The sequence below is a fragment of the Oncorhynchus masou genome, chromosome 4 (genome assembly GCF_036934945.1).
Source record: "Oncorhynchus masou masou isolate Uvic2021 chromosome 4, UVic_Omas_1.1, whole genome shotgun sequence".
Lineage (NCBI taxonomy): Eukaryota > Metazoa > Chordata > Actinopteri > Salmoniformes > Salmonidae > Oncorhynchus > Oncorhynchus masou.
The window spans coordinates 2,898,758-2,970,846 of record NC_088215.1 but is presented as its reverse complement, the minus strand read 5'-3'; the positions used below and the strand labels follow the sequence as shown (position 1 = coordinate 2,970,846).

Genomic DNA, 72,089 nt, shown 5'->3' with positions numbered 1-72,089 from the left:
TTCAAATGTTCATAAATGACCAGCATGGTCAAATAATAATAATCACAGTAGTTGTCGAGGGTGCAGCAAGTCAGCACCTCAGGAGTAAATGTCAGTTGGCTTTTCAAAGCCGATCATTAAGAGTATCTCTACCACTCCTGCTGTCTCTAGAGAGTTAAAAACAGCAGGTCTGGGACAGGTAGCACGTCCGGTGAACAGGTCAGGATTCCATAGCCGCAGGCAGAACAGTTGAAACTGGAGCAGCAGCATGGCCAGGTGGACTGGGGACAGCAAGGAGTCATCATGCCAGGTAGTCCTGAGGCATGGTCCTAGGGTTCAAGGTCCTCCGAGGTAGAGAAAGAAAGAATTAGAGCGAGCATACTTAAATTCACACAGGACACCGCATAAGACAGGAGAAGTACTCCAGATATAACAAACTGACCCTAGCCCCCGACACATAAACTACTGCAGCATAAATACTGGAGGCTGAGACAGGAGGGGTCAGGAGACACTGTGGCCCCATCCGAGGACACCCCCGGACAGGACCAAACAGGAAGGATATAACCCCACCCACTTTACCAAAGCACAGCCCCACACCACTAGAGGGATATCTTCAACCACCAACTTACCGTCCTGAGACAAGGCCGAGTATAGCCCACAAAGATCTCCGCCAAGGCACAACCCAAGGGGGGGCGCCAACCCAGACAGGAAGATCACGTCAGTGACTCAACCCACTCAAGTGAAGCACCCCTCCTAGGGACAGTATGAAAGAACACCAGTAACTCAGCCCCTGTAATAGGGTTAGAGGCAGAGAATCCCAGTGGAGAGAGGGGAACCGGCCAGGCAGAGACAGCAAGGGCGGTTCATTGCTCCAGAGCCTTTCCGTTCATCTTCACTCTCCTGGGCCAGACGACACTCAATCATATGACCCACTGAAGAGATGAGTCTTCAGTAAAGACTTAAAGGTTGAGACCGAGTCTGCGTCTCTCACATGGGTAGGCAGACTATTCCATAAAAATGGAGCTTTATAGGATAAAGCCCGGCCTCCAGCTGTTTGCTTAGAAATTCTAGGGACAATTAGGTCTTGTGACCGTAGCGTACGTGTAGGTATGTACAGCAGGACCAAATCAGAGAGATAGGTAGGAGCAAGCCCATGTAATGCTTTGTAGGTTAGCAGTAAAATCTTGAAATCAGCCCTTGTCTTGACGGGAAGCCAGTGTATGGAGGCTAGCACTGGAGTAATATGATCAAATTTTTTGGTTCTTGTCAGGATTCTAGCAAGCCGTATTTAACACTAACTGAAGTTTAATTAGTGCTTTATCCAGGTATCTGGGAACGTAGAGCATTGCAGTAGTCTAATCTAGAAATAACAAATGCATGGATTAATTTTTCTGCATAATTTTTGGACAGAAAGTTTCTGATTTTTGCAATGTTACGTAGATGGAAAAAAGCTGTCCTTGTTCGTCAAAAGAGAGATCAGGTTCCAGAGTAACGTCGAGGTCCTTCACAGTTTTATTTGAGACGACTGTACAACCATCAAGATTAATTGTCAGATTCAACAGAAGATCTCTTTTTTTCTTGGGACCTAGAACAAGCACCTGTTTTGTCCTAGTTTAAAAGTAGAACGTTTTCAGCCATCCTTATGTCTGAAACACAGGCTTCTCGTGAGGGCAATTTTGGGGCTTCACCATGTTTCATTGAAATGTACAGCTGTGTGTCATCCGCATGGCAGTGAAAGTTAACATTATGTTTTCGAATGACATCCCCAAGAGGTAAAATATATAGTGAAAACAATAGTGGTCCTAAAACGGAACCTTGAGGAACACCGAAATGTACAGTTGATTTGTCAGAGGACAAACCATTCACAGAGACAAACTGATATCTTTCTGACAGATAAGATCTAAACCAGGCCAGAACTTGTCCGTGTAGACCAATTTGGGTTTCCAATCTCTCCAAAAGAATGTGGTGATCGATGGTATCAAAAGCAGCACTAAGGTCGAGGAGCACGAGGACAGATGTAGAGCCTCGGTCTGATGCCATTAAAAGGTCATTTACAATCTTCAGGAAGGTCTTCAGGAAGGCAGTGAGTTGCTGCGCAATAGCTTTTTCTAAATCTTTTGAGAGGAATGGAAGATTCGATATAGGCTGATAGATTTTTATATTTTCTGGGTCAAGGTTTGGTCTTTTCAAGAGAGGCTTTATACTGCCATTTTTAGTGAGTTTGGTACACATCCGGTGGATAGAGAGCTGTTTATTATGTTCAACATAGGAGGGCCAAGCAAAGGAAGCAGCTCATTCAGTAGTTTAGTTGGAATAGGGTCCAGTATGCAGCTTGAAGGTTATATATATTAAAATTGTAAATATGAAGTATCAAAACCAAATGTACACCCCTTTGTTAATATGTATTGACAATAATTTACTTAATGGTGAGGCACGGAATAATACAAAATTAATATACACACAAACTTCTGCCACAGAAATCATATTACTTTTATTTTTTTAAACAAGCACCTTAAAAACTGCACAAGTAGCAATAAATCACTGATATCGATTTGGGGGGAAATCAGGTTGCACATCCTGTTAAAACCAACACAGCAAAACCCACAAGGAATCTGGGAATAATGTGTAAATCATTGGTTAGAGGACAATTTGTAAAAAAAAACAGCTAGCTACATTTTGAAGTGTTGCATTTTGATTCAAGTGGGTCACCAACGTGGTAAGTGTAACAGCTATTTTTTGTTAGTCACCTTTTGTTAAATCACATAAATAGTACTCTTTCAATTCAGAGCCTGGATTTTCCCCCTGAGGCTAATATCCATATCATGCTGAAATCAATAGAACAGGCGACAAACGTTTAGGGTTCTACATTGTGACATCATTAAAATACTCCTTCTAAAATGGTAAAACATTCTACATTGTGACATCATTTATATCATGAAACAACTCCTCCATGTATTTTCTGATGATTGATCAGAGTATCTCTTGTCACATTGATCAGTTATGAGATTTCTCTCCTGTGTGTGTTCTCTGGTGTACAATAAGATGGTTTGATGTAGTAAAACTCTTTCCACATTCCTCACAGCTAAAATTATTATTTCCTGTGTGTGTTCTCTGGTGTGATACCAGGTTGCCTGACTGAGTAAAACTCTTCTCACATTGATTACAGCTAGGTTTCTCTACTGTGTGTGTTCTCTGGTATGATTTTAATTGTCCTGAGCGAACAAAACTCGTTCCACAGTCAGAGCAGCAAAAAGGTCTCTCCTGTGTGGATTTTCTGGTGAACTTTAATGTTTGCTGAGGTGAATCTCTTCCCGCATTTGCGCACAGATATAAGATTTCTCTCCTGTGTGTATCCTCTGGTGTAATATCAGGCTGACTGAGTAACACTCTTCCCACATTGAATACAGCTATAAGATTTCTCTCCTGTGTGCGTTCTCTGGTGTTTAGTCAGACCGCTAGATGTAACATATCTCTTCCCACATTGATCACAGCTATAAGGTGTCTCTCCTGTGTGTGTTCTCTGGTGTGATTTTAAACATCCTGAAGAAACAAAACTCTTTCCACAGTCAGAGCATGGGTGAGTTCTCTTCCTTGTGGGTCTCTGCAGGTGTTTCTTGGGGTGTTTTGTCTGGAAGGACTGTTTTCTGCCTTGTTAGCATCATGATTTTGTTGAGGCTCCACGATAGTCCCGTCTCTCTCCTGTGTGAGCAACAAAGTCAGATAGATGGTTAAAGCCCACAACAGCGGAAATCCACTGAAAAAGGTGATGCCAACAGCATAGCCATGATGTTGTACAACAATTGAAAATCTGTAATGAATGTTAAAATTATTTGAAAATTGTCTTAAAATGAGCAAGAATAGTCATTTAGTCTTGTTTTCACATTAGTAGTAACATCGATGATTGTAGGCTAGAAATAAGATATTCATGTTGTTGAAACTCTAAACAGTGTGCCAGATGACTTTTGGTCTCCAATACAGGCCATGCAATTTGGTTGTAGAAACTCCTCCTTGCTAATGAGGAAACCACTATTTACCAATATCGATTTTAGTTTTTCACAATGTATTCTGAATATTACAGCGCAATGTGTGTCTATATATGGAAAGATACACGTCAAAAATGTTCAACCAATTGATTGGTAGAAACAACAGAAGACTCTTGGTTGGCCAAGATTTATTTTAGTTGGGGACAGCACTAGAACATGATTTTGGGGCTCCTGAGTGGTGCAACGGTCTAAGGCACTGCATTTCAGTGCTTGAGGCGTCCCTACAGACCCTGGTTCGAATCAAGGCTGTATCCCAATCGGCCGTGATTGGGAGTCCGATAGGGAGGTGCACAATTGGCCCGGAGTCATTCGGTTTTGGCTGGTGTCGTCCATCTTTGTAACTAAGAATTTGTTCTGAACTGCCCTGCCTAAGTTAAATAAAAGTTACATTTGAAAAAATGTAATAAAACTTAAAGGGCATTCAGAAAGTTTGGACCCCTTCCCCTTTTCCACATTTTGTTAAGTAACAGCCTTATTCAAATGTTTAATTACCTCCACAGGAAATCTTCACTGGCAATTCTAGAATATACTATATAGCCTAGAAACCTGGTTAAACGATCATTATGACATCATCGATGGCCAGTCCTTGTATTCATAGTGTAGTGAATTCAGGGGGTAGCCCTGAGCTGAACTCAAACCTGGGTCCAGCGACTGTCAAGCCAACACCTTATAACTGTTACACCATGATCTCTAAACTTCTTGACGTGGTCCCTTGGTTTTGGGTTAAAGTTGCTTTCTCTATGAATTTGAGATTGGTTACATTTCTGCAGCCCCAAGTGTCTGGGCAGCCATTTTGTTTCTGTTTAAATATTAAGTTGTCACAATAAAAAATCCACACAACAATCAATCAACCAATCTGCAGTTGGAAACACTAACAAAGCTGTAATTCCACCACTGTTTTGGTAATAAGATGATGGGGCTGGATAAATGTAACTGGTCTCAAATTCATACAGACAGACCTATGGATGGAAGGACTGACCGTCCATAATATCAACATTATAGTTTTAACCATGTTGAGGTGATACAGTGTTGGTTTACATAATTTCTAAACAGAGTAAAAAAAAAGAGTGTTAATCAGCCTGTTAGAACCATTGGTTGCCTTAAGATGCGTTTGGGAAACCGGGCCCAGATATCCAGTTTCCTCCTCTTCTTCCTCCTCCTTTTTCGATGCGACAGTCATCTCCACCTCCTCCACTTTAACTTCAACAACAGCATCCACCTCTTCTTATACAGTAATATCCTCCTCCTCTTTCACTCTCAATGCGTCTTCCTCTTCTTTCACTGTAAGTCTAACCCTCTACTTGCTTTTGTAACGTTACAGCCTCCTCTCCCCCCTCCTCTTTCACGAGAACTTCTTTCTCCGTCCAGCAGACTTCCTCTTTTTTTTTTCAAGAGGAGAGTAGCTAAGTGACCGCATGGTCGGGGATGTTAGCTAGCTAGGCTAATGCTAACTTAACCAGCCTGCTAGCTGACTAATAACTACAACACCGTAAATATGAAATTAAATCGGATAACTAACTAGACGACAGAGGTGGGTTTTAAACACAGTGGCTAATATACACGAACGCGTCTAAAGAGCTTAATTGGTTCGGCTATGTTGTCTAGCAAGCTACCGAGGTGTCTTTTTTTTCTTTTCTTTTTTAATATCAAATCAATACATAAAGCACATGAGGGAACACAAGCATACATAGATTACAAACAATAGACAATCGAGCTAGGTTTAGGGTTACCGAGGTGTCTGGCGAACTGTTGTTGCTGTAGAAAGAAGCGTTCCGTCCACTAGATTATACGTCACACTAGCAGCATCGCCTTAAAGTCAGACCGCCATCTGCTGACTGTAGTAGGTAACGCAGTTGAGTAAAATGTATATTGTAACATTCAGACAAAAAGTTAAAGTGTAGGAATCAGAGACGACGCTAGTCCTAAAATATTAAAAAGCCCTCCTAAATAAATCAATATCAGTCAACATATTTTTTCTGTGATTTATTTTTTTCGTGAACTGTTCCATCGCATCTTAAACTTCTTACTGGGCCGGCTGCTGCTGCACCTAGTGACTGTTGGAATTTCTTCAGCAAAGATGGCTGACAGAAATACTAGGAGAGAAGGTGTACCCCTACACAGAACTGAACTGGATCAAATATGGCGGACAGAAATACTAGGATGGAAGCAAATGTAAGGGATTATAAGGTCATAACGAATCATGCAAAAACATGTACAGTTGACAGGAATGTTAGTTAATGTAGAGACAAACGATTAACTTTTTTTTTTAAAGTTCATTTACGAAAAACGGGATTTAGCCAGCTAGCTTTATGGGTGTCGTGACATGACTATGAAATTGTCATTCTGGTTGTTTGGGGGATTCCTGAAGCATCAAGAAAACCTGGCTGTCATTTTGTGAAAGAGTGGATGTATAGAATCTAGCTTGCTGAAGAATTTACTGCAAATTGAATGTACAGTGTTGTAAGCTTGCCCTGGTGATATTTGCCATGCAGATAGATTAAATAACGTAGCTAGCTATGTTCTTGCTTATTGTGCAGTGGATGATTAAAATACCTGTAGTGTACTGTATGGATGTGTAGCTAGCTATCTAGCTGATCTGTGTATGGACCCAAACGTTTGGTATACATATTAGTTAAGAACCTAGCTATGAACCTCAGCTATCAGACAGTTGTATCAACTTCAAAACAGCCTGAATGACATTCATGAAGCCTATGGATTGAGTAGAATATAATATGTTGTACCAAGGATGCAAGTCCTATATACATGTAGTTATTAACATGCATGAGATCCCCACATTGTAGCCTGTACATTTAATATATTCACTGATCATGTACTCTACCTTGGTAAATAAAGGTGCTGTTCAGGTATGAATGTCTTTGAGATTATTTTTCAGTCATATCCAATACCAGGATTATCGATGTAGCCAGATCAGATCCAGGAGGGGTTCACCGACACAGCTGATATAACCTAGAGGATTTAGGAAGAAGGGGGATGAAGTGAAGGAGAGAGGCTGTTATTGAGAAAATAAGGTAGTGACAGTGTTCAACAGGAATCTGTGTATGGCCTCACCTGGTGTCCACACCACACTAAGTGGCTGCAGAGCACTTTATGCTGAAAAACATGAACAGACCCACAAGGACAAACAATATAGCGTAGTTATAGAAATAATGAAGTGTCTTACTATTCTCCACGGTTGGCCCTCTTGCCTATTCTTTGAAGGTGGAAGAAGCCACAGTTATACACCTGAACCGGCTTACTGCATTACACAATCCATCAATCAGATTGATACATGAGTGTGTAGGTGTGGGTTATAGGGTGTCTAATTGTTGTACATGTTTTGTTCTTTTGCCCTGACATCACACCTTTACCTAAACAGCACCCTCATATGAGAAGTAGAAATCAAAGGGAGAGAAACTGTGAATTGAATAACTGCAGTTGACATAGCTAAGTAAATGGAAGAATACTCTTATTGCAATGTGAATGGCTCTTAAACGAGCCTTTGGTTGGGCATCGTGTAGTCTATGGTGTTGCCAGGGAACAGCACCCTCTTTCAAGAAGTAGGAGGTGAAGATCTCCTGCACACGGAATGCCTCTCTTGCTGCATTGTTGGACCCCATCCTTGAAACATCCTGCCGAGCAGCAGACTTCTCCTCTGGGACACGGTGGTGAGCTGCAGATCCCCTCCTGGTCCTCGTGTCCATCCTCATGAAGTTGAGCAGGACACAGGTAGCCTTCACACACCTGAATTGCTCAAGGACGCAGTCCCGGATGACCCTGGTCACCCAACCTTGCAGTGCCCTACACATTAACTGTAGGAAATTGTTTTGAAGAAATCTCCAGTTACAAGGTATCTAGGAATATGGAAAACATTGTAAATATTAGACTGTTACATCACCAGGTCATTGTGGATTACTAAAGTATAATATCCCTGATAACAAATCATGATAACATTGTATTGATAGATGCATGGGTACACATGTGCATGTGTAGCAGGTGACAATAACAGGATCATATCAAGAATGGCATCACAAATGAATACATAAATACCACTTGAAGCTTGATGATGAGTTGATCATTTGAATCAGCTGTGCAGTGCTGAGGCAAAAACCCTCAATGTGCCTCTGAGTCCCCAGGACTGAGAACCACTGATCTTCATTGGGACCTCTTCATATGTAGACTGGCTTTCATAGAGCTCTTTATCTGAGGACAGAAAACCTCACAAGAAACAGACTTCATTATAGTCAAATTACACCACACTGAATATTATGTTACTATTATCTCCGTCCTCACTTCTAGGGACAGGAACAACACAAAAGTACCTGCCCTTTCCAGAATAGCCTCCTCTCTCACTGACAGTTGGGGCTGCTATCCTTTCACCCTCCATGGCTGTTAGCTACCTACAAATGCATTTGGAGTTTGTTTTTGTACAGTGATAAATACAATAAGATAGTTAATATAAAGTTAGGTAGGTAGCAGGTGATATTTAATTAACTTAGCTATCTATCTATACAGTATTTGAAGTTAGTTAGATAGCCAACGAGATAGCTCATTGAGCAGCTCATTTGAGATAGCCTGCACTGTAACTAGTTAGCTAATAATACATCGTTGTTTTTTTACATTTTCAAAATCTATTTACTTACTTACTTGAAGAGGTTCTCCCAGAAATGTGGACAACTGGAAACAGGGCAGCAAAGTTCATCACCAGAGGGTTTAGAGGATATTACTATCCTATTACTATTACTAATAACCAGACCTTCATACAAACTTGCTCTGCTGAATTCTTGACGGAGTCACAACGGGCGGCCAAAGCAGCATCTAGTCCATCTACTGACTGGACGCAGTTGAGGAAAATGTACATTTTATTTTCAGACAACAAGGTAAAGTGTAGGAAGCATGAGTTTTTACTCACCAGAGTGGTTAAAGACTTAGTAACTTAGTTGTAGTCACGATTTGGTTACCTACAAGTACAAACAGTTTTGTTTTTGTTTCAAATTTACAAAATTAAAATGACATTTTAAATGTTTTCTTTACTCAAGTATGACAGTTGGGTACTTTTTCCACCACTGTATTTTTATAACGATCCCCTGCGATCCCTTGCGTCATGCAGCAATTCCTCTGAGTAACACCGCTGTCTGAAACACTCATCCAGGCATTCCTCTGGGTAACCCCGCTGTCTGAAACACTCATCCAGGCATTCCTCTGGGTAACCCAGCTGTCTGAAACACTCATCCAGACGTTCCTCTGGATAACCCCACTGTGGGTAACCCCACTGTCTGAATCACTCATCCAGCCGTTCCTCTGGATAACCCCACTGTGGGTAACCCCGCTGTCTGAAACACTCATCCAGGCATTCCTCTGGGTAACCCCGCTGTCTGAAACACTCATCCAGACATTCCTCTGGGTAACCCAGCTGTCTGAAACACTCATCCAGACAGTCAGCTTGTTTGTCATAGTCACTCTGTGTACTACAAATCCTGTGTATGCAACTGTATTGGCTGATGGGGAGGATCTCTTTTAGGGGTGTAGGGTGGAAGCTGTCTCGGCGTAACAGGGAATTGCTGTCAGTCGGCTTCCTGTATAGGTCTGTGTTAAAGCCACACCCCTCCCTCTTAATCAAAAACCAGATAACTTGTTTCATGTTCATCAAAGGTGAGGGTGAATTTCAGATGTTCACTGCTTGTATTGATGAACATGTAGCCTTTTACAGAGCCTGATGAGGTGCTAGAATGGATGTTAGGGCTGACAATCACATTCTTCTCTAACAACCCCACATAGATTAGATGCTATTTTTAAAACTACAATGACCATAATGCACTGTGTGTCTACTTGTCTTGTCTGTTTATGTTACACCTGCTATGTAAGAGACAGAATAATGCACAATGGTCAATGCTATCCGGGATCCTTAGGACATCCCTACCCTAAACCCCAACCTAATGATTTTAAATGTCAACTTCAAAGGGCTAAGGACACCCAGTAGGCGAGGTCAGTACAGGTCTACTAAAGATGGGCCCGAGAGACAGAAGCTGTTTTTCAATCTCAAGGCCATCAGAATGTTAAATAGCCATCACTAACACAGAGAGGCTGCTGCCTACATACACAAACTTGAAATCATTGGCCACTTTAAGGAATGGAACACTAGTCACTTTAATAAGGTTTATACATCTGGCATTACTCATCTCATATGTATTTACTGTATTCTATCCTATTCTACTGTATCTTAGTCTATGCATTACTCATCTCATATGTACATACTGTATTCTATCCTATTCTACTGTATCTTAGTCTATGCCGCTCTGACATCACTCGTCCAAATATTTATATATTCTTAATTCCATTCTTTAGATTGTGTGTATTGTTAGATATTACTTGTTAGATATTACTGGACTGTTGGAGCTAGAAACACGAGCATTTTGCTACACCCGCAATAACATCTGCTAAAGAAGTGTATGTGACAAATAAAATGTGATTTGATGTATATAGGTCTGGTGTTGGTCATTCTACACTCTGTGTTCTACTACCCAGGTCTGGTGTTGGAGATCATTCCACAATCTGTGTTCTATTACCCAGGTCTGGTGTTGGAGATCATTCCACACTCTGTGGACCTCCTGCATGTATTTTCTGATGTTTAATCAGACCACTTGAATGAGAGTATCTCTTGTCACATTGCTCTCAGCTATATGACTGCTCTCTTGTGTGTAGTTTCTGGTGTAATTTCAGGGAGCTTGACCGAGTAAAACTCTTCCCACATTGATCACAGCTATAAGGCTTCTCTCCTGTGTGTGTTCTTTGGTGTCTATCCAGGCTGTTTGACTGAGAAAAACTCCTCCCACATTGCTTACAGCTATATGGCTGCTCTCCTGTGTGTGTTCTCTGGTGTGATACCAGGTTGTTTGACTTAGTAAAACTCTTGCCACACTGATCACAACTATAAGGTTTCTCTCCTGTGTGTACTCGCTGGTGTATTTTAAGTTTTGATGAAGATTTGCAATGTTTCCCACAGTCAGAGCAGTAGATAGATTTCTTCCCTGTGGGTTTCTGCTGGTGTTTCTTGAGCAGTTCTGATCGGGAGAGAGTCTTCTCTGCCTCGTCAGCTTCATGATGTTGTTGAGGCTCCCCAGAGGATCCACGATAGTCATGTCTCTCTCCTGTGTGAATGACAAAGTCAGACAGATGATTAAAGGCCCACAACAGCAGACATCCACTGTTTATTTGAGGTAAAAGGTAGCGTACCCATGAAGTTGTACAACAATTGACATCTGTTAAATTATTTGACAGTTGACAGAGGACCAGGGCACAAATAATAATATAAATCAATAATTTTGCTCTTTAATTAGGCCATCCTACAAATAAAACCTTTGTTCATTGAAAATAGTGAATAATTCACCACAGGTTAATGAGAAGGGTGTGCTTGAAAGGATGCACATAACTCTGCAATGTTGGGTTGTATTGGAGAGTCTCAGTCTTAAATCATTTTCCACACACAGTCTGTGCCTGTATTTAGGTTCATGCTAGTGAGGGCCGAGAATCCACTCTCACATAGGTTGCCAAAGCAGGATACTCTGAGCGCAGCCCAATCCTTCTGATTAAATAACATTTTCACAGAACCGCTTGTTGCAATTTCGATGAGGCTCTCTTGTTAAGATATTGGTAATTGGACTGGAGTCAGGGCATGAAAGGGATAACAGTTGTTTGTGTCATCCGTTTCGGGAAAGTACCAGTGTAATTGCGCACCCAACTCAGGTGCTTCGCTATATCACATTTGACATTGTCCGTAAGCTTGAGTTCATTTGCACACAAAAAAATCATATAATGATTGAAAGACATGTGTGTTGTCCTTGGTAATGCAGACAGAGAACAGCTCCTACTTCTTAAATCATAGCCTCAATTTTGTCCCGCACATTGAACATAGTTGCGGAGAGTCCCTGTAATCCTAGATTCAGGTCATTCAGGCGAGAAAAAACACCACCCAGATAGGCCAGTCATGTGAGAAACTCGTCATCATGCAAGCGGTCAGACAAGTGAACATTATGGTCAGTAAAGAAAACGTTAAGCTCGTCTCTCAAGTTTAAAAATACTTTGCCCCTTGATAACCAGCGCACTTCTGTATGTTGTAAAAGCGTTACATGGTTGCTGCCCATATCATTGCATAGTGCAGAAAATACACGAGAGTTCAGGGGCCTTGCTTTAACAAAGTTAACCATTTTCACTGTAGTGTCCAAAACATTTTCCAAGCTGTCAGTCATTCCATTGGCAGCAAGAGGCTGTTGGTAGATGCTGCAGTGAACCCAAGTGGCATCGGGAGCAACTGCTTGCACGTGCGGTACCACTCTACTATGTCTCCCTGCGCCATCAGTACAGATACCAACATGAGCAGCAGCTACGGTTGGCTACATATATTAGTGGAATTCCTGCGAGAGAGTAACGGTTAATGTGATTGGAAGTTAATTATTTGACTAAGCTACCTGTATTTGACATTGTGTTGCTATTTCGCTGAACACTAGATGGTTTAATTGTATTTTTGGCAATGAAACGAGGCTACTCGCGTGAGAAAAAAACTCACCCAAATGTAAAGCCACATTGGAAAATATAAATTGACTGTTTGAAAATGTGAAGAAAACGTATTATTTGCACATTTAAAAAAAAAGGGAATCACATTATTACTTGGAGTACCCCTGACGGCATACTCCAGTTTGGGATTACCTGCCATAGACCTACTGTAGGACCCATAACTTCACCTAACAACAACATAGACCTACTGTAGGACCCATAACTTCACCTAACAACAACATAGACCTACTGTAGGACCCATAACTTCACCTAACAACAACATAGACCACCTGTAGGACCCATAACTTCACCTAATAATAACATAGACCTACTGTAGGACCCATAACTTCACCTAACAACAATATAGACCTACTGTAGGACACATAACTTCACCTAACAACAACATAGACCTACTGTAGGACCCATAACTTCACCTAACAACAACATAGACCTACTGTAGGACCCATAACTTCACCTAACAACAACATAGACCTACTGTAGGACCCATAACTTCACCTAACAACAACATAGACCTACTGTAGGACCCATAACTTCACCTAACAACAACATAGACCTACTGTAGGACCCATAACTTCACCTAACAACAACATAGACCTACTGTAGGACCCATAACTTCACCTAACAACAACATAGACCTACTGTAGGACCCATAACTTCACCTAACAACAACATAGACCTACTGCAGGACCCATAACTTCACCTAACAACAACATAGACCTACTGCAGGACCCATAACTTCACCTAACAACAACATAGACCTACTGCAGGACCCATAACTTCACCTAACAACAACATAGACCTACTGTAGGACCCATAACTTCACCTAACAACAACATAGACCTACTGTAGGACCCATAACTTAACCTAACAACAACATAGACCTACTGTAGAACCCATAACTTCACCTAACAACAACATAGACCTACTGTAGGACCCATAACTTCACCTAACAACAACATAGACCTACTGTAGGACCCATAACTTCACCTAACAACAACATAGACCTACTGTAGTACCCATAACGTCACCCTAACGATAACATAGACCTCTGGCTATAAATCATTTAATATTTCAGGTGAAACATGGAAACTAAAATGTCTTTGTCATGATATTTCATAACCTGGTCACCAGATAATGTTGTTAATAATCCCACTAGGCTACTCTGTAATGTGTTGTCATTCTAAATGTCCTGAATAAAAGGAAAATAGCTCTGTGTGTTGTACAATATCCTATCCATCAAGGAACAGTTCTCTACACATTATGAGGAAAGTATCTCTGTGTCCAAACCGATAAACGAGACCCGACAGTAAATCAAGCAGACAATAACACATTATAAACATCAATTTGTTAGGGATGTTGGATCCAACATGGAGCACGGCATAACTGTCTTTACCAGAGTAATGAATGAAGAAGCACTTTGGTTGTTGTTGCATGTTGTGACGTTTGTCATTTCACTGTCAGTTAGAAAATGATTTCCTGATTCACTTGATGATAGTTAAACATGTGACTGTAACAAAATAGCTACAGTATTAAGAATGTCTAATTCTTATAGAACCACGTTAATGACAGTATCCATTTGGGTGTTGTCAATAAAGTTAAGGTGACTCTCGGTTAGAACCATTGAGTAGTGCAAAATCTGAAATTATTCAGGATTTCTGTGCCCATGAAAACTGTTTTCCCAGCGTAATTTAAGGAGACACTAAATGTTACGTAGATAGAGTACATTTCAGAGATCTGAATACAAAAAAAACTGTAGGAAAACAAAAACAACCTAAACTACAAGGCCAAATCTACACTGGAGGAGCTTACCAAGATGACATTGAATGTTACTGAGTGGCAAAGTTACAGTTTGGACTTAACTTGTCTTGAAAGTCTATAGCAAGACTAGAAAATGGCTTTCTAGCAATGATCAACAACCAACTTGACAGAAAGGGAAGGATTAAAAAAAAGAATAATGCATATTCACATGAAAATCAGTCACCTATTGGATGACATCACAACTTCCCATCAAGCAAACTCCTTTATGGCCTGACTATGACATCACTCACTCCTTCTAGTTTCCAGTTGTCTAAAAAAAACTATTTTGCTCAAAACATTTATTTGTTTCCCTTTAATGTGTTTATACTTTACTGTATTTATATATCACTTTTCAACAGGAAACGTTCAAATCACTGGAGGACATGAACAATTCAGAGAGTACAAAAACATATTCAAGTGTAGAATGCTCTTTTAAAAATCAAACATTAGTTCAACAACAGCAGAGTTTGTGCCCCTATTAAGATAGTACTCACTGTATTTACTGGTGTTAATCAGATCAATGCCCCTGTTTTATAAGATAGTACTCACTGTATTTACTGGTGTTAATCAGATCAATGTCCCTGTTTTATTAGATAGTACTCACTGTATTTACTGGTGTTAATCAGTTCTCCAGTCTTCTCTTCTTCGTCCTCCTCCAATGTGACAGTAATCTCCCCCTCTTCATCCTCCACTCCCAAAACGGCATCTTCCTCCTCCTCTTTCACTTTGAAGGCGTCCTTCTCTTCCTCCTCTTCTTTTACTGTAACATCCTCCTCTTTCTCTTCCTCCTCTTCTTTTACTGTAACATCCTCCTCCTCTTTCACTCTGAACGCGTCTTCCTCTTCTTTCACTGTAACGGCTTTCACTTCTTCTTTCACTGTAACAGCCTCTACTTGTTTTTGTATTGTAACATCCTTCTCTTCCTCCTCCTCCTTGACGAGAGCTTCCTTCTCCGTCCAGCAGACCTCCTCTTCTTTAACAGGAGAGTAGCTTAGTGAACTCATGGTCGGGGATAATAGCTTGTTAGCATTAGCGACTAGACTAGTGCTAACTTAACCAGCCAGCTAGCTAGACTTATAACGTAAATATTAAATTAAATGAGGTAGCTAGTTGTTCACACATACGTATGTTTAAAGCATAGTGTCAAATAAACCACGAAATTGTCTAAAGAACTTGAATGCTCCGACTTCGTTACGGAGGTGGCTGCAGTTGTTGAAGAAGCGTTCCACTAGATTATACGTCACAGTGGAAACATCGCCCTAAAACACATATCGCCATCTGCTGTCTGGAGGGAGGAAACGCAGTTGAGGGTGGAAAACTTTTTCCTTCAATAAATTATAATATTATAAAGCAGTTTAGGGAAACGTTTTTTTCCTCTCCATTAAATATGAATATTATATCAACACGTACAAAGAGCAACAAGTGTTGTTTGATTAGTTATTTAAAACAAATATCTACTCCACATCTGTATTTCTGATTCAGTCAAATAACTAGATATCAAAATAAGCACCTAGTTATTGATACCCTTGATAAAGATGAGCAAAAATACCTGTATAAAATAAATCAACTTTATCCACTACCAGGATATTTTAGCCCAAAACCTGGTTCCCTCTTTGCTAGGAAGCTGAAACTTGGCTATACATGGATCTTCCAGCAAGACACATCAACATCCAGGAAGAAATGGTTAATTGGGCACAAACTCAACATTTTCAATGACCATCTCAGTTGTCAGACTTGAACTCCATTGAAAACCTGTGGTTTGAATTGAACAGGGCAGTACATAAGCGCATACTAAATAAATTAAGGACCTGGAGAGATTCTGTATGGAGGAATGGTCTAAGATCCCACCCAATGTGTTCACTCATCTCATGAAACATTTCAGAGGGCGCTGGAGAATTGAAAGCATGGGTGGCAATAATTCAGACCCCTACCTTTTGAGAATTACATGTTAAACTATATATTGTTCTCTGAGCAATTGTATTAGCATAAAATAATATAATTTTCCTTTATTTTTTTACATACAATATAGCTCAGTATTTGAATTCCTTATTTTATAGAGTCGTTTATCTCATCTTTATCAAGGGTGTCGACAATTTGTTCCTCCACAGACTTCCATATTGCTGCTACATGGCGTAACAATACATCATGTAGATGTATATAATGAACAGACTAGGTCTATACTGCTCCTACATGGTGTAACAATACATCATGTAGATGTATATAATGAACAGACAGGTCTATACTGCTCCTACATGGTGTAACAATACATCATGTAGATGTATATAATGAACAGACTAGGTCTATACTGCTCCCGCAGTGCATTCAGAAAGTATTCAAACCCCTTCAATTTTGTTACATTTTGTTACGTTACCATGTCAGCCTTATTCTTAAATGGATAAAAGATACTCATCAATCTACACACAATACCCCTTAACACGTTTTTAGATTTTTTTTGCTAATTTATTAAAATAAACTGAAAAATCATATTTACATAAGTATTCAGACTCTTTGTATTTTGTTGAAACACCTTTGGCAGCGATTACAGCCTTGAGTCTTCTTGTGTATGACGCTACAAGCTTCGCACACCTGTATTTGGGGAGTTTCTTCCATTCTTCTCTGCAGATCCTTTCAAGCTCTATCAGGTTGAATGGGGAGCGTCACTGCACAGCTATTTTCAGGTCTCTCTCGAGATGCTAGATCGGGTTCAAGTCCGGGTTCTGGCAGGGCCACTCAAGGCTATTCAGAGACTTGTCCCGAAGCAACTCTGCTGTTGTCTTGGCTGTGGGCTTAAGGTAGCTGTACTGTTGGTAGGTGAACCGTTGCCCCAGTCTGAGGTCCTGAGTTCTCTGTAACAGGTTTTCATCAAGATTCTCTCTGTACTTTGCTCCATTCATCTTTCCCTCGATTCTGATTAGTCTCGCAGTCCCTTCCGCTGAAAAACATCCCCACAGCATGATGCTGCCAACACCATGCTTTACGCCAGGCGAGACGCTTGGCATTCAGGCCAAAGAGTTCAGTCTTTAGGTGCCTTTTGGTTCCAAGCGGGCTGTCCTGTTGTCATTACTGAAGAGTGGTTTCCGTCTGGCCACTCTACTATAAAGGTCTGATTGGTGGAGTGCTGCAGAGATGGTTGTCCTTCTGGAAGGTTTTCCCATCTCCACAGAGGAACTCTGGAGCTCTGTCAGAGTAACCATCGGGTACTTGGTCACCTCCCTGACCAAGAACCTTCTACCCCCATTTCTCAGTTTGGCGCATGGCCAGCAAGCACTAGGAAGAGTCTTGGTGGTTCCAAACTTCTTCCATTCTAGAATGATGGTGACGACTGTGTTCTTGGGGACTTTCAATGCTGAAGACATTTTTTGGTACCCTTCCCCAGATCTGTGACTCGGGTGTCGATATGGACAATTTCTTCGACCTCATTGCTTGGTGTTTGCTCTGACGGGCATTGTCAACTGTGGGACCTTATATAGACAGGTATAATCATAAACAATATGATTTCACGTGGCATAAACAAAAACACAAATTCTCAGTCAGAAAATATAAGTCAGAACACAACGCCTTTATTCTCTCATGTGATTCCAGGTTCTGTGATTGGGAAAATGTCCTTCCACACAGAAAGAGAGCAGTGTTAGGGATTTTTTGGTGTGTCTTCTTAAGCTCCTTCAGGATCCTTAACCAGACAAAATTCTTTACACACTGGGAGTATTGGAAAGGCTTTTCTCCTGTGTGTGTCCTCTCATGAGCTTTTAGGTCCCCTACTCGTGAAAATCAGTTTTTAAGCTGGGAGCAGTGGTAAGGCTTCTCTCATATGTTTGTCCACTCGTGCTCCTTCAGGACTGAATAAAACTAATTCCAAAGTGGGAACAGTGATAAGTCTGGTCCCTCTCATACAAAAGACAGAGTATTTAGTTAAATACTAAGAAGAGAACTGAATTAAACCTCCATAAAATAAAACTGTCTTCCTGCGAGACGAGATTCCTCAAAAACCTGAAGTCAGTTTTCAGAACATACCATAATTTCTTAACTTGGTGGCCGCCATAATAATAATAATAATGCAGAACATAAAATCTAATCTTTCTCTCATGTTTATAGCAGAGCTCTATAGGCAAAGGGGGATACCTAGTCATTTGTACAACTGAATGCATTCAACTGAAATGTGTCTTCCGCATTTAACCCAACCCCTCTGAATTGGAGAGGTGCGGGCGGCTGCCTTAAATCGACATCCACGTCATCGGTGCCCGGCTTTTCGTCTGTGTGTTTTCTCTCATGCCTTTTCTGGGTAGCTAACACGGTAAAACTCTTTCTACAATGGGAACATTGGAATGGCTTTTCTCCTGTGTGTATTTTCTCATGCCTTTTTAGGTTACTTAACACGATAAAATTCTTTCCACACTGGGAACAGTGTAGGGTAGCCAAGTGGTTAGAGTGTTGGACTAATAACCAAAAGGTTGCAAGTTGAAATCCCTGAGCTGACAAGGTACAAATCTGTTGTTCTGCCCCTGAACAGGCAGTTAACCTGCTGTTCCTAGGCTGTCATTGAAAATAAGAATTTGTTCTTAACTGACTTGCCTAGTAACATTGAAATAAAAAGACATTGGAAAGGCTTTTCTCCTGTGTGTGTCCACTCATGCTCCTTGACTGAATAAAACTCATTCCACCGTGGGAACAGTGATGAAGCCTTTCTCCTGTGTGTATTCTCTCATGCTTTTTCTGTTTAGCTAACACGGTAAAACGTTTCTACACTGGGAACAATGGAAAGGTTCTTCTCCCGTGTGTGTCCATTCATGGTGTTTAAAGAGGAAATGGTGTTCTAACGAGGGCACTGTGTTCTAACGAGGAAATGGTGTTCTAACGAGGACATGGTGTTCTAACGAGGACATGGTGTTCTCACGAGGACATGGTGTTCTAATGAGGAAATGGACTGGGTACTGTCGCTGGAAGCTCTGGACTGCCGAGTCGCACTGGATACCTGGTGCGTGGTGCCGGTACCAGGCTGGTGACACGCACCTCAGGGCGAGTGTGCGAAGCAGGCACAGGATACGTGGAGATGCATTGGAGATCTGGGACGTAGAGCTGGCTCAATGCGTCCTGGCTGGATGCCCATTCTAGCCTGGCATATGCGAGGAGCTGGAATAGATCGCACCGGGCTATGAATGTGAACTGGAGACACCGTGCGCATCTCTGCATAACACGTTGCCTGACCAGTCACACGCTCTCCACAGTAAGCACAAGAAGTTGGCTCAGGTCTCCAACCTGTCTCAGTCAATCTCCTCGTGTGCCCCCTCAAAACATTTCTTGGGGGCTGCCTCTCGGGCTTCCGTGCTAGCCGTGTCCCCTCATATCGTCGCCGTTCCTCCTGCGCTGTTTCTACCTGCTTCCATGGCAGTCCTGTCCCCTCGGTACTTCTCCTCGTAGTATCGCCATTCCGCTTTCGCTGCCTCTATCTCCTCCTTAGAAAGGCGATACTCCCCCGGCTGCGTCCAGGGTCCTGCTCCCTCCAGTATTTCCTCCCATGTCCATACTGACTGCTCCTCCTGAACACGCTGCTTGGTCCTTTTATGGTAGGTTCTTCTGTCACGGTCGTTGTATGGAGGAGACCAAGGCGCTGCGTGGTAAGCATATATTCTTTTTTAATTAAAGAAAGAACACTGAACAAACTATCAAAACAAAATGAACCGTGAAGCTAATATGGGTAGTGCAGACAGGCAACTAAACATAGACCAAGAACCCACAAAATACCAAAGGAATATGGCTACCTAAATATGGTCCCCAATCAGAGACAACGATAAACAGCTGCCTCTGATTTGGAACCAATTCAGGCCACCATAGACCTACATAAACCTAGACTTACAAAAACCCCTAGAACCAGACACGCGCTCCCTCAACATTATCAGGACAGAGAAACCAGACATGCGCTCACTCAACATTCTCAGGACAGAGAACCAGACACGCGCCCCCTCAACATTATCAGGACAGAGAAACCAGACATGCGCTCACTCAACATTATCAGGACAGAGAAACCAGACATGCTCATTGCTCACATGGAGAACTCCAAACAAAAAGACAATGAAAAAAATGGACGAATCTTGTAAATGATGGTTCAGAAATAAACCAAAACTGGTTTCTCACAAGTGTAGCAGGTTTTGAACAGAGTTTCCACTCCAAGGAATGACAACGGTAATTAACGGTAATTAATACATGCATTAACAGAAATGAATGTAACCAAATAACAGGAAGTAACGGTACATTTACTACTGGTGACATTTGTAATGGGGAATTGATCAAATACACTCAATCAATTCACACAATCAAACAATGAAGGAGCAAGAATTGGTGGAAGCCAGCACCACCACACAACCCCCCCTTCTCCTTGTCTCAACATTTTTAATTATACTCAAGAAACATTATCTTCACACATATTTGAGATGCTTTTCACTGACAGCTGCAACTCAATAATCAGCAAAGCCTATTGCCACACGCACTGCCCAAATAGGCATAAGCCTACAAGCTTCATTATGGGGTAATGTGATGTCATTATGGGGTATTGTGATGTCATTATTGGGTATTGTGATGACATTATGGGGTATTGTGATGTCATTGCGGGGTATTGTCATGTCATTATTGGGTATTGTGTGTATATTGATGAAGGGGAAAAAAATATTCGATCCATTTTAGAATAAGGCTGTAACGTAACAAAATGTAGAAAAAGTGAAGGGGTCTGAATACTTTCCGAATGCACTGTATATATCAGGGGCAGTACTCAGTGACATCACTTCATGAAACAGGAGGTACAAATATACAACATAGGTTCAAAATATCAACATTCAATGTATCAAAATATATGACCAAGCTGGAAGTGGAAACGCCAGCCAAGCCACAATCATAGAGGTTCACTGATGATCAACCTCCTCCTTCACATCTGACTCCTGATGATCAACCTCCTCCTTCACATCTGACTCCTGGTGATCAACCTCCTCCTTCACATCTGACTCCTGATGATCAACCTCCTCCTTCACATCTGACTCCTGATGATCAACCTCCTCCTTCACATCTGACTCCTGATGATGAACCTCCTCCTTCACATCTGACTCCAGTGATCAACCTCCTCCTTCACATTTGACTCCAGTGATCAATCCAGAGCGTCTTCTGTTTTGGGGGAATCCCGATGGACGACGTCATCCAATAGGCCGTCATCACGACCACCACCCACAAGTTAATTTTCATTCAGGTTATCAATGGGAAGAGCATCAGCAATATGTCCTGTCTGGTAACTTGTCTCTTAATGGATTTAAATTGGCAGGTGCACAGGGAGAAACCCCATTAAAACACTTTTGACTGTATCAAAGTCTGTGGCCTGTGATGTTGGGACAAATGATAGTCCCTTATTATACAAGAGACAAAATTCACAAATTCTACAGCACAACGGCAGAGTCATGTCTTAAGTATAAAACTAACAATGACTCAATAATCCTTCTGGGAACGTTATGACATCATAAAGTTATGGGAGGAGTTAGAAAGTTGGCTCTCAGAAGTACAGTTATTCAATGTAAAATGACTTTTAATCCATCTGTCTGTATATTTCAAGATATGGCATATGAGGATGTAATGAGATACCCGATGGTTGGATGATACTTTTCTAATCAGTCATCTTAAATACACTGCTCAAAAAAATAAAGGGAACACTAAAATAACACATCCTAGATCTGAATGAATGAAATATTCTTATTAATTACTTTTTTCTTTACATAGTTGAATGTGCTGACAACAGAATCACAGTAAAATTTATCAATGGAAATCAAATTTATCAACCCATGGAGGACTGGATTTGGAGTCACACTCAAAATTAACGTGGAAAACCACACTACAGGCTGATCCGACTTTGATGTAATGTCCTTAAAATAAGTCAAAATGAGGCTCAGTAGTGTGTGTGGCCTCCATGTGCCTGTATGACCTCCCTACAACGCCTGGGCATGCTTCTGATGAGGTGGTCTCCTAAGGGATCTCCTCCCAGACCTGGACTAAAGTATCCGCCAACTCCTGGACAGTCTGTGGTGCAACGTGGCGTTGGTGGATGGAGCGAGACATGATGTCCCAGATGTGCTCAATTGGATTCAGGTCTGGGGAACGGGCGTGCCAGTCCATAGCATCATTGCCTTCCTCTTGCAGGAACTGCTGACACACTCCAGCCACATGAGGTCAAGCATTGTCTTGCATTAGGGGGAACCCAGGGCCAACTGCACCAGCATATGGTCTCACAAGGGGTCTGAGGATCTCATCTCGGTACCTAATGGCAGTCAGGCTACCTCTGGCGAGAACATGGAGGGCTGTGCGGCCACCCAAAGAAATGCCACCCCACACCATGACTGACCCATCATGTTGGAGGATGTTGCAGGCAGCAGAACGTTTTCCACGGCGTCTCCAGACTCTGTCACGTCTGTCACGTGCTCAGTGTGAACCTGCTTTCATCTGTGAAGAGCACAGGGCGCCAGTGGCGAATTTGCCACTCTTGGTGTTCTCTGGCAAATGCCAAACATTCTGCACAGTGTTGGGCTGTAAGCACAACCCCCACCTGTGGACGTCGGGCCCTCATAACACCCTCATCGAGTCTGTTTCTGACCGTTTGAGCAGACACATGCACATTTGTGGCCTGCAGGAGGTCATTTTGCAGGGCTCTGGCAGTGCTCCTCCTGCTCCTCCTTACACAAAGGCGGAGGTAGCGGTCCTGCTGCTGGGTTGTTGCCCTCCTACGTCCTCCTCCACGTCTCCTGATGGTCTGTCCTGTCTCCTGGTAGCGCCTTCATGCTCTGGACACTACGCTGACAGACACAGCAAACCTTTTTGCCACAGCTTGCATTGATGTACCATCCTGGATGAGCTGCACTACCTGAGCCACTTGTGTGGGTTGTAGACTCCGTCTCATGCTACCGCTAGAGCGAAAGCACCGCCAGTATTCAAAAGTGACCAAAACATCAGCCAGAAAGCATAGGAACTGAGAAGTGGTCTGTGGTCACCACCTGCAGAACCACTCCTTTATTGGGGGTGTCTTGCTAATTGCCTGTAATTTCCACCTGTTGTCTATTCCATTTGCAGCATGTGAAATGTATTGTCAATCAGTGTTGCTTCCTAAGTGGACAGTTTGATTTCACAGAAGTGTGATTGACTTGGAGTTACATTGTGTTGTTCAAGTGTTCCCTTTATTTTTTTGAGCAGTGTATTATAGCTAAAACCTGGAAATCAGCCAATCCTCTGTTGTTAACTCAATAGAATGGTAAAATGCTTCATTATCTAAAAGTTGAGTGGGCGACGGAGAGAAATAAAATGGTACTGATGCGGGTGCTGGCGCTGGGTGTGTTCTAGTGGGTCTGGGCAGGTGTGATGTAGTTAATGGAGATGGAGGTGTGTTCTAGTGGGTCTGGGCAGGTGTGATGTAGTTAATGGAGATGGAGGTGTGTTCTAGTGGGTCTGGGCAGGTGTGATGTAGTTAATGGAGATGGAGGTGTGTTCTAGTGGGTCTGGGCAGGTGTGATGTAGTTAATGGAGATGGAGGTGTGTTCTAGTGGGTCTGGGCAGGTGTGATGTAGTTAATGGAGATGGAGGTGTGTTCTAGTGGGTCTGGGCAGGTGTGATGTAGTTAATGGAGATGGAGGTGTGTTCTAGTGGGTCTGGGCAGGTGTAATGTAGTTAATGGAGATGGGGCTGTGTTCTAGTGTGTCTGGGCAGGTGTGATGTAGTTAATGGAGATGGAGGTGTGTTCTAGTGGGTCTGGGCAGGTGTGATGTAGTTAATGGAGATGGAGGTGTGTTCTAGTGGGTCTGGGCAGGTGTGATGTAGTTAATGGAGATGGAGGTGTGTTCTAGTGGGTCTGGGCAGGTGTGATGTAGTTAATGGAGATGGAGGTGTGTTCTAGTGGGTCTGGGCAGGTGTGATGTAGTTAATGGAGATGGAGGTGTGTTCTAGTGGGTCTGGGCAGGTGTGATGTAGTTAATGGAGATGGAGGTGTGTTCTAGTGGGTCTGGGCAGGTGTGATGTAGTTAATGGAGATGGAGGTGTGTTCTAGTGGGTCTGGGCAGGTGTGATGTAGTTAATGGAGATGGAGGTGTGTTCTAGTGGGTCTGGGCAGGTGTGATGTAGTTAATGGAGATGGAGGTGTGTTCTAGTGGGTCTGGGCAGGTGTGATGTAGTTAATGGAGATGGAGGTGTGTTCTAGTGGGTCTGGGCAGGTGTGATGTAGTTAATGGAGATGGAGGTGTGTTCTAGTGGGTCTGGGCAGGTGTGATGTAGTTAATGGAGATGGGGCTGTGTTCTAGTGGGTCTGTGCAGGTGTGATGTAGTTAATGGAGATGGAGGTGTGTTCTAGTGGGTCTGTGCAGGTGCGATGTAGTTAATGGAGATGGAGGTGTGTTCTAGTGGGTCTGTGCAGGTGTGATGTAGTTAATTGAGATGGAGGTGTGTTCTAGTGGGTCTGGGCAGGTGTGATGTAATTAATGGAGATGGAGGTGTGTTCTCATGGGTCTGGGCAGGTGTGATAAAGTTAATGGAGATGGAGGTGTGTTCTCGTGGTTCTGGGCAGGTGTGATGAAGTTAATGGAGATGGAGATGTGTTTAATGTTTGCAAGCTTGAGCTAGATATCGACCTAGTGTGACCTTCCTGGTCCTGTCTCTCAAGTCAGTGAGTCAACACAGGAAGGTGCAATGGATGGATAGTTCATTTATTTTCAAAGCTGCAATGATGGGACACACACAGTATGGATGGATGATCAGTAGTGACGGGATATAAATAGCACTCGCACAGCAATTTTCCATAAATCTGCCCTTTAATATACTAACAAAAATACTGTTGAAATGTCTATCACAGTTATTGTGATTGTATAGTGGATTTAACAATTTCTACTAATTCATAATTTACTATAATAAAAATAAATACATTATTTCCATGTGTCTCATATTCACTACATCAAAATAAACTGTCATCCATTTTAGTATTAAAAATTATCAAATTAATCTGAAAGATTACTAAATGAAGTATAATACACCTATACCAACAAAACCGGGCAAATAAACTGGCTGATGTTCATGAGTGTATAAAACATATACATTATACATTTGTTAAAAATTACCTGCATTGATGAGACACACAGTGTGGATGAATGATCTGTAGTCGACAGGGTAAAAATAGCAAACCTAAAGAAGATGCATTTTCCAGTTTGCTACTAATTTGAAAGAGGGAACTTTAGCATAAAACCCACATGGAAATCTGAGATTCGACAAGAAACATATAAAGAGAGGTTTATTTGATGCCAAAACAACAACAGTAGTTACTAAAACATAAATTGCTAATGTATGATTTAAAAGGTGGATTTTATGATGTAATGTCAACTTTATACATTTCTATCCCAGGACCACTAAATTTTCAAATTCTCCAAAAATCTGCCGTGGATTACCCAGAATCCCATACCTTTATCACTGAGTGCATTTACACGGAGTGTAATGTAAACACACGAGCAGCGCAGCAGTCTAAGGTAAGGCATATCATTGCTAGGGGCGTCACTACAGCCCCTTGTTCAAAACCAGGCTGTATCATAACAGGCTGTGTTTGGAGACCCATTGGGCAGCGCAGATTTGGCCCTGCATCGTCTGTGTTAGGGTTTGGCAGGGGTAGGCCGTCAATGAAAATAAGAATTTATTCTTAACTGACGTGCCTAGTTAAATAAAGGTTAAATATATTTAAAACATGTAACTTCATTACACCGTTACACTGGCATACAAACTCAGTAGCACAGAGTAGATCATCCATAGGACGTTGACAAATACTGCATTGTGGGTAGTTTGGAAGATTTCACCAAATAAGTTAATAAATATGTAATAACGCAAAAAACATAACTGTTTGTACTTATAGGTAACGACATTGTGACTACAACTAGCTTACTATGTCTTTAACCACACTGTATTGTTACACTGGTGAGTAAAAACGAACCCGAACTGCTGTGCTTTATCTTGGCCAGGTCGCAATTGTAAATGAGAACTTGTTCTCAACTCGCCTACCTGGTTAAATAAAGGTGAAATATATATTTTTTTAAACTCATGCATTCTACACTTTAACTTATACATTTAACTTATACTTAAAATATTCATTTTTACTCAATTGCGTTACCCACTCCAGTCAACAGATGGCGGTGTGATGATTTACGGCACTGTTGGTTTGACGTATAATCTAGTGGACGGAACGCTTCTTTCAACATTTACATACATTTAAGTCATTTAGCAGACGCTCTTAAATGCTCTTATCCAGAGCGACTTACAAATTGGTGAATTCACCTTCTGACATCCAGTGGAACAGCCACTTTACAATAGTGCATCTAAATCATTTAAGGGGGGGGTGAGAAGAATTACTTTATCCTATCCTAGGTATTCCTTGAAGAGGTGGGGTTTCAGGTGTCTCCAGAAGGTGGTGATTGACTCCGCTGTCCTGGCGTCGTGAGGGAGTTTGTTCCACCATTGGGGGGCCAGAGCAGCGAACAGTTTTGACTGGGCTGAGCGGGAACTGTACTTCCTCAGTGGTAGGGAGGCGAGCAGGCCAGAGGTGGATGAACGCAGTGCCCTTGTTTGGGTGTAGGGCCTGATCAGAGCCTGGAGGTACTGCGGTGCCGTTCCCCTCACAGCTCCGTAGGCAAGCACCATGGTCTTGTAGCGGATGCGAGCTTCAACTGGAAGCCAGTGGAGAGAGCGGAGGAGCGGGGTGACGTGAGAGAACTTGGGAAGGTTGAACACCAGACGGGCTGCGGCGTTCTGGATGAGTTGTAGGGGTTTAATGGCACAGGCAGGGAGCCCAGCCAACAGCGAGTTGCAGTAATCCAGACGGGAGATGACAAGTGCCTGGATTAGGACCTACATTTACATTACATTTAAGTCATTTAGCAGACGCTCTTATCCAGAGCGACTTACAAATTGGTGAATTCACCTTCTGACATCCAGTGGAACAGCCACTTTACAATAGTGCATCTAAATCATTAAGGGGGAGGGGGGGGTGAGAAGGATTACTTATCCTATCCTAGGTATTCCTTGAAGAGGTGGGGTTTCAGGTGTCTCCGGAAGGTGGTGATTGACTCCGCTGTCCTGGCGTCGTGAGGGAGTTTGTTCCACCATTGGGGGCCAGAGCAGCGAACAGTTTTGACTGGGCTGAGCGGGAACTGTACTTCCTCAGTGGTAGGGAGGCGAGCAGGCCAGAGGTGGATGAACGCAGTGCCCTTGTTTGGGTGTAGGGCCTGATCAGAGCCTGGAGGTACTGCGGTGCCGTTCCCCTCACAGCTCCGTAGGCAAGCACCATGGTCTTGTAGCGGATGCGAGCTTCAACTGGAAGCCAGTGGAGAGAGCGGAGGAGCGGGGTGACGTGAGAGAACTTGGGAAGGTTGAACACCAGACGGGCTGCGGCGTTCTGGATGAGTTGTAGGGGTTTGATGGCACAGGCAGGGAGCCCAGCCAACAGCGAGTTGCAGTAATCCAGACGGGAGATGACAAGTGCCTGGATTAGGACCTGCGCCGCTTCCTGTGTGAGGCAGGGGCGTACTCTGCGGATGTTGTAGAGCATGAACCTACAGGAACGGGCCACCGCCTTGATGTTAGTTGAGAACGACAGGGTGTTGTCCAGGATCACGCCAAGGTTCTTAGCGCTCTGGGAGGAGGAAACAATGGAGTTGTCAACCGTGATGGCGAGATCATGGAACGGGCAGTCCTTCCCGGGAGGAAGAGCAGCTCCGTCTTGCCGAGGTTCAGCTTGAGGTGGTGATCCGTCATCCACACTGATATGTCTGCCAGACATGCAGAGATGCGATTCGCCACCTGGTCATCAGAAGGGGGAAAGGAGAAGATTAATTGTGTGTCGTCTGCATAGCAATGATAGGAGAGACCATGTGAGGTTATGACAGAGCCAAGTGACTTGGTGTATAGCGAGAATAGGAGAGGGCCTAGAACAGAGCCCTGGGGGACACCAGTGGTGAGAGCGCGTGGCGAGGAGACAGATTCTCGCCACGCCACCTGGTAGGAGCGACCTGTCAGGTAGGACGCAATCCAAGCGTGGGCCGCGCCGGAGATGCCCAACTCGGAGAGGGTGGAGAGGAGGATCTGATGGTTCACAGTGTCGAAGGCAGCCGATAGGTCTAGAAGGATGAGAGCAGAGGAGAGAGAGTTAGCTTTAGCAGTGCGGAGCGCCTCCGTGATACAGAGAAGAGCAGTCTCAGTTGAATGACTAGTCTTGAAACCTGACTGATTTGGATCAAGAAGGTCATTCTGAGAGAGATAGCGGGAGAGCTGGCCAAGGACGGCACGTTCAAGAGTTTTGGAGAGAAAAGAAAGAAGGGATACTGGTCTGTAGTTGTTGACATCGGAGGGATCGAGTGTAGGTTTTTTCAGAAGGGGTGCAACTCTCGCTCTCTTGAAGACGGAAGGGACGTAGCCAGCGGTCAGGGATGAGTTGATGAGCGAGGTGAGGTAAGGGAGAAGGTCTCCGGAAATGGTCTGGAGAAGAGAGGAGGGGATAGGGTCAAGCGGGCAGGTTGTTGGGCGGCCGGCCGTCACAAGAAGCGAGATTTCATCTGGAGAGAGAGGGAGAAAGAGGTCAGAGCACAGGGTAGGGCAGTGTGAGCAGAACCAGCGGTGTCGTTTGACTTAGCAAACGAGGATCGGATGTCGTCGACCTTCTTTTCAAAATGGTTGACGAAGTCATCTGCAGAGAGGGAGGAGGGGGGGGAGGAGGATTCAGGAGGGAGGAGAAGGTGGCAAAGAGCTTCCTAGGGTTAGAGGCAGATGCTTGGAATTTAGAGTGGAAGAAAGTGGCTTTAGCAGCAGAGACAGAGGAGGAAAATGTAGAGAGGAGGGAGTGAAAGGATGCCAGGTCCGCAGGGAGGCGAGTTTTCCTCCATTTCCACTCGAGCCACGGAGCAGGAGGGGAGGACCGAGCCGGCCTGGAGGATAGGGGACATAGAGAGTCAAAGGATGCAGAAAGGGAAGAGAGGAGGGTTGAGGAGGCAGAATCAGGAGATAGGTTGGAGAAGGTATGAGCAGAGGGAAGAGATGATAGGATGGAAGAGGAGAGAGTAGCGGGGGAGAGAGAGCGAAGGTTGGGACGGCGCAATACCATCCGAGTAGGGGCAGTGTGGGAAGTGTTGGATGAGAGCGAGAGGGAAAAGGATACAAGGTAGTGGTCGGAGACTTGGAGGGGAGTTGCAATGAGGTTAGTGGAAGAACAGCATCTAGTAAAGATGAGGTCGAGCGTATTGCCTGCCTTGTGAGTAGGGGGGGAAGGTGAGAGGGTGAGGTCAAAAGAGGAGAGGAGTGGAAAGAAGGAGGCAGAGAGGAATGAGTCAAAGTTAGACGTGGGGAGGTTAAAGTCGCCCAGGACTGTGAGAGGTGAGCCGTTTCAACAGCAACAATAGTTCGTCAGCCACGTCAGTAGCTTGCTAGACAAATTAGACGAACCAGGTGAGCTCTTTAGACGCTTTAGTGGATATTAGCCACTGTGTTTTAAACCCACTTCTATTGTCTAGTTGATTATCCGATTTAATTTTATATATACGGTGTTGTTATTAGTCAGCTAGCGGGCTGGTTAAGTTAACGTTAGCCTAGCTAGCTAACATCCCCGACCATGCAGTCACTAAGCTTCTCTCCTCCTGCTATATAAGAGGAGGATATCACAGTAAAACAAGAAGTAGAGGGTGAGGCCGTTACTGTGAAAGAAGAGGAAGACGCGTTCAGAGTGAAAGAGGAGGATGTTACAGTAAAAGGAGAGGATGATGCAGTTTATGGAGTGAAAGAGGAGGAGGGGGAGATGACTGTTACATCGAAAAGGGAGGAGGAAGAAGAGGAGGAAACTGGATGCATTAGCGGTTTCTCAAAACCATCTTATGGCTACGTTCATCGATGTCTGGGCCCAGTTTCCCAAATGCATCTTAAGGCATCCAATGGTTCTAACGATGAACGTAGCCATAAGATTGTTTTGAGAAACCGTTCCCCAGATTAACACTAGTAAGTACTGTTTTAAAATAAGAGGCACAAACTCTGCAGTTGTTGAACTGATGTGTGGTGTTTAAGGGGAAATATGCAATAGCTACATCCATATTTGGACTTTTAAGTTATTTATTTATAGCCACAGTCTTTGTTTTACTCCAATGTTTAGAAACAATGTAAATCAACACTGTATAGCCTCAAAATGGTTAAAACTATAATGCTGATTTCATGGATGGTCAGTCCTTGCATCAATAGGTCTACCTATGAATTTGAAAGTAGTTACATTTCTCCAACCCCATTATCTTATTACCAAAACAGTGTTTGAACTGCAGATTGGTTGGTTGAATGCTGTGTGGGTTTTTTAAACAGCAACAAAATGGCTGCCTAGAGACTTGGTTTGGTAAACAGCTGAGGGATGGGGGCTGGAGAAATGTAATCACTCTCAAATTCATAGAGAAAGCTATTGTTGCAGGAATTCCTCAGTTTTAATACCCAATTAAAATGAATCACTCTGTCAATTCATAAGAGTTTGTAAGACCCTTATTTGTATAAAATGGACAGAGACCAGTCTTTGAAATCAACCAGCTGCATTTATTCTCGTGAGTACTGCCCATGATACATTTTATCACAGGTTATAAACTGAAAATGACGTCAGCGTTTTCTAAACTGTTCCGTCTCTTCTTGACACTGGTACAAAGGCTGTATAGTTCTCAAGCCTTCCCACATCGTCTAGAGCCAAGATCAGCCTGTGTAGATAAGCATTCTAGCCAGTCTGGCGATTATAGTTCATTCATTTCTACCAAGGAACAGTCAGTCATTGTTCTAATTCTTGATTATATTTACACACATTATATTCAGTACTAGGATTAAAAAGAAAATTCATACATATACAGTACCATAATAGTATTCTGATTAGTCAGTCCTGATTGAAATGTATACATAATTAGTCATTATTGATAAAAATTCCCTTAACAGCTATCCTCTGAATTCACTACACTATGAGTACAAAGACTGGTACAAAGACTGGCCAATCCACGAGGTCAAAATTAGAATTTTAAGCAGATTGAGGCTATATAGTATATTCTAGAATTCATCCATGATGTCATAATGATAGTTTAACCAGGTTTATAGGCTTTATAGTAAATTCTAGAATGACCAGTTTAGATTTCCTGTGGGGGTCAAATTGTTACAGCTGTTGATAAGTCATTGTATAATATTCAGCCAAATTATTTCATGCCATTATGTTAAAAGCGAAACATACCTAGATTCATTTACATACATGAATTGGTTTGAAACCTTTGTTTTACCTTCTCAAAGTTGGTGCCTTGACGGATTTGAAGAAAATGGCTTGTCATTTTTATTTATATGTAACCTTTTATTTAAATATTTATTAACAAATTCTTACTTACGGCGCTGGGCCAATTGGGCGCCGCCCAATCACGGCCAGTTGTGATACAGCCTGGATTTGAACCAGAGCCTCAAAAGCACCGAGATGCAGTGTGTTAGACCGCAGCGCCACTCGGGAGCCCCAAAATCATGTTCTAGTGCTGTCACCAACTAAAATAAATCTTGGTCAACCAAGAGTCATCTGTTCTTTCTACCAATCACCCCATGTTTTGATAAAATCAACTTTATGTACGTAACTTGTCTGATGCTTTAAGCATGCTTTTTGATTGAATAATTACAGATACACAAATTACTCAAGGGAGCCAGTCATCAATATAACCGAGAGAAACTCTTCCCTCCTCCCGCTGGACTTTGTAAATTCTGCCGTTATGCTCCTGAAGTTTTCAGTAATTAACTACACCAGCGGTCGTCAAACCTTTCCATTTAGAGTGACAATGTATCTTACCATTTCTACCGATCTGCGTGCCAGTTATGATTTTCATATGCTCATTTTTGTGGAACAGATTCAGTTAATTTATAATAGTATCTCAAAATCATTGTCTGTGATTAATCTACATTCTTATCTAAATAAAAATTATACAAATCTAAAAGTAACTTTTATTGCCCTTGCAAACTATGTAAAAATAGCTGACATAAAGCCAACAAATAAAAACATTGCAGCCTGCAGGCAGAAAATATCCTGATTCAAAATAAATATCCTATAAATCACATTGGCTGCACCTGACCTGTCTTCAATGAACTTTAACCATTGTAACAACTATCAGCTGGGTTGGCCCGATACTCGTGATAGCAAGCTTGCAACATTGTATAAAATATTCTGGTCCCTCAGAGTTTCCCGGCCAGTGAGTTCTGGACAGACACAGCTGTAGGCTATTTGTGTAAAGGATAAGAAGCAATCAGGTATTTTATGACATTTCCACTTGATCAGAGCATTACATTTTTCCCTTTTATGCTGAGTGGTTATCGAAAGGGCGAGAGATGGAAATATTTTACGAAAATACTTTGAGGAACTATTGTCATTCGCAATTGATTTTGATTAGACTTTGTTTACTTGCTGTTTGAGGTGAAGAAAAAAATGCTCTGAGAAGCTCCACAACTCATTAGTGGTGTTGTCTTAAACCAATCAGAAATACTATCAGACATCCCGATTGTAACTTTGACTATAATTACACTTCCCTGAAGGAGGGAAACGAGGTACAACACCTGTTTGAACCCGCCCTTTCCTGGGTCGGTGAAGAGCGGTATTAAATTTAAGGAATAAATCCGAGCCTCACGCTCATCACCTGTGGAAGGCGGGGCTTCCAGCAAGGTGTGGACTTGATAGTATGTTGTACCAAGTTTCCCTCCTTCAGGGAACAGTAGTTATAGTCATAACATGTGGATTTAACAGTGTATTGTACCTAGTTTCCCTCCTTCAGTGAACAGTACTTATAGTCATAACGTGTGGATTTCATAGTATATTGTACATCGTTTCCCTCCTTCAGGTAAAGGAAGTTATAGTCATAACGTTATGCTTGTCATATGATGAACTTCAACTGAAATACTGCATCTTGCTGTGGGACAGTTTGTATTCAGATCTCTGAAATGCTCTCTATCTACGTAACATTTAGTGTTTCCTTATGTTACGCTGGGAAAACAGTTTATTGGCACAGAAATCCTCATTTCAGAGTTTGCTTAATCCAATGGTTCTAACCGAGGGTCACCTTAACTTTATTGACAACACCCAAATGGATACTGTCATTAACGTGGTTCTTCAATAATAACTCATAATACTTAATACTATAGCTGTTAAGTTACAGTCACATGTTCAACTATCATTAGCTGGTCCAGGAAATCATTCTCTGAATGCCAGTCAAATGACAAACATCACGACATGCAACAACAACCAAAGTGCTTCTTCATTCATTACTCTGGTAAAGACAGCTGTCTATGCCGTGCTCCACGTTGGATCCAACATCCCTACCAAATTGATGTTTATAATGTTATTGTCTGCTTGATTTACAGTAGGGTCTTGTTAGTCTGTTTGCACACAGAGATACTTATCTCATAATGTTTAGAGAACTGTTCCTTGATGGATAGGCTATTGTACAACACAGCTATTTCCTTTATTCAGGACGTTTAGAACGGCAACACATTACAGAGTAGTCTAGTGGGATTTTTCAACAAAATTATCTGGTTATGAAATGTCATGAAAGACATTTTAATTTCCATGTTTCACCTGAAATATGTATAGTCCTAGGTCTATGTTGTTGTTGAAGGTGAAGTTATTGGTTCTACAGTAGGTCTGTTGTTAGGTGAAGTTATGGGTCCTACAGTAGGTCTGTGTTATTGTTTGGTGTTAAGTTATGGGCCAATTTGGCAAGCACTTAGTGTACAAACCTTCATTGTCAGGCTGATGGAAAAGCTAGCCAAAGAGCATTTTACTGGTTGAAGTGTTTTTTAAGTATAAAGCAGTTGATTTGGGACAATAACACAAACATATTAAGCAGGTGATTCTAGTGAGCCTTACAATTTTAATCCAAAGTAGTGTGAAATATACTCATAAGCAACCTGGAAATTGAGGTTATTTTTGCTGTTAGCCTATGAGAAATCCCCTGAGTTTTCCCCCACGGTGGTGAATTAGTGAATAGACACAGAGCTTAATGTGAGTTTCCTTGAGCGGCACTCCTGATCTTGCGTTGTAATATTCAGAATAACTTGTGAAAAACTACAATCTTTGCACACCATTTTTGCTCCATGCAGATATACTACGTCCATTACTAGTGGTTTCCTCATTAGCAGATATACTACGTCCATTACTAGTGGTTTCCTCATTAGCAGATATACTACGTCCATAACTAGTGGTTTCCTCATTAGCAGATATACTACGTCCATAACTAGTGGTTTCCTCATTACCAGATATACTACGTCCATAACTAGTGGTTTCCTCATTACCAGATATACTACATCCATAACTAGTGGTTTCCTCATTACCAGATATACTACAGCCATAACTAGTGGTTTCCTCATTACCAGATATACTACAGCCATAACTAGTGGTTTCCTCATTACCAGATATACTACAGCCATAACTAGTGGTTTCCTCGTTACCAGATATACTACAGCCATAACTAGTGGTTTCCTCGTTACCAGATATACTACAGCCATAACTAGTGGTTTCCTCGTTACCAGATATACTACATCCATAACTAGTGGTTTCCTCGTTACCAGATATACTACATCCATAACTAGTGGTTTCCTCATTACCAGATATACTACATCCATAACTAGTGGTTTCCTCATTACCAGATATACTACATCCATAACTAGTGGTTTCCTCATTACCAGATATACTACATCCATAACTAGTGGTTTCCTCATTACCAGATATACTACATCCATAACTAGTGGTTTCCTCATTACCAGATATACTACATCCATAACTAGTGGTTTCCTCATTACCAGATATACTACATCCATAACTAGTGGTTTCCTCATTACCAGATATACTACATCCATAACTAGTGGTTTCCTCATTACCAGATATACTACATCCATAACTAGTGGTTTCCTCATTACCAGATATACTACATCCATAACTAGTGGTTTCCTCATTACCAGATATACTACATCCATAACTAGTGGTTTCCTCATTACCAGATATACTACATCCATAACTAGTGGTTTCCTCATTACCAGATATACTACATCCATAACTAGTGGTTTCCTCATTACCAGATATACTACATCCATAACTAGTGGTTTCCTCATTACCAGAAGTACTACATCCATAACTAGTGGTTTCCTCATTACCAGAAGTACTACATCCATAACTAGAGGTTTCCTCATTACCAGATATACTACATCCATAAACTAGTGGTTTCCTCGTTACCAGATATACTACGTCCATTACTAGTGAAATTGTGTGCGCATCGCCCTCGTGCCGCAAATATAGCAAACACAGAAAGGGGCCTATATTGGAGACCAAAAGTCGTCTGGCACACTGCTTAGGATTTCAACAACTTTAATAACTTATGTCTAGCCTACAATCATCAATGTTACTACCAATGTGAAAACAAGACAAAATGACTTCTTGCTCACTTTGACTGTCTAAATTGTAAAATAATTTAACAGATGTCAATTGTTGTACGCTCTGGGCATCACCTTTTACCTCAAATTAACATTGGATTTCTGCTGTTGTGGGCCTTTAACCATCTGTCTGACTTTGTTGTTTACACAGGAGAGAAAAGTGACTATTGTGGATCCTCTGGGGAGTCTCAACAACGTCATAAAGCTGACAAGACAGAGAAAAGTCTCTCCAGATCAGAACTCCTCAAGAAACACCAGCAGAGACTCACAGGGAAGAAATCTCACTGCTGCTCTGTGGGAAAAGATTAAACTCTTCATCAGACCTTAAAATACATCAACGAATTCACACAGGAGAGTAACCTTATGGCTGTGATCAATGTGGGAAAGATTTATCAGATCTAGCTATGTAACTATACGCCAGAGAACACACACAGGAGATAAATCATGTAGCTGTGATCAATGTGGGAAGAGATTTGGTGCTTCTGGATGTCTAACTATACACCAGAAAACACACAGGAGAGAAATCTCATAGCTGTGATCAATGTGACAAGAGATACTCTGATAAAAGATCTCTGATTAAACATCAGAAAATACATGAAGGAGTTTCATGATATCAATGAAATTATGTCACAATGTAGAATGTTTTAACATTGTCGTAGCAGTATTTTAATGATGTTACAATGTAGAATATTAACACATCGTAGTAGGGAGTGTTTTAATTCTACAATGTAGAACCCTAAATGTTTGTCCCCTGTTCTATTGATTTCAACATGATATGGATATTAGCCTCAGGGGGGAAATCCAGGCTCTGAAATGAAATAGTACTATATATGCGATTTAACAAAAAGTGATGAACAAAAAAAGAGTTGTTACACTTACCATGTTGGTGACCCATTTGAATCAAAATACAACACTTCAAAATGTAGCTAGCTGTTTTCAACTATTTGTCCTCTAACCAGGGATGTACACATTATTCCCAGATTCTGTGTGGTTTTTGAGCTGTTAGTTTTAACAGGACGTGCAACCTCATCTCCCTCCTCTCATGATATTGATGAGTTATGACAAATAAGTGTTGTGTTCCTTTGTTTAGTGACCCCTACATTTAAATGCATCACTCCAAAATGTAGTTGACTGTCTTCTGCAGGTTATCCTCTAATCAGTGAGGTAAAAGATATCTCCCATTTCCAGGTGTTTTTTTTAGTTGTGTTAGTTTCAACAGCACATACAACCTGATTTCCCCCCTAATTCATATCATTGATTTATTGCTACAAAAACAACGTTTTTGGTGCTTGTGCAGTTTATAAGGAGCTTGTTTAAAAAATACACATAATATGATTATTGTGGCAGATGTTTGTGTGTAAATAGCACATGTTATGTTTAGGTTTTCAATTTATCCCAAACTGTTTCTGCATATTGGTTATTGATTTGGACACGTTAAAACTGTGTTGTGACATTGGGCTATCCCACCAAGCAAAATGTCATTGAAAAGACGTTGAAAATATGACTACGCAATCAAATATTTCAGATTTACTTTTCATGTAACATTTGGTAGTGATATTTATTCATGCAACCAACTGACAATTTTTTGGTACAATTATATTGACATTGTTGCCCTGTTTTTAGAATATCGGGATTAATTCTCACATGTGCCAAGCCAAATGTACCAGAGCATGACATTGGGGACTGGACCCTGATCCAACAACATGCCTATCAAGTAAACCCTGAAAAGAGAGAGAAGCTTCGCCGTGAGGTTGAAAGGTACTACGGATATTGCAGGAGTTTCCTCTTGAAATCCGCGGTGTCCGTGGTAAGGAAAACTTGGTTGCTGTTTGTCTCAAGGGTGGGCAGTCAAAAGTTTTGCGTTTAGCCAGTGAGTTGCCATGGATCACAATTTATTTTGACTGTACGTTTTTCCGTATTGGAGATGAGTTTTGTTTGGGCTCATTCCAAGGGGAAGAGAGTTCTAGAAGCTAGTGAGTTTTAGGAAGACGAGAGTTCTAGAAGCTAGTGGGGGGAAATGTAGTTTCCCCCCCCCCCCCCTATTTTTAATTGTTGACAGAAGACGCCGTGTTTATATTGGTGAAGCGTTGTAGTTGATTATTTGAAATGGAAATTGTGTTCTGTTAGTGGTGAGCAATCTTGTATAACAAAAAGATAGCATATATTTGGTGTTTTAAGGGGGAAGGTGTTTACAGGCTTTGGTTTTTCATTTATGTTTCGAGGTTGGCTTTTCGCACATACAGCTCGTTAGCACGTAGTGTGCACTGATTGGTGTCACCTCGTTAGTCAGTATGTGTTACACCTGTGCTGGCTTGTCCATCTCGTTAATGGGAAGGTGTTTCACCTGAGCTGGTCCAGGTTCTATTTAAGAGTGTCTGGCCCAGTGCTCCAGTCGGTCTGATAGATGTGGAGAGTCAACACCTTTAGTTGCTCCTCCTTTTTGGTTTGCCTCCTGTCCTTAAGTTTGTTGTGAGTTTCTTTTGTTTTCCTCTTCTTGGTTGTTGTTGTTCGTTCCCTCTTCTGTTTGAGGGACATTTTTGGTCTTTCTTAACATCAAACAATGGATTAAGACAGATATTTTGGGTTGGATAACCCTAACCCTGCAACACAGAAAGAAACACATTTAGTCATATTACTTAAAACAATCAAAGTAATGGATGTGGGGCATCTATGGCCTCAGTTACACCTGGCACCTAAATGTGATTTCTGTCATGCGATCACTCTAAGCTCCATTAGGTTCAGATCTAACAGGATGGCCTTTGACATAGTCTGGATGAAGTTAGGCCACCAAATATGCATAAGAAATGTAAAGAGATGTGGGGTAAAGTAAATTCTACACATATTACCTTCAGAATATCAAAGAACAAATGTGTGTGTCTGAGGGGAAATTTACTTTCATACAGCTAAAACAGGTGAGAAATTACACATATCAGTGGACAATTTGCACTAATGTAAATAAACATAGATGGACCATATTTTGCTAATGTGATGAACCACTAAGGGGACATACATATTTACCATCTAAACCATGTGTGACCTCTCACCTCTCTGGCTGTAGAAGTGATCTTCCGAACCAGTCCCTCAACAGCTCTCTAACTGAGCTCCATCCTCACTGGGTCTTCAGAGGAGAGGAAGGCTGAATGGATCAGTCAGTCAAAAATGTGTAGAGCTGCTGTCTGACAAAATCACTATTTTAGTAGTTAATTAAAGGAAATAAGGCTTTATGACTGCTGAATACAAACTATCAATCACTTCGATCATGTATTTTCAGGTAGAGATACGTCCTTAGCCCGTTGAATTTGACATTTAAAATGGTTACGGTAGGGTTCAGGGTAGGGATGTCCCAAGGATCCCGGATAGCATTGACCATTGTGCCTCTTTTACATAGCAGGTGATGGGTTCTGACTTCTGTACTTTAAAATATGAAATATCCTTATTATGTGAAATTAGAATGAAACAATAATGTATGTTGATGCTAATATATGTACAATATTCCATGATGTTTCTATATGATAAGAGAATAGTATATTTAATATGCCATATAGTATTTAACAGTTTCACTAATTCATTTGAATTAACTTAATTATTATGACACACCCCTCACTATTGTCATTGGTTACACTATTTGCACTGTCTACATAACCTGGTTCAAGTATTCATGACATCACCCTGAGGAAGGCACAGTGATGCTGAAACGTTGGTAAAAACCCATTAAATTGCTGGGAGATTAGACATGGAGAGACTTTCTTTACTTTGATAGTTTATAATTATTTCTCCGTTAATCAGTACCTCCTCACACACTATTTTTCTGGGTGTGCGCCAGCTCATCTTTTTAAGGGTAGGTAACAACACATACGCAACGCTGATCCTCAACACAACACAGGGGCCTCAAACTATCATGGTCCAAGCACACCAAGACAGTTGTGAAGACGGCACGACAAAACCTAATCCCCCTCAGGAGACTGAAAAGATTTAGTATGGGTCCTCAGATCCTCAAAATGTTCTACAGCTGCACCATCGAGAGCATCCTGACTGGTTGCATCCCTGCCTGGTATGGCAACTGCTCTGCCTCCAACCGCAAGGCACGACAGAGGGTAGTGCGTACAACCCAGTACATCACTGGGGCCAAGCTTTCTGCCATCCAGGACCTCTATCCCAGGCGGTGTCAGAGGAACCCCCCCCCACACTCTCTGTTATCATCTATGTATAGTCACTTTAATAACTCTACCTACATGTACATACAGTGGGGCAAAAAAGCATTTTGTCAGCCACCAATTGTGCAAGTTCTCCCACTTAAAAAGATGTGAGGCCTGTAATTTTCATCATAGGTACACTTCAACTATGACAGACAAAATGAGGAAAAAGGAAAAAGTCCAGAAAATCACATTGTAGGATTTTTTAATGAATTTATTTGCAAATTATGGTGGAAAATAAGTATTTGGTCACCTACAAACAAGCAAGATTTCTGGCTCTCACAGACCTGTAACTTCTTATTGAAGAGGCTCCTCTGTCCTCCACTCGTTACCTGTATTAATGGCACCTGTTTGAAATTGTTATCAGTATAAAAGACACCTGTCCACAACCTCAAACAGTCACACTCCAAACTCCACTATGGCCAAGACCAACAGGCTGTCAAAGGACACCAGAAACAAAAAAATTGTTTCAATCATCTGATTAAGCATATTTCTATGTTACTATCCAAACGCCAGATTAAGACTAATTTCCACAGTGACACAATGCTATTCCCAAACATACCTAATCTATTAGTTGTATAACAATATTTTAACCTGCAGGAATATTTTCACATTTCTATCTCATGGTTAGTTCCAAGGATAATGCAACTCTTACATTTACATCTTTTAATACCTTTAAACCTGTACCCCATTTTAGAACAAGTAAATGTTAAAAATAATTACAGATAGCCGACTGGGCCTACACCTCCACACAGGAATACACACTCAGAGCCTATGAGGCTTTTCTAAAAACGACACTTTGCCTTTTTCACTCACCTCTTTATTTAAAAAAAAAAACTAGGTTCGATCATCGATTATCCACTCAGATCAAAGGTGGGTTCATCTGCTCCGTTCCCGAAGTGTGGTCACACTGAGATCCCAAGTTAGAGGGATCTCTCGTGCACCATTTAGCCAGGTCGTCAGTCACCAAGTCAAGATTCACGCCCTCATCGCCAAATGTGGTTGTTGATTTCTTTCATATCAAATGAGGTGACAAACGTATCACACAAGTCAGAGTTATACTTGAACTAAATCTTTATTCACTTAATAATAAGGGAGTAGGTCAAGACAATGTACACATATAAAGTTAATCAATTGAGTGGTCTATGATAATGATGGCTGGTTGATGAATCACCCCCAGATGATTCGTTGAGAGCCCCGATACAAAAGTACAAAGGTCTTTTATAGCCAAGATGCACCCCTTTCAACCTACATGACAAATAACAGATGTATAGAATGGGTCACAAGGTTAAGGTTTGTATGAAAGATACTTATAATTCTCAGCAGACAGTATCTGCTGTAACAACAGTACTCTGTGTAGAGACCAGGGTCTGGCCTGGGGTCATCTCTCCCTGGTACCATATAGAACAGAAACATTAACTCATGCTTTGGAATGCTGTCTCTTTAGGTTTTAAGACATTTTAAGACATTGTAAATATCTGTCATTGTTTTCTCCCAGAGGCCCATCCTCAGGAGAACACAGACACTATAGTTACAAGAACCCCCTATTCTGTTGCATAAAACAACCATTTGATGCAATAAAAGTATTATAACATAATGTTGCAGTTTTGCTCTCAGTGTCCACTGAAAGTTGACTAGTAACAACAACTGGGACCAAAAAGACACCCACCATGAGACCCACTAAATCTGCCCAAGAAGAGGCAAACAAAAGAACAAACAAATTTAAAAAAGGGACGCAAACCAAATAGCTAAAGGTGTTGACTCTCCACATCTATCAAGACAACTGGAGCACTGGGCCACACTCTTAAATAGAACCTGGAAGAGCTCAGGTGAAACACCTTCCCACTAACGAGATGGACAAGCCAGCACAGGTGTAACACATACTAACGAGGTGACCCCAATCGGTGCAACCTACGTGCAAACGAGCTCTACAGGCGAAAGTCCAACCTCAAAACATAAATGGAAAAACTAAAGACTAACACCTTCCCCCTTAATAAGATAATGCTTACCACCAACATAAAACAACTTCAATTACACATTATAATCAATTACAATGCTTCACCTTCACCAATATAAACATGGTGTCTACTGGCTATCAACAATTAAAAACAAGAATTTTTTTTTTTCCCCCACTAGCTTCTAGAACTCTCGTCTTCCTAAAACTCTCGCCCCCTTGGAACGAATCCAAACTAAAATAATTTCCAATACGGAAAAACGTGCAGTCAAAATCAATTGTGACCCATGGCAACTCACTGGCTATGCGCAAAACACAACACTTTTGACTGCCAACCCTTGAGACAATCAACAACCAAGTTGTCGTTACCAGGGACATGTCTGATTTCAAGAGGAAACTCCTGCAATTTCCGTAGTAACTTCCCAACTCACGGCGAAGCTTCTCTCTCTTTTCAGGGTTCACTAGAAAGGCATGTTGTTGGATCGGAGCCCAGTCCCAAATGTACATTTGGGTTAGCATATCTTAGAATGTTTCCCTGCTTTTAGAATATCAGGGTTCAATGTCAATAGAATTGTAGCCCCAAAAAATGTCAGTTGGTTACATAAATAATTATGATTACTAAATGTTACATGAATTGTGAATATGAAATATTTGGTTGCATAGTCTTATTTTCAACGTCTTTTCAATTACATTTTGCTAAGTGGGATAGCCCCAATGTCAAAACACAGTTAACTTGTCTAAATCAATAACCAATATGCAGAAACAGTTTGTGATAAATTGAAAACCTAAACATAAAATGGGCTATATACACAAACATCTGCCACAATAATTATATTACTTGTATTTTTTTAAACAAACTCCTTATAAACTGCACAAGCACCAGAAACGCTGTTGTTTTGACAAGTAGCAATAAATCACTGATATCAATTAGGGGGGAAATCAGGTTGCTCGTGCTGTTGAAACTAACACAACTAAAAAAAACACATGGAAATGGGAGATATCTTTTACCTCACTGATTATAGGACAACCTGCAGAAGACAGTCAGCTACATTTTGGAGTGATGTATTTAAATGTAGGGGTCACTAAAAAAAGGAACACAACACTTATTTGTCATAACTCCTCGATATCATGTTGAAATCAAGTGTGCGACAGGAGGGAGATGAGGTTGCACGTCCTGTTAAAACTAACAGCTCAAAAACCACACAGAATCTGGGAGTAATGTGTACATCCCTGGTTAGAGGACAATTTGTAGAAAACGGCTAGCTACATTTTGAAGTGTCACATTTTTTACTCAAGTGGGTCACCAACGTGGTAAGTGTAACACAACTCGTCAATTTTTATTAAATCACATAAATAGTACTCTTTCAATTCAGAGCCTGAATTTTCCGTGAAGCTAACATCCCTATCAAGTTCAAATCAATAGAAAAGGGGCAAACGTTTAGGGTTCGACATCGTGACATGACTAAAATACTCCTACTACAATGTTGAAACATTCTACATTGTGACATTAATTCATTGATATCATGAACCAACCCCGTCATGTATTTTCTGATGTTTGATCAGAGGTATTTTATCAAGGACAAACACTGATCAGAGCTGAGAATTCTCTTATGTGTGTGTTATATGTTGTGTAGTCCGCTTGCTAGACGTAACAAAACTCTTCCCACATTGAGCAATGCTATGAGATTTCTCTCCTGTGTGTGTTTTCTCTGGTGTGATATAAGGCTGGTTGACTGAGTAAAACTCTTCCCACATTCAGTACAGCTATAAGATTTCTCTCCTGTGTGTGTTCTCTGGTGTTTAGTCAGACTGCTAGATGTAACAAAACGCTTCCCACATTGAGCACAGCTATAAGATTTTTCTCCTGTGTGTGTTCTCTGGTGTGATATCAGGCTGGTTGACTGAGAAAACTTCTTCCCACATTGAGTACAGCTACACGATTTCTCCCCTGTGTGTGTTCTCTGGTGTATAGTCAGCTTGCAAGATGTAGCAAAACTCTTCCCACATTGAATACAGCTATAAGATTTCTCTCCGGTGTGTGTTCTCTGGTGTCTATACCAGTTGCTAGATGTCGTAAAACTCTTCCCACATTCAGTACAGCTATAAGATTTCTCTCCGGTGTGTGTTCTCTGGTGTCTATACCAGTTGCTAGATGTCGTAAAACTCTTCCCACATTGAGCACAGCTATAAGGTTTCTCTCCTGTGTGTGTTCTCTGGTGTGCTATCAGGGTGGTTGACTGAGAAAAACTATTCCCACATTGAGTACAGCTATACGGTTTCTCTCCTGTGTGTGTTCTCTGGTGTATTTTAAGTTCATATGAAAATTTGAAACGTTTCCCACAGTCAGAGCAGCAGTGAGTTCTCTTCCATGAGGGTCTCTGCGGGTGTTTCTTGAGGTGTTCTGATCTGGAGATACTTTTCTCTGCCTCGTCAGCATCATGAGGTTGTTGAGGCTCCCCAGAGGATCCACGATAGTCCCGTCTCTCTCCTGCGTGAACCACAAAGTCAGACAGATGGTTAAAGGCCCACAAAATTAGCAAGAATAGGAATATTTTGGATTATTTTCACATTAGTAGTAACTGATGATTGTAGGCTAGACATCGGTTATTAAAGTTGTTGAAATCCTAAGCATTGTGCCAGACGACTTTTGTTCTCCAATATAGGACGCTTTCTTTGTTTGCTAAAATTGCGGTATGACGTCGATGCACACGCAATTTGTTGTAGAAACTCCTCCCCTCTAATGAGGAAACCGCTAGTTATGGATGTAGTATATCTGTCTGGAGCAAAAATGGCAAGCAAAGAGTTGGGTTTTTCACATTGTATTCTGTATGTGAATGGGGGAAAACTCAGGGAAGTAACCTCCATTTCCAGGAAGCTTATGAGATCATTTCACACTACCTTGGATTATAATTGTAAGGCTCGCTTGAATGTCCTGCTTAATATGTTTGTGTCGTCAGCGCAAATCAATCGCTTTGTATTTACAAAAAAACCACTTCAACCAGTAAAATGCTCTTTATTGCTAGATATTCCATCAGCCTGACAACGAGGGTTTGTACACTAAGTGTTTGCCAAATTTGCACATAACTTCACCTAACATAGACCTACCGTAGGACCAATAACTTCACCTAACAACAACATAGACCGAGGACTATAAATAATTTAATATTTCAGGTGAAACATGGAAACTAAAATGTCTTTGTCATGACATTTCATAACCTGGTCACCAGATAATTTTGTCAATAATCCCACAAGGCTACTCTGTAATGTGTTGTCATTCTAAATGTCCTGAATAAAAGGAAAATAGCTCTGTGTGTTGTACAATAGCCTATCCATCAAGGAACAGTTCTCTACACATTATGAGATAAGTATCTCTGTGTGCAGACAGACTAACGAGACCCTACTATAAATCAAGCAGACAATAACTATAAACATCCATTTGTTAGGGATGTTGGATCGAATGTGGAGCACGTCATAACCGTCTTTACCAGAATAATGAATAAAGAAGCACTTTGGTTGTTGTTGCATGTCGTGATGATTGTCATTTGACTGTCATTCAGAAAATGATTTCCTGGAAATGCTGATGATAGTTGATCATGTGACTAACTAAATTGCAACAGTATTAAGAATGATGTGTGATTATTGAAGAACCGCTTAAATGACAGTATCCACTTGGGTGTTGTCAATAAAGTTAAGGTGACTCTCGTGTTAGAACCATTGGATTAAGCAAACTCTGAAATGATTTAGAATTCCTGTGCCCATGAAAACTGTTTTCCCAGCGTAACATAAGGAGACACTAAATGTTATGTAGTTAGAGTGCATTTCAGAGATCTAAATACAAAAAACTGTCCCACAGCAAGATCCAGTATTTAAGTTGAAGTTCATGACACGACAAGCTTAACGTTATGACTATAACTACTGTTCCCTGAAGGAGGAAAACTAGGTACAACCTACTATTAAATCCACACCTCGCTGGAAGCACCGCCTTCCACAGGTGATGAGCGTGAGGCTCGGATTTATTCCTTAAATTGAATACCGCTTTTCACTGACCCAGGAAAGGGCGGGTTCAAACAGGTGTTGTACCTCGTTTCCCTCCTTTAGGGAAGAGTAATTAAAGTCAAAGTTACATTTGGGATGTCTGATAGTATTTCTGATTGTCTTAACGCACCACCACTAATGAGTTGGAGCTTCTCAAAGTATTTTCTTCTTCACCTCAAACAGCAAGTAAACTATGTCTTATTAAAATCAATTGCGAATGACAATAGTTCCTCAAAGTATTTTCATAAAATATTTCCAGCTCTCGCCCTTTCGATAACCACTCAGCATAAAAGGGAAAAATGTAATGCTCTGATCCATTGGAAATGTCATAAAATACCTGATAACTTCTTATCCTTTTCACAAATAGCATACAGCTGTCTGTCCAGAACTCACTGGCGCGGGAAACTGAGGGCCCAGAATATTTTATACAATGTTGCAAGCTTGCTATCACGAGTTTCGGGCCAACCCAGCTGATAGTTGATACCATGTTTACAGTTTGTTGAAGACAGGCCATGTGCAGCCAATGTGATTTATAGAATATTTATTTTTTTCAGGATATTTTCTACCTTCAGGCTGCAATGTTATTATTTGTTGGCTTTATGTCAGCTATTTTTACATAGTTGGCAATGGCAATGAAAGTTACTTTTCGATTTGTATAATTTTCATTTAGATTCATATAGAATGTAGATTAATGTCCCCTGTAACTATTCCCCAGGTCGTTGCTGCAAATGAGAACGTGTTCTCAGTCAACTTACCTGGTAAAATAACGGATAAATGAATAAAAATGTATCACAGACGATGATTTTGAGATACTACTATAAATTAAATTAATCTGATCCACAAAAATGAGCAGATGAAAATCATAACTTGCATGCAGATTGGTAGAAATGGTAAGATAAACTCCGAATGGAAAAAGTTTGACGACCGCTGGTGCCGTGTATTACTGAAAACTTCAGGAGCATAACGACAGAATTTACGAAGTCCAGCAGCAGCGGGAGGAGGAGAGTTTTTCTACTTCTGGTTAGGTGATATTGATGAATGGCTCCCTTGAGTAATTTGTGTATCTGTAATTATTTAATCAAAAAGCATGCTTAAAGCATCAGACACACATATAGTAGATTTTATTAAAACATGGGGTGATTAGTATAAAGAACAGATGACTCTTGGTTGACCAAGATATATTTTAGTTGGGGACAGCACGAGAACACGATTTTGGGGCTCCCGGGTGGTGGAGCAGACACTGCATCTCAGTGCTTGAGGCATCACTACAAACACCCTGGATCAAATCCAGGCTGTATCACAACCGGCCGTGATTGGGAGTCCCATAGGGCGGTGCACAATTGGCCAAGAGTCGGCCGGGGTAGGCAGTCATTGTAAATAACAATTTGTTCTTAAATTATTTGCCTAGTTAAATAAAGGTTACATTTAAATAAATAAAAAATATTGTTTTATGACAAACCATTTTCTACAAATCCGTCAAGGCACCAACTTTGAGAAGGTTATAAAACAAAGGTTTGAAAACCAATTAATGAATGTAACTGAATCTAGGTATGTTTCGCCTTTAACGTAATGGCATGAAAATAAATAGGCAGAATATTATACAATGACAAAACAGCTGTAACAATTTGAAAATCTACACTGGCAATTCTAGAATATAATACAGTGAGGGAAAAAAGTATTTGATCCCCTGCTGATTTTTCACATTTGCCCATTGACAAGGAAATTATCAGTCTATAATGTTGATGGTAGGTTTATTAGAACAGTGAAAGACAGAATAACAACAAAAAAATCCAGAAAAACTCATGTCAAAATGTTAAAAATTGATTTGCATTTTAACGAGGGAAATAAGTATTTAACCCCTCTGCAAAACATTACTTTGTACTTGGTGGCAAAACCCTTGTTGGCCATCACAGAGGTCAGACATTTCTTGTAGTTGGCCACCAGGTTTGCACACATCTCAGGAGGGATTTTGTCCCACTCTTCTTTGCAGATCTTCTCCAAGTCATGAAGGTTTCGAGACTGACGTTTGGCAACTCAAACCTTCAGCTCCCTCCACAGATTTATGAGATTAAGGTTTGGAGACTGGCTAGGCCACTCCAGGACCTTAATTTGCTTCTTCTTGAGCCACTCCTTTGTTGCCTTGGCCGTAAGTTTTGGGTAATTGTCATGCTGGAATACCCATCTACGACCCATTTTCAATGCCCTGGCTGAGGGAAGGAGGTTCTCACCCAAGATCTGACGGTACTTTGCCCCATCCATCGTCCCTTTGATGTGGTGAAGTTGTCCTGACCCCTTAGCAGATATACACCCCCAAAGCATAATGTTTCCACCTCCATGTTTGACAGGTGGGATGGTGTTATTGGGGTCATAGGCAGCATTCCTCCTCCTCCAAACACGGCGAGTTGAGTTGATGCCAAAAGCTCCATTTTGGTCTCATCTGACCACAACACTTTCACCCAGTTGTCCTCTGAATCATTCAGATGTTCATTGGCAAACATCAGACAGGAATGTATATGTGCTTTTTTGAGCAGGGGGACCTTGCGGGCGCTGCAGGATTTCAGTCCTTCACGGCGTAGTGTGTTACCAATTGTTTTCTTGGTGACTATGGTCCCAGCTGCCTTGAGATCATTGACAAGATCCTCCCGTGTAGTTCTGGGCTGATTCCTCACCGTTCTCATGACCGTGGTTACAACTCCACGAGGTGAGATCTTGCATGGAGCCCCAGGCCGAGGGAGATTAACAGTTCTTTTGTTTCTTCCATTTGCAAATAACCGCACCAACTGTTGTCACCTTCTCACCAAGCTGCTTGGTGAAGGTCTTGTGGCCCATTCCAGCCTTGTGTAGGTCTACAATCTTGTCCCTGACATCCGTGGAGAGCTCTTTGGTCTTGGCCATTGTGGAGAGTTTGGAATCTGATTGATTGATTGCTTCTGTGGACAGGTGTCTTCTATAGAGGTAACAAACTGAGATTAAGAGCACTGCCTTTAAAGAGTGTGCTCCTAATCTCAGCTCGTTACCTGTATAAAAGACACCTGGGAGCCAGAAATCTTCCTGATTAAAAGGGGGTCAAATACTTATTTCCCTCATTAAAATGCAAATCAATTTATAACATTTTTGATATGCGTTTTTCTGGATTTTTTTGTTGTTATTCTGTCTCTCACTGTTCAAATAAACCTACCATTAAAAGTATAGACTGATCATTTATTTGTCAGTGGGCAAATGTACAAAATCAGCAGGGGATCAAATATTTTTTTCCTCACTGTATATAGCCTAGAAACCTGGTTAAACTGTCATTGTGACATCATGGATGAATTCTAGAATATACTATACATCCTAGAAACCTGTTTAAACTATCATTATGACATCATGGATGAATTCTAGAATATACTATATATCCTCAAACTGTTTAAAACAATAACTTTGACCTCAAGGATGGCTGGTCTTTGTATTCATAGTGTAGTGAATTCAGGGGGTAGCCTTGAGCTGAACTCAACCCTGGGTCCAGCGACTGTCAAGCCAACACCTTATAACTGTTACGCCAAGATGTCTGAACTTCTTGATGAGGTGGCTAGGTGTTGGGCAGCCGTTTTGTTGCTGTCTAAAAAAAAAAAAAAAAACACACAACACAGCAATATGCAGTTCAAACAATAACAAATCTGTCATTCCACCACTGTTGCTAATAAGATGAAGGATGGGGATGGAGAAATGAAACTACTCTCAAATTCATAGACAGACCATCCATGATTTCAACATTATAGTTCTAACCATGTTGAGGCTATACAGTGTTTATCTACATTGTTTACAACAGTTGAACTAAGCTTATGAGGCATGTGTTATATTCTTCAATAATCAATGGCTATAAATAAATCATTTAAAAGTCACAATATGGATGTAGCAATTGCAGATTTCCCGCTTTAACACCAAACATCAGATCAACAACTGCAGAGTTTGTGCCTGTTTTTAAGACCGTACTTACTAGTGTTAATTATGGAACGGTTTCTCAATACCATCTTTTGGCTAAATTCACCGTTAGAACCATCGGACACCTTAAGATGCGTTTGGGAAACCGGGCCCAGATATCCAGGTTTCATCTCTTCTTGCTCTGCCTTTGTGGATGTGACAGTCATCTCCCCCTTCTCCTCTTTCAATCCACAAAATGCTTCATCCTCTTTTTTTACTGTAACATCCTCCTCTTTCACTCTGAACGTTTCTTCCTCTTCTTTCACAGTAACGGCCTCACCCTCTACTTCTTGTTTTACTGTGATACCCACCTCTTCTTTAGGAGAGTAGCTTAGTGACCGCATGGTCGGGGATGTTAGCTAGCTAGGCTAATGCTAACTTAACCAGCCTGCTAGCTGACTAATAACTACAACACCGTAAATATGAAATTAAATCGGATAACTAACTAGGACAGAAGTGGGTTTAAAACACCGTGGCTAATATACACTAAAGCGTCTAAAGAGCTTTATTGGTTCGGCTGTTTTGTATAGCAAGCTACCGAGGTGGCTGACAACCTGTAGCTGCTGTTTAAAGAAGCGTTCCGTCCACTAGATTATACGTCACACCAACAGTATTACCTTAAAGTCTCACTTCGCCATCTGCTGACTGGAGTGGGTAACGCAGTTGAGTAAAATGTATATTTAATTTTCAGACAACAAGTTAAAGTGTAGGAAGCATGAGTTTTGAAAATCAAAAGTGCTTGCTCCTTTTTGTTTCGTCAACTTTTCGGTAGGGATGTTACGTTTGATACCTTGAGCTACGTGGCATGCGTCCAAATCGCTAAGCAATAAACTTTTAAGCAGTGTGCCGATGCCTATATCACTTTATCAGCAGCACGTGATCAATGACGTCTGAAGCTTAATTTCGTCGAACAACCACCTGATTGGTTTGGTTTTGGGCTTGTTCGACACTGCAGGCGACTGACTGACTTTCGAATCACTATACATTGTAAATATCTACTCATTATTATTTATAAATCAGTCAGCCAGTCACCATTTACCCACAATGCAGCATGGATTTGATGCTCTCAAACACGGCCAGTGGTTTAGTAAATGACACAAAGGCTATGTCATCTATAATAATGACATAAAGGCTATGCTGCTACGTCATCTATAATTTTTTTAACCTTTATTTAACAAGGCAAGTCAGTTAAGAACACATTCTTATTTTCAATGAAGGCCTGGGAACAGTGGGTTAACCGCCTGTTCAGGGGCAGAACAACAGATTTGTACCTTGTCAGCTCGGGGGTTTGAACTCGCAACCTTCTGGTTACTAGTCCAACGCTCTAACCACTAGGCTACCCTGCCACCCCTAATAATGACATAAACACTATGCTCCTACGTGTGGGATGTCATCTACAATAATGACATAAAGGCTATGCTGCTACAGTGTGGGACGTCCTCTATAATAATGACATAAAGGCTATGCTGCTACGTGTGGGATGTCATCTATAATAATGACATAAAGGCTATGCTGCTACGGTGTGGGATGTCATCTATAATAATGACATAAAGGCTATGCTGCTACGTGTGGGATGTCATCTATAATAATGACATAAAGGCTATGCTGCTACGGTGTGGGATGTCATCTATAATAATGACAAAGGCTATGCTGCTACGTGCTACAGTGTGGGATGTCATCTATAATAATGACATAAAGGCTATGCTGCTACGGTGTGGGATGTCATCTATAATAATGACATAAAGGCTATGCTGCTACGTGTGGGATGTCATCTATAATAATGACATAAAGGCTATGCTGCTACGGTGTGGGATGTCATCTATAATAATGACAAAGGCTATGCTGCTACGTGCTACGTGTGGGATGTCATCTATAATAACTTGGCTGTTCTAAATTCTGTGTTGCTCAAAGTCTTGAGTAATGAACCTATTTTTGAGACAATTGGCTGGAAAGCGTCAATGCTTCAGGAAGCTTTGTTTCCCCATCATGGAATCTTATCTATTTTGGATTTTGGGGATTTTCCCTGCCATCATTCTGTATGTCTCTGCTCTTCTGATCTGCAGTCATGTTTTAGTTGGGCTCTGTTAGTTGGGTCCTAACTGGTCGCTATTAGTTGGGCTCCAGCTCGCTGACCATAGTGTCACAAACCGGCTCGAAGAACGTGACAAAAAGTGAGACAACATGGAGATAAAGAATAACAAAATATATTTATTAACTGAAGTAAAGTATATACAACTAACAATGGTGTGTGTTTAGTCAGTAGTGTAAGTGAGTGGTCGCATGTATACATGTGATAATGAGGGGTGTACAAAAGGTGCCAATGCAAACAACCAAAATATGTCTGTGTCTGCATGGAAAGAGTCTCTTCAATGAATGGGGAAGAGGTACATTAATCCTGGGACACACCCGAGCCCAGGTGTGTCCCATTTCACTGACTACCCTCCCGGTTCCGCCCACCGACATCCTATTAAGGAAAACAAGAGCAAAGAGAAAGAATTCGGCAGACAGAGTGGGAGGGTTGTCACAGAAGTCTGGTGATATACCAGGGACTATGCATGCAGTTATGTTTGTATGCTCTGTTCAGCCTATAAACATGACATTATCTATTATTATAGAGCTCTGTTCAGCCTATAAACATGACATTATCTATTATTATAGAGCTCTGTTCAGCCTATAAACATGACATTATCTCGTATTATAGAGCTCTTATTATGACATCAAGACATTCCCTGAGAAATTAGATTTGGAGCTCTACGTCATTTGTTCTTAAATCTCACCGTCACCAAGTTTATTTTTAATGATGTAATGTTGTGAAAACTGACCTCAGGTTATTGAGGGATCTAGTCTAGATTAAACCTCATTGCAAAAATCGCTGAAGTTGGAGACTTTTATCTCCCTCACCAACTTCAAACATCTGCTATCTGAGCAGCTAACCGATCGCTGCAGCTGTACATAGTCTATCGGTAAATAGCCCACCCAATTTACCTACCTCATCCCCATACTGTTTATATTTTATTTACTTTTCTGCTCTTTTGCACACCAGTATCTCTACCTGTACATGATAATCTGACCATTTATCACTCCAGTGTTAATCTGCAAAATTGTAATTATTCGCCTACCTCCTCATGCCTTTTGCACACAATGTATATATACTCTTTCTTTCTACTGTGTTATTGACTTGTTAATTGTTTACTCCATGTGTAACTCTGTTGTCTGTTCACACTGCTATGCTTTATCTTGGCCAGGTCGCAGTTGTAAATGAGAACTTGTTCTCAACTAGCCTACCTGGTTAAATAAAAGCTGAAATAAAAAAATAAAATAGGAAGACACTAATTTAATGCAGGTGTCATTCAGGTCTCTCTGTTTAACTAAATAATCTGTTTGTCTTTGGGCAGGAGAGAGACCAGACTCTGACAGCGGGAAGAGTTCCTCAGAGGAAACAGACATGGAGACGCCTAACCAACACCACTGCTCCCACTGTGGAAATAGTTTTAAGTGGTTAGGGAGCCTGAAAATGCATGATGCATGAGAGAACAAACACGGGAGAGAAGCCTTATCACTTTTCCCATTGTGGAAAGAGTTGTAGGTGGTTATGGGTCCTGAAAAAGCATGAGAGAAAACACACTGGAGAAAAGCCTTTCCAACATACTAATACACAGGAGGAGAAGATATACCACTGCTCTCATTGTGAAAATACATTTTCCCAGTCAGAGGACCTGAAATCACACGAGAGAATAGATAGGCTGTGTTCTGACTTTGTCCATGGCCAGCATTCACAGGGCTAGGGTGTCCGCTATAGGTACCTGGAAAAAGAATCAGCAGCGGACATTACTCAACATTTATCCAACAGACCTGTACATCCATGAATGGATCTCTATAGTGTGTAACTATTTCTGCTGTATTGTGATGTAATGTTTAATTGTACTATGTTAGGTATATTTATCTGTGGGTTTATTTCAACAGATTTTACTGATGCTATTAGACTGCTGCTTGGGGGGAGTTTTATATATACAGAGACTTCAGAAAGTATTCACACCCCTTGACTTGTCCCACATGTTGTTGTGTTACATCCTAAGGAAGATGTAACACTGGTGGTCTTGATCTTTAGTCCTACATGGAACACAGAACAGACTGCCTCCCATCAAAGGAGGGACGAGGTACAAAAGTATTTTATTGCCAAGATACTCTCCTTTCAACCTACATGATGACTAACAGATGTATAGAACGGGTCACAAGGTTAAGATTTGTAAGAAAGATACTTACAGACAGTATCTGCTGTAAAAACAGTCCTCTTTGTGTAGAGACCAGGTTCTGGCCCTAGGGTCATCGCTCCCTGGTACCGTATAGAACAGAAACATTAACTTATGCTCTGGAATGCGGTCTCTTTAGGTTTTATCACCCAAAATATATTGTAAATCTCCTGTCAGTGTTTTCTCTCAGAGGCCCATCCTCAGTAGAACACACAGACACAATAGTGATAAGAACTCTCTATTCTGTTGCATAAAACAACTATTTGATGCAATAAATGTATTATAACGATCTTTCAATTTTGCTGTGTCCACTGAAAGTTGACTAGTAACAACAATTGGAAACTAAAAGACACCCACCATGAGACCCACTAAACTTGCCCAAAAAGAGGCAAACAAAAGAAAAACCCATACCAAACTTAAAGATAGGAAGCAAACCAAAAAGGTGGTTAAAATAATTTATTTACAATCAATACCATTCACACTTTACAAAATCATATCTCTCATTCATTCTTAATTACTTATATTTACAAAACCAAATCACCAAACACCAAACAAAAACAAACCTCAGGGGAGCATCGTCCCTCCCCGTCATACCTAACCAATACCTAACCCTTTCCCTATCTCCCCTTCCCTAATCTATCCCCTTACCAAACTCACTCTAACACTCCCAGCCCTAAACCCCCTTTCCACCTCTCCCGTGCCGCATGCTTCCCCCACTTCCTCTCCTCCCTCTTCATCCTCCCCCTCAAATCACCTTCCACCCTTCTCACTATCCCTTCCACCCCCCAATCTCTCCCTGTCTTGACTAAATTCTTCCTGGCTTCCCACAGTCCCTTTTTAAAGAGACTCATGAGAAGCCAGAGCAGAAACCTGTCCCTATCCGTTCCCTTTGCTCTCCCTATGCCTCTCTCTAGCCTAGCCCATGTCAAAACAAATCCCTCCTAACCACACCTAGCATCACCCGTGCCCTAGCCCATACTAGTCCGGCACAGGCACAGTCCCAGAAGGCATGGCGCACAGTCTCCTTCCTGCCACAAGCAGATCTTGGACAGGTGAGGGATCGCACCACACTATACCGGTACAAGATGGAAAATACCGGCAAGCACTTATGGAGGCGCAACCAATTCAGGTCCTTGAGCCTGTTGTCCAGGCCCTGCGCCTGCACTCCCTCCCAGACCACTGACGAGATGCCCGCTACAGGCGCAGGACTCCCTGCCTGCCTGACCTCTTCGTACAGGTGCCTGTGATCTAAACCTACTCGGGCAACTTCAACCTCGGGGTGCGCACGCAGCCACTTTGCCGCATGGCCAAAGTGCCACGGCAGCTGTTCCACCCGAGGACCCGCGTTAGACCACACCATTACGCTTCTCGCCTGGTACGAGAAGAACACCCGCAGGAGGTAACCGGACGGGTGTATCACTGGCTGAGCAAGCTCCGCTAACAAGAAAGAAACAAAAATTGAGTCCAGCTTGAGGGGGAAATGTGGTACCCCCCTACCTCCCTCCCCGATGGGACAGATCATGCGTGCCCTGGCGACCCACTCGCACCTGCCACTCCACATAAACTGAAACACAAGCCTCACTAGAGGCCCCCTCAGACAAGCCGGCAATGGGTAGATGTATGCCAAATACAAAAGAGACGGCAACACATCCACCTTTAGGACCAGGACTTTGCCCATAAAAGACAAATACCTAGCCTTCCACATTGCTAGCTTCCTCTGTACCACTGCGATACGCATGTTCCAGTTTAGCGTCGCTAAGCCAGAGGTCTCAAAATGGACCCCGAGAATCCTCAGGGCCCCTTCACAGAGAGATAACCCCCCGGGCACATCCGTCCTACCGCGCCATCTTCCGAAATACTTAACGGAAGATTTTGCATGATTCAGAACTGCCCCCGACGCTTGGGTGAAATCCCCAATGATGGCAAGGGACCTTGTCAGGCACGAGTCCTTACATAACAGCAAGGAAGTGTCGTCGGCGTACTGCGTCATCTTAACACGCAGCCCACCGCTCCCAGGGATCAACAAGCCCTCCACCCCTGTGTCTGCACTAATGACAGCCCCCAGAGGCTCCATGTACAGTACGAAGAGGAGGGCCGAGAGTGGGCATCCCTGCCTGACACCAGACGAGAGGTCAAAAACGTCACCTAAGTGACTATTTACACTAACTCGACACCCCGCTCCGACATATAATGTACAGATCCATCCTATAAACTTCTCCCCAAATCCTAATCTATCTAACACCCTGAATAGAAAAGATCTATTCACGCGATCAAAGGCTTTCGCCTGATCTAGCGCTGCTACCATTAAAGGTAGCCCTCTATCTTCAACCCAGGCGATGGAGTCCCTGATCAACTGTAGGTTCCATCTTATTGAGCGGCCCTCTACCCCGCACGTCTGATCCTCATGGACGACGTAGGGAAGGGCTGTGCGCAACCGGTCTGCTAAAACCTTTGCAAGAATCTTGTAGTCTACACACAGCATGGTCAACGGCCGCCAGTTGCCAAGGTCAGTTGCTTCCCCCTTCTTATAAAGAAGTGACAGCACACCAACAGCCATTGATCCCCCCGGGACCCTCGTCTCAAGGATGGCCTTCAAGACTTCGAGGACCACTGGACCAAGTATACCCCAAAACTTGAGGTAAAACTCAGCCGGCATCCCATCCATCCCAGGCACCTTCCCTTTTCCCATCCTCCTAAGAGCGCTCTCAACCTCTTCTAATGAGATCTGGGCCTCCATCACGTCTCTAATGTCCTCCGGCAGCCGCCAGGACAAGTGTTCTAAAAACACGTTTCCCTGCTCTACATCTATCTCCCTTTCTTTTAAAAACCCTCGGAAATGATCAGTTGTCTCCCTGACCATTTCCTCTGGTTTTCTAACTGTACTACCATCTTCTTTTCTAACGCCATGCATTACCTTCCTACTCTGCCTGGCCCTAACCGACTTAAAGAACATAGCGGAACAAGTCTCATTATGTTCTAGAAAGCCACTATGCGCACGCTCCAGGAAAGCTCGAGCCTTCTGCTCCTGCAGCTCCCTGAGCTGCGCCTTTAGGGTTGCAGATCTCTCCCAGTCAATCGACCCGCCGAGGTTGCCTGCCTCGTACTCGAGTTCAATTAACCTTTGGATACGATCCACCTCCCTCCTTTCCTCCCTTTTTTTCCTTCTACAATATCCTATTATAAAAGCCCTAATCCTCACCTTAACTAAATCCCACCACTCTAACACCCCCTCGCACATGGACGGGAGGCCGTCAAGCCTCCGAAATAAACAAAAAAATGCGTCAACGAAAGCCTGCTTCTCCAGTATATCCCGATCTAACTTCCAGTACCCCCTACCGAAGAGGCAGACTGGCGACCCCACCTGCAGGAACACCCCGTCGTGATCCGTGAAGAAAACAGGCAACAGCCGCCCAGACAACTGACCCAAAAACCTGGATACAAAAATGTAGTCGAGCCTCCGCACAACCCTCCTGGAGTTGCGCCATGTAGGACCGACCATTGCCGGAGTAGTGTGCAGGCCACCATCAACCAGACCATGGCAAGCCATTAGCCCAGAGATGGCACCTGCACTGCTATCACCGCCTACCCCTAAATCTATATTAAAGTCTCCTCCTATCACCAAGTGCCTGTTTGTCACACACAGGGGCGCCAGACAGTCCACCATTTCCCTCCTGTCTGCCGCCACCTGTGGCCCATACACCCCAATTAACCTATATCTAGCTTCTCTAAACTTAACATCTATCCCCAAAACTCTACCCTGCATTATTACAAAAGTGTTCTCTATTTTAACCTCTCTATGCCCACACAAAATCCCTACTCCTGTTGAGTGCACCCCTCCTATGCCCCAAAAAGATTCCCCCTTATCCCACTCCCTCTTAAATCTACACACATCCCCACCATCCCTCAGTTGAACCTCCTGTAAAAAACAGAAATCAAACCCCGCACCCTCTAAATAACAAAAAAACGCCCTCCTTTTAACATTATTCCTTAACCCCCTAACATTTAGACTAAGAAAAGAAACAGAACTATTCATTTAATTATTAACAACAAATAAAACCCCCAAAAACCAAAGAAAAAACAGGAGACTCACCCGATGCTCCCCTGGTCCATCTCCACCGGCGGGGACGTCCTCTCCACTCCTGACGCCCCCCCGTCCTCCATCCCAACCCATGACCCAGGCAGTGTGTTGGGTCCTCCCTCCCCACCCACCATCCCTGTTTGCCTCGGGGCTGCATGTAGGGGACCCCATCTCCTCAAACAGGAGTTGAGATCCCTCTAACAAACAGGCCACCGACCACTCACTGGAGTCATACACTAAAATGCAAGGGGCTGAGGCAAACCGGGAGGACAAATTACCCTCCCGCCACTCTCTAAGCCCCCCCTCCCCCTCCACACCCCCCTCCCTCTCACTTCCTGCCAAGCTCCCCCTCTTCATCCCTTTCTTCTTTGGTGAAGGAGGTAGCGGGGAGACACAACGTCCCATCCCCGCTAACTCCTCCACCAAATCCCTCATTTCGACCTCGAGGAAGCCTGGCAGGCTGTCCCCCCACTCCTTCCCCCCATCTCCCCCCTCCCACCTCCACTCCTCCTTCTCCGTCACTGTCCCCGTTCCCTCTTCCAATCCTTCTCGTACCACTGTCCCCTTCTCCCTCTTCTCTGCTCCTCCACGTTCTTCCACCTTCTTTTTAATCTCTCCTTCTTTTTCCTTCTTTCCATCTTCTCTCCTCTTTCTTTTCGCCTCTTCCTTCTTCCCTTCTTCGTCCTTCTCCATCCTTTCCCCTGTGCCATCCGTACAATCCGCACGCGTCCTTTCTTTTCTCCCCCCATCCCCCGCTCCCCCCCCAGCTGCAGACGCGTATGACCTGTGACGAGCCAGGCAATCACGCCACAGGTGTTCTCTGGAGCTACACCCGTGGCAAGCCTTGGGCTCGTCACACTGCCTGGCCTCGTGCTCTTCCGACCCACAAAACCGACATTTCTTGTTACTGCACGAGGCCAGGGTATGGCAGTAGGCCATACAACGCCTGCAGAACGGGGGCTGACGTGCATAGTAGAGTGTACCCCTGTCAGCCCCCAGGGAGAACATCGCCGGAGGATGGAGGTAGCCATCCACACTCTTCGGGGACTCCCTGAGTAACGCCTGGAAACCTCTCTTTCCCTGAGGTACCTCGCTGAGGAGACATTGTCCATACATCTCCCCAGAAAGGCCCTCACCTCTTCATCCTTCACATGCGGATTGTACATGGTTACGGTGACCACCCTGAAGTTGTTCCTTGCCAGGCTGGTCACCGTGTAATGGCACAGGGATCCTTCTTCTTTCCCTTCCCTCACCATCTTCATAATCTCGCCGTGCTGTTCTTCCAAATGTACAGTCACATCAAACCCTTTCTCCACCGGATTCCCCTGAAGGCAGAGGACATCTTTCACCTTCAACTTCAGATGCCCCATCAGAATGGTCCTCGCAAAGGTTTCTCTCCCCCAAGGCTCCATCCCTCTTTCCCTCCAAGAAAAACGGACCGTATTGGCCAGCCCAACTGCTGGAACTGACCGTGACGCTTTTTCCTGCGCCATCTCCGTAAGGAGAATAGCACACCTGGCTCTCCAACCTCTTCCAAAAAACAAGAAAAAGTTAAAAACAGGAAGTAAACCGAAAAGGTGGAGCAACTAAAAGGTGTTGACTCTCCACATCTATCAAGACAACTTGAGCACTGGGCCAGACACTCTTAAATAGAACCTGGACCAGCTCAGGTGAAACACCTTCCCACTAACGAGATGGACAAGCCAGCACAGGTGTAACACATACTGACTAACGAGGTGACACTAATCAGTGCACCCCACAAGCTAACGAGCTTGACGTGCTCACGTCCAACCTCAAAACATAAATGGAAAAACCAAAGACTAACACAGTAAGAGAATGCTTACCACCAACAGAAAACAACTTCCATTTCACATTATAATCAACTACAATGCTTCACCTTCACCAATATCAACATGGTGCCTACTGGCTGTCAATTAAAAATAAGAACCCCCCACCAGCTTCTAGAACTCGTCTTCCCAAAACTTACTAGCTTCTAGAACTCTCATCCCATTGAAACGGGCCCAAACAAAAATCATCTCTAATACAGGAGAAACATAGTCAAAATAAATTGTGATCCATGGCAACTCACTGGCTAAACGCAAAACTTTTGGACTGCCCACCCTTGAGACAATCAGCAACCAAGTTACCCTTACCACGGACATGTCTGATTTCAGTAACTTTCCACCTCACCGCGGAGCTTCTCTCTCTTTTCAAGGTTCACTAGATAGGCATGTTGTTGGATCGGGGCCCAGTCCCCAATGTCATGCTCTAGTCCATTTGGGTTGGCACATCTGAGAATGATCCCTGATATTCTAAAAGCAGGGCAGCAATGTCAATATAATTGTACCAAAAAAAAAATCATTTTTTTTGCATAAATAATTATGATTACTAAATGTTACATGAATTGGAAATATTAAATATTTGGTTGCATAGTCTTATTTTCAATGGCTTTTCAATTACATTTTGCTAGGGTGGGATAGCCCCAATGTCAAAACACAGTTTTAATGTGTCCAAATCAATAACCAATACGCAGAAACAGTTTGAAAACCTAAACATAACATGTGCTATATACACAAACATCTGCCACAATAATCCTATTACTTGTATTTTTTTAAACAAGCAGCTTATAAACTGCACAAGCACCAAAAACGTTGTTGTTTTGACAAGTAGCAATAAATCACTGATATCGATTAGGGAGAAAATCAGGTTGTATGTGATGTTGAAACTAACACAACTACAAAAACAAGGGAATGGGAGATTTTTTCTTTTACCTCACTGATTAGAGGACAACCTGCAGAAGACAGTCAGCTACATTTTGGAGTGATGCATTTAAATGTAGGGGTTGCTAAACAAAGGAACAAAACACTTATGTCATTACTTATCAATATCATTTTGAACAATTGTGCGGAGATGGGAGATGAGGTTGTACGTCCTGTTAAAACTAACAGCTCAAAAACCAGACGGAATCTGGGAGTAATGTGTACATCACTGGTTAGAGGACAACTCTTTTTTTGTTAGTCACTTTTTGTTAAATCACATAAATAGTATTCATCCATTTCAGAGCCTGGATTTTCCCCCGAGGTTAATATACATATCACGCTGAAATCCATAGAACAGGGTGACTTTTAGGCTTCTACATTGTGACATTAATTCATTGATATCATGAAAAAAAACCTTCTTGTATAAATGTTCTGATATTTGATCAGAGATCTTTTATCAGATTATCTCTGATCACATCTATAAGGATTCTCTCCTGTGTGTGTTCTCTGGTGAACTGTCAGTTCTCTAGATTGACAAAAACTCTTCCCACATTGATCACAGCTGTAAGATTTATCTCCTGTGTGTAGTCTTTGGTGTGATATCACATTTACATTACATTTAAGTCATTTAGCAGACGCTCTTATCCAGAGCGACTTACAAATTGGTGAATTCACCTTCTGACATCCAGTGGAACAGCCACTTTACAATAGTGCATCTAAATCATTAAGGGGGGGGGATGGTGAGAAGGATTACTTATCCTATCCTAGGTATTCCTTGAAGAGGTGGGGTTTCAGGTGTCTCCGGAAGGTGGTGATTGACTCCGCTGTCCTGGCGTCGTGAGGGAGTTTGTTCCACCATTGGGGGGCCAGAGCAGCGAACAGTTTTGACTGGGCTGAGCGGGAACTGTACTTCCTCAATGGTAGGGAGGCGAGCAGGCCAGAGGTGGATGAACGCAGTGCCCTTGCTTGGGTGTAGGGCCTGATCAGAGCCTGGAGGTACTGCGGTGCCGTTCCCCTCACAGCTCCGTATGCAAGCACCATGGTCTTGTAGCGGATGCGAGCTTCAACTGGAAGCCAGTGGAGAGAGCGGAGGAGCGGGGTGACGTGAGAGAACTTGGGAAGGTTGAACACCAGACGGGCTGCGGCGTTCTGGATGAGTTGTAGGGGCTTAATGGCACAGGCAGGGAGCCCAGCCAACAGCGAGTTGCAGTAATCCAGACGGGAGATGACAAGTGCCTGGATTAGGACCTGCGCCGCTTCCTGTGTGAGGCAGGGTCGTACTCTGCGGATGTTGTAGAGCATGAACCTACAGGAGCGGGCCACCGCCATGATGTTGGTTGAGAACGACAGGGTGTTGTCCAGGATCACGCCAAGGTTCTTAGCGCTCTGGGAGGAGGACACAATGGAGTTGTCAACCGTGATGGCGAGATCATGGAACGGGCAGTCCTTCCCCGGGAGGAAGAGCAGCTCCGTCTTGCCGAGGTTCAGCTTGAGGTGGTGATCCGTCATCCACACTGATATGTCTGCCAGACATGCAGAGATGCGATTCGCCACCTGGTCATCAGAAGGGGGAAAGGAGAAGATTAATTGTGTGTCGTCTGCATAGCAATGATAGGAGAGACCATGTGAGGTTATGACAGAGCCAAGTGACTTGGTGTATAGCGAGAATAGGAGAGGGCCTAGAACAGAGCCCTGGGGGACACCAGTGGTGAGAGCGCGTGGCGAGGAGACAGATTCTCGCCACGCCACCTGGTAGGAGCGACCTGTCAGGTAGGACGCAATCCAAGCGTGGGCCGCGCCGGAGATGCCCAACTCGGAGAGGGTGGAGAGGAGGATCTGATGGTTCACAGTATCGAAGGCAGCCGATAGGTCTAGAAGGATGAGAGCAGAGGAGAGAGAGTTAGCTTTAGCAGTGCGGAGCGCCTCCGTGATGCAGAGAAGAGCAGTCTCAGTTGAATGACTAGTCTTGAAACCTGACTGATTTGGATCAAGAAGGTCATTCTGAGAGAGATAGTGGGAGAGCTGGCCAAGGACGGCACGTTCAAGAGTTTTGGAGAGAAAAGAAAGAAGGGATACTGGTCTGTAGTTGTTGACATCGGAGGGATCGAGTGTAGGTTTTTTCAGAAGGGGTGCAACTCTCGCTCTCTTGAAGACGGAAGGGACGTAGCCAGCGGTCAGGGATGAGTTGATGAGCGAGGTGAGGTAAGGGAGAAGGTCCCCGGAAATGGTCTGGAGGAGAGAGGAGGGGATAGGGTCGAGCGGGCAGGTTGTTGGGCGGCCGGCCGTCACAAGAAGCGAGATTTCATCTGGAGAGAGAGGGGAGAAAGAGGTCAGAGCACAGGGTAGGGCAGTGTGAGCAGAACCAGCGGTGTCGTTTGACTTAGCAAACGAGGATCGGATGTCGTCGACCTTCTTCTCAAAATGGTTGACGAAGTCATCTGCAGAGAGGGAGGAGGGGGGGAGGGGGAGGAGGATTCAGGAGGGAGGAAAAGGTGGCAAAGAGCTTCCTAGGGTTAGAGGCAGATGCTTGGAATTTAGAGTGGTAGAAAGTGGCTTTAGCAGCAGAGACAGAGGAGGAAAATGTAGAGAGGAGGGAGTGAAAGGATGCCAGGTCCGCAGGGAGGCGAGTTTTCCTCCATTTCCGCTCGGCTGCCCGGAGCTCTGTTCTGTGAGCTCGCAATGAGTCATCGAGCCACGGAGCGGGAGGGGAGGACCGAGCCGGCCTGGAGGATAGGGGACATAGAGAGTCAAAGGATGCAGAAAGGGAAGAGAGGAGGGTTGAGGAGGCAGAGTCAGGAGAAAGGTTGGAGAAGGTATGAGCAGAGGGAAGAGATGATAGGATGGAAGAGGAAAGAGTAGCGGGGGAGAGAGAGCGAAGGTTGGGACGGCGCGATACCATCCGAGTAGGGGCAGTGTGGGAAGTGTTGGATGAGAGCGAGAGGGAAAAGGATACAAGGTAGTGGTCGGAGACTTGGAGGGGAGTTGCAGTGAGGTTAGTGGAAGAACAGCATCTAGTAAAGATGAGGTCGAGCGTATTGCCTGCCTTGTGAGTAGGGGGAAGGTGAGAGGGTGAGGTCAAAAGAGGAGAGGAGTGGAAAGAAGGAGGCAGAGAGGAATGAGTCAAAGGTAGACGTGGGGAGGTTAAAGTCGCCCAGGACTGTGAGAGGTGAGCCGTCCTCAGGAAAGGAGCTTATCAAGGCATCAAGCTCATTGATGAACTCTCCGAGGGAACCTGGGGGGCGATAAATGATAAGAATGTTAAGCTTGAAAGGGCTGGTAATTGTGACAGCATGGAATTCAAAGGAGGCGATAGATAGATGGGTAAGGGGAGAGAGAGAGAATGACCACTTGGGAGAGATGAGGATCCCGGTGCCACCACCCCGCTGACCAGAAGCTCTCGGGGTGTGCGAGAACACGTGGGCGGACGAAGAGAGAGCAGTAGGAGTAGCAGTGTTATCTGTGGTGATCCATGTTTCCGTCAGTGCCAGGAAGTCGAGGGACTGGAGGGAGGCATAGGCTGAGATGAACTCTGCCTTGTTGGCCGCAGATCGGCAGTTCCAGAGGCTACCGGAGACCAGGAACTCCACGTGGGTCGTGCGCGCTGGGACCACCAGATTAGGGTGGCCGCGGCCACGCGGTGTGGAGCGTTTGTATGGTCTGTGCAGAGAGGAGAGAACAGGGATAGATAGACACATAGTTAACAGGGTACAGAAGAGGCTACGCTAATGCAAAGGGGATTGGAATGACAAGTGGACTACACGTCTCGAATGTTCAGAAAGTTAAGCTTACGTAGCAAGAATCTTATTGACTAAAATGATTGAAATGATACGGTACTGCTGGAGTAGGCTAGCTGGTAGTGGCTGCGATGTTGACACTACACTAATCAAGTCGTTCCGTCGAGTGTGATAGTTTCTACAGTGCTGCTATTCGGGGGCTAGCTGGCTAGCTAGCAAGGTTGATTGCGTTCCGTTACTTTAAAAGAACGACAATAGCTGGCTGGCTAACCTAGAAAATCGCTCTAGGCTACACAATTGTCTTAGATACAAAGACGGCTATGTAGCTAGCTAGGATCAAACAAAACAAACCGTTGTACTGTAATAGTTACTACAGTGCTGCTATTCGGGGGCTAGCTGGCTAGCTACGTTAGAAGAACGACAATAGCTGGCCAGCTAACCTAGAAAATCGCTCTAGACTACACAATTGTCTTAGATACAAAGACGGCTATGTAGCTAGCCAGGCTTGTTGACTGAGTAAACCTCTTCCTACATTCTTCACAGGTCTCACAGACATCGAGACATGTGGCCGAGACGTTCGTAAATGTATAACGAGTTAGCAGTGCAATCTATTCGGCTATATTCAGGTTATCTTCTAGCTTTGGAGTCTAACCAATACACGGAAATAAGTGGGACAACAAAAAATAAACAACCACGCCAGTTTTCTAGCTATTGATTTAGCTTCGGGTAAGTCAACAAACACGTAGCTAGCTAACCAATTTAGCAAGTCTGCAGCCGTTGGCAAGCAAAAGTATCGTTAGCTGCTAGTTAGCCACAGTAACAGCTACCTAGCTAATATAGCGTCTGTATTGTAGGCCAGGCCAGTCTCGTTAGCCAATGCAGTTGAATAATTAACTAGCAAGTTATGAGCATACTTGTTTTGTTTCTTGTTAGCTAAATACAATTACGTTGTTACTAGCCTGCTAGCTAACAGCTGACTAGCCTGTATCAACCAAAAGTAGTTAAGTTAGCTGACTAGCGCCTGATCATGACCATCTTGTTAACGTTATCTGAATTGCAAACTAGCCAGCTAACGCCAACTACTTAACAAACTAGTAGAAATAACAAGTAGCTAGTTAACCAGCTAAACATAGAAGTTAGTTGACGTTTGAGGGGCACTAGTACACACTACTAGAATACGTTGAAGGTTCGTGTTACATCACACATGGGCCACAAAGTTTAAATTGTTAACGTTAGCTGTTAACGTCAGCGACCGCAGGGCATTTCATAATGTTTATGACTTACTTGACAGCTAGCTGCGAGGTATTTGGTTAGCTAGCTGGACATAAAATACAAGACCACAACTCGCCGGATTTACTAGATAGTTGGAAGCTAGCTAGTTTACGTTAGTAGTTGGCTGACTAGCTGGTAAATTAAATAATCCAAGATGGCATTGGATGATAGAGAACATGGCTAATGTTATTTTAGCAGCTCACATGGTAGAGTGTTGGCCTCAGTGACCTGTATAACCCATTTAATTTAAATATCTGCGACTGTCTGCCTGTATTTTAGCCAGAGCTGACACACTGGTTAAGCAAGACCTTTTGTTGTACTCTTACCACTGGCTTTCACTGGACAGTGTTTTGCTTCTTGATTCATGCGGAAGGCACATTTCAGTTGAATGCATTCAACGGTACAAATTTTCCCGTTGCTCCACTCACCAAGCTGACGTTAACTTCTCAACTGGCTATGTACACTTTGTGACATGTACACTTTGTGTTTTTGAAAGTTTATTTAATTTAACCTTTATTTGACTTGGCAAGTCAGTTAAGAACAAATTCTTATTTACAATGGACGGCCTAACCCAGACAACGCTAGGCCAATTGTGTGTCGCCCTATGGTACTCCCAATCATGGCCAGTTGTGATACAACATGGAATCGAACCAGGGTCTGTAGTGACGCCTTTAGCACTGAGATGCAGTGCCTTAGACCACTGCGCTACTCGGGAGATCTCCAGAGCTCTGACGTCTCCTGCTTCCATCTGCTGGTCGGGAACCTGCTTATCTAGCGATCCACTATTCAAGTATGCTTGTTTCTTTTATTGGACGTGGAGACCGAGAGAAATCCTTGGCCAAATCAGCCTTGCATTCAAGTAGTTACTCACCAGACACATGCTGGCAAAGACGAGACCATTTGTTCACAGTTGCTGTGCTTATGCTGATACAGTTTTAAGTTTTGTCTCGTGCGAGATAGGCATGGTATAAATCGTCCAACGAAATGCTCACTTGCAAATTCCTTCTCGACAATGCAACAAGAATATGAACATAAAGTAAATGGCAGTAGAATAGAATAACATTTTTAGCATAAGTATAATACAGGAAGGTACAATGTTTACATGTGTATAGGGGATAGGGGCAAGTGTATAAATTGAGAAATATAGTAAGAGTCTCGTGTCAGCAGTTGTGATAAGGTGTGGAGAATCACAGCAGTCTGATGCTTATAGATAGAAACTGTATCTGAGCCTGTTGGTATCAGACCTCATGCTCCGATATTGTCTACCGGCGGTAAGGGAGAGAACAACGCGTATGTGGGGCCCTTGATGCTGCGTGCCCACCTCAGGCACTGTTTCCAGTTGATATTCTGGAAGAGTGGAAGCACCAGTGATGTACTGGGCCACCTTCACCCCCACCCCCATAGGATTATCATTTATTTACATTTTAGTAATTTAGTAGACGCTCTTATCCAGAGCGGCTTACAGTTGGTACATTCATCTTAAGATAGATAGGACAACCACATCTGTTATAGTAAGTATATTTTTCCTCAGTCAAGTGATCTTGTAGTGGATGCGAGCTTTGACTGGAAGCCAGTGGAGCGTGCAGAAGAACGGGGTACAATGGGTGAACTTGGGAAGGTTTAACACCAGGCAGGCTGTGCCATTCTGGATAAATTGCAGGGGTTTGATGGCACATGCATGGAGTCCAACGAACACCGACTTGCAGTAGTCCAGGTGGGAGATGACAAGTGCCTGGATTAGGACCTGCACCTCTTCCTGTGTGTGACAGGGTCGTACTCTACCGATGTTGTAGAGCATGAACTTGCAGGAGCGAGTCACTGCTTTGATGTTTGCAGACAGAAATTATTCATGACCTGGCAGGAATATAGTATGTGGGTCTGGTTTAGAGATCAACCTATTAATCGGAATGGCCGATATCAAGTTTTCATAACAATCGTAAATCAGTATTTTTGGACACCGATTTGGCCGATTGAATTATTATTATTTTTTTTTTTAGTTGCTAGCTAGCATTAAACTTATCTTTTAAAAAACAATCAATCAATCATAACCATTAGTTTAACTACACATGGTTGATGATATTACTAGTTTATCTAGCGTGTCCTGCATTGCATATAATCAATGCGGTGCGTATTGTTGCTCCAATGTGTACCTAACCATGAAAATCAATGCCCTTCTTAAAATCAATACACAGAAGTATATCTTTTTAAACCTGCATATTTAGCTAAAAGAAATCCAGGTTATCAAAATCAAATGTATTTGTCACATACACATGGTTAGCAGATGTTAATGCGAATGTAGCGAAATGCTTGTGCTTCTAGTTCTGACAATGCAGTAATAACCAACAAGTAATCTAACCTAACAATTCCAAAACTACTACGTTATACACGCAGTGTAAAGGGATAAAGAATATGTACATAAGATATATGAATGAGTGATGGTACAGAACGGCATAGGCAAGATGCAGTAGATGGTATCGAGTACTGCTCGCATCCGCTACAAGACCATGGTGCTTGCCTACGGAGCTGTGAGGGGAACGGCACCGCAGTACCTCCAGGCTCTGATCAGGCCCTACACCCAAGCAAGGGCACTGCATTCATCCACCTCTGGCCTGCTCGCCTCCCTACCACTGAGGAAGTACAGTTCCCACTCAGCCCAGTCAAAACTGTTCGCTGCTCTGGCCCCCCAATGGTGGAACAAACTCCCTCACGACGCCAGGACAGCGGAGTCAATCACCACCTTCCGGAGACACCTGAAACCCCACCTCTTCAAGGAATACCTAGGATAGGATAAGTAATCCTTCTCACCCCCCCTCCCCCTTAATGATTTAGATGCACTATTGTAAAGTGGCTGTTCCACTGGATGTCAGAAGGTGAATTCACCAATTTGTAAGTCGCTCTGGATAAGAGCGTCTGCTAAATGACTTAAATGTAAATGTAATTGACCACAGCTATAAGGTTTCTCTCCTGTGTGTAGTCTCTGGTACAGTGTCAGAGAGCCAAATGTAGTAAACCACTTCCCACATTGATCACAGCTACAATGTTTCTCTCCTGTGTGGACTCTCTGGTGAATTTTAATGCCTGGTGAGGTGAATATCTTCCCACAGCCAGAGCATCAGTGAGTTCTCTTCACTGTGGATCTCTGCAGGTGTTCTGATCTGGAGAGACTCTTCTCTGCCTCTTCAGCATCACAAGGTTGTTGAGGCTCCCCAGAGGATCCACGATAGTTAAGTATCTCTCCTGTGTGAACAACAAAGTCAGACAGATGATTAAAGGCTCACAACAGCGGTAATCCACTATAAAAGGTGATGCCAACAGCGTAGCCATGATGTTATACAACAATTTAAGCCTGTAATGAAAGCTAAAATTGTCTTAAAATGAGCAAGACTAGTCATATTTTGTCTTGTTTTCACATTAGTAGTAATATCGATGATTGTAGGGTAGAAATAAGTTTTTCATGTTGTTGAAATACTAAGCAGTGTGCCAGACGACTTTTGGATTCCAATATAGGCCCCTTTCTGTGTTTCCTAAAATTGAGGCACGAGGGCGATGCGCACACAATTTGGTAATAGAAACTCCTCCCTGCTAATGAGGAAACCGCTAGTTATGGATGTAGTATATCTGGTAATGAGGAAACCACTAGTTATGGATGTAGTACCGGCCGCCCAACAACCTGCCCGCTTGACCCTATCCCCTCCTCTCTTCTCCAGACCATTTCCGGAGACCTTCTCCCTTACCTCACCTCGCTCATCAACTCATCCCTGACCGCTGGCTACGTCCCTTCCGTCTTCAAGAGAGCGAGAGTTGCACCCCTTCTGAAAAAACCTACACTCGATCCCTCCGATGTCAACAACTACAGACCAGTATCCCTTCATTCTTTTCTCTCCAAAACTCTTGAACGTGCCGTCCTTGGCCAGATCTCCCGCTATCTCTCTCAGAATGACCTTCTTGATCCAAATCAGTCAGGTTTCAAGACTAGTCATTCAACTGAGACTGCTCTTCTCTGTATCACGGAGGCGCTCCGCACTGCTAAAGCTAACTCTCTCTCCTCTGCTCTCATCCTTCTAGACCTATCGGCTGCCTTCGACACTGTGAACCATCAGATCCTCCTCTCCACCCTCTCCGAGTTGGGCATCTCCGGTGCGGCCCACGCTTGGATTGCGTCCTACCTGACAGGTCGCTCCTACCAGGTGGCGTGGCGAGAATCTGTCTCCTCGCCACGCGCTCTCACCACTGGTGTCCCCCAGGGCTCTGTTCTAGGCCCTCTCCTATTCTCGCTATACACCAAGTCACTTGGCTCTGTCATAACCTCACATGGTCTCTCCTATCATTGCTATGCAGACGACACACAATTAATCTTCTCCTTTCCCCCTTCTGATGACCAGGTGGCGAATCGCATCTCTGCATGTCTGGCAGACATATCAGTGTGGATGACGGATCACCACCTCAAGCTGAACCTCGGCAAGACGGAGCTGCTCTTCCTCCCGGGGAAGGACTGCCCGTTCCATGATCTCGCCATCACGGTTGACAACTCCATTGTTTCCTCCTCCCAGAGCGCTAAGAACCTTGGCGTGATCCTGGACAACACCCTGTCGTTCTCAACTAACATCAAGGCGGTGGCCCGTTCCTGTAGGTTCATGCTCTACAACATCCGCAGAGTACGCCCCTGCCTCACACAGGAAGCGGCGCAGGTCCTAATCCAGGCACTTGTCATCTCCCGTCTGGATTACTGCAACTCGCTGTTGGCTGGGCTCCCTGCCTGTGCCATTAAACCCCTACAACTCATCCAGAATGCCGCAGCCCATCTGGTGTTCAACCTTCCCAAGTTCTCTCACGTCACCCCGCTCCTCCGCTCTCTCCACTGGCTTCCAGTTGAAGCTCGCATCTGCTACAAGACCATGGTGCTTGCCTACGGAGCTGTGAGGGGAACGGCACCGCAGTACCTCCAGGCTCTGATCAGGCCCTACACCCAAACAAGGGCACTGCGTTCATCCACCTCTGGCCTGCTCGCCTCCCTACCACTGAGGAAGTACAGTTCCCGCTCAGCCCAGTCAAAACTGTTCGCTGCTCTGGCCCCCCAATGGTGGAACAAACTCCCTCACGATGCCAGGACAGCGGAGTCAATCACCACCTTCCGGAGACACCTGAAACCCCACCTCTTCAAGGAATACCTAGGATAGGATAAAGCAATCCTTCTCACCCCCCCCCTTAAATGATTTAGATGCACTATTGTAAAGTGGCTGTTCCACTGATGTCAGAAGGTGAATTCACCAATTTGTAAGTCGCTCTGGATAAGAGCATCTGCTAAATGACTTAAATGTAAATGTAAATGTAGTATATCTGCTAATGAGGAAACCAATAGTAAAGGATGTAGTATATCTGCCTGGAGCAAAAATGGTGAGCAAAGATTTAATTTTTCACAAACTATTCTGAATGTGAATGGGGGAAAACTCAGGGGAGTAAACTCCTTTTCCAGGTTGCTTATGAGTGCATTTCACACTACTTTGGATTATAATTGTAAGGCTTGCTTGAATGTCCTGCTTAATATAATGTTTGATACAGTATTAAGAACCGCGTCAATGACAGTATCCATGTGGGTGTTGTCAATAAGTTATGATTTTTTAAATGTATTTTTAATTACATTATGTTTTTCACCTTTATTTAACCTAGTGGCCAGTTAAGAACAAGTTCTCATTTACAACTGTGACCTGGCCAAGATAAAGAAAAGCAGTGCGACAAAAACAACAAAGAGTTACACGTGGGATAAACAAACGGACAGTCAATAACACAACAGAAAAATCTATATACAGTGTGTGCAAATGGAGTAAGGAGGCACTGCAATTAATAGGCCATAGTAGCGAAGTAGTTACAAATTTGGAAATTAACACTATAGTGATAGATGTGCAGATGATGATGTGCAAGTAGAAATACTGGTGTGCAAAAGAGCAAAAAAAGTAAATAAAAACATGGGGATGGGCTATTTTACAGATGGGCTG

At 43.0% G+C, this 72,089-nt stretch overlaps 2 protein-coding genes and 1 long non-coding RNA gene across 3 annotated transcripts; all 3 read right to left on the bottom strand.

The window, feature by feature from the left end:
- Window positions 1-2,451: 2,451 nt before the first annotated feature.
- LOC135521670 (uncharacterized) lies at window positions 2,452-5,812 on the bottom strand. The gene is made up of 2 exons (XR_010452599.1): window positions 5,753-5,812; window positions 2,452-3,678 (listed from the first exon to the last, which is right to left on the bottom strand). It is a non-coding gene; the product is annotated as an uncharacterized LOC135521670 (long non-coding RNA).
- A 2,969-nt stretch (window positions 5,813-8,781) lies between these two features.
- LOC135521659 (zinc finger and SCAN domain-containing protein 2-like) lies at window positions 8,782-15,620 on the bottom strand. The gene is made up of 2 exons (XM_064947347.1): window positions 14,992-15,620; window positions 8,782-11,167 (listed from the first exon to the last, which is right to left on the bottom strand). Exons 1-2 carry the CDS (start codon window positions 15,389-15,391, stop codon window positions 10,692-10,694), a joined length of 876 nt encoding a protein of 291 aa, XP_064803419.1. The 5' UTR covers window positions 15,392-15,620; the 3' UTR covers window positions 8,782-10,691.
- Window positions 15,621-42,571: 26,951 nt separating this feature from the next.
- Window positions 42,572-50,583, bottom strand: LOC135521650 (zinc finger protein 572-like). The gene is made up of 2 exons (XM_064947337.1): window positions 50,020-50,583; window positions 42,572-44,496 (listed from the first exon to the last, which is right to left on the bottom strand). Exons 1-2 carry the CDS (start codon window positions 50,345-50,347, stop codon window positions 43,628-43,630), a joined length of 1,197 nt encoding a protein of 398 aa, XP_064803409.1. The 5' UTR covers window positions 50,348-50,583; the 3' UTR covers window positions 42,572-43,627.
- Window positions 50,584-72,089: the final 21,506 nt, after the last annotated feature.

What these genes read in the sequence shown, in the direction of transcription:
- LOC135521659 (XM_064947347.1), bottom strand. Translation starts at nt 15,391, where the DNA reads ATGAGTTCACTAAGCTACTCTCCTGTTAAAGAAGAGGAGGTCTGCTGG. An exon ending in GATTAACACCAGTAAATACA is followed by an intron (nt 11,168 to 14,991) that starts GTGAGTACTATC and finishes TCATTCACACAG; the next exon opens with GAGAGAGACATGACTATCGT.
- LOC135521650 (XM_064947337.1), bottom strand. Translation starts at nt 50,347, where the DNA reads ATGCGGTCACTAAGCTACTCTCCTAAAGAAGAGGTGGGTATCACAGTA. An exon ending in CCGTTCCATAATTAACACTA is followed by an intron (nt 44,497 to 50,019) that starts GTAAGTACGGTC and finishes TGGTTCACGCAG; the next exon opens with GAGAGAGACGGGACTATCGT.